Below are 72,089 nucleotides of genomic sequence, written 5' to 3'. Positions count from 1 at the left end.
TGATCCCCTCCATGGAACATATCCTCCAAATAGTCTCAAGTTAAGAAATAGTTTCCTTTCTTGATGGTTTCTCTCGCTACAATCAGGTCCTGGTAGCCGAACCAGACCAGATAAATGCAACCTTCAAGACGAAGTGGGGAACTTTCGCATTCTGTTGCATACCTTTCAGACTTATTAACGCCAGGGCAGCATTCCAGATACCAATGGACATCACTTTTAGGGGCTTAATGGGCCAAAGTGTGGTGTTTTACCTCAATGATGTCACTATCTTTTCGAAAAGAAGGTATGACCACTTCCACCATCTTAAGAAGATTTTCGAACGGTGCTGGAAGTATGGGATTTCACTTAACCCTGAGAAGAGAATATTCATGGTTTTTTAGGGCACTCTCCTTGGTCATATCCTCACCAATGATCGAATTACCATCGATTATGACCGCATGAAATCTATAGCACAGATTCCTCTTCTCAGCAGAAAAAGAGGCATGAAATATTTCCTTTGTAAAATCAATTTTCTTTAAAAAAAAATTCATATTTTGCCCAAATTGTTAAGGTGTTGTAGAACATGATCAAGAAATATTCAGTGTTCATCTGGAACCAAGAAGAAAATGAGTCTTTTGATCGTATCAAGAGAGCTATTATTGAGGCCCCTTCCCTCTTCAACCCCGACTTTAGCAGAGACTTTATCTTATACACTTTCACCTCAGATTCATCCTTAGCCACTATCCTGACGTTAATAGATGGCAACAATGATGAACTTCCTATATCGTTCATGATTACAGGACAACAAGGTGCAAAACTCAACTAGCCTGACATAAATAAGCAGGCATATGTGATCTACAAAGTAGTGAAACACTTCAAATCGTACATTCTCAAGAACCACATCACAATGATGGTTATGCACCTCACTGTCAGGTCACTCTTCATCCAACAAGAACTTGGCGAGAGGATATTCAACTGGATTACTTCTCTCCAAGAGTGTGATTTGGATTTCAAACCCTCGCACACGGTGAAAGGGCACTAGTTATGAAAACTAACCACTAAATCTGCAAACCAACGAGTCGAGGCATTAAAAGGCAGGAAGCATGAGATCGAAATGTATCAGAGTGAACTACTAAGCTCCTATGACCCGTCATCATGGTACTCTGACTTGAAGCAATACCTAGGGCAAGGGACCCTACCGCCTACATTGTCCGCAAAGAAGAAGAGGGAAATAAGGCTCAAAGCCGCTTCGTATGAAATGGTTCAAGGTAACCTATTTCGAAAACACCACCTTGGCATGCTACTCAGATGTTTGGAATATGATGAAGCCTAATTGGTATTGAAGGAGTTGCACGACAGACCAACAGGGGGCTTTAATGCTGGTGACAGCACTGCGCACGAGATTATGCGATCATGATTCTACTGGCCCACGCTCTTCAAAGACGTGCATGCTTATGCTCGAAAGTGCCCCATCAGTCAGAAGCACACAAGAAGGTAGGCTCGGACATATACCCCTCTCCAACCCATAGTGGTCCAAGAACCTTTTCAACAATGGAGGTTGGATGTGATTGGGGAAATCATGCCAAACTCATCAAAGCAGCATAATTACATACTCACGGCCACTTACTATTTCACCAGGTGGGTCGAAGCCATTTTGTTACGGAAAATCAATACGACGAGGTAATATCTTTTGTCAATTAATACACCGTGGCTAGGTTCAGTTTCCCAACCTCACTTGTGTTTGATAATGCTACATATTTTTCCTCTTTAAGACTTTATGATTTTTCTTTGGAAAAAAACATTGTTTTAAAACACTCAACCAACTACTGCCCTAAGGGGAATGACCTAGCAGAATCTACCAATAAAAACCTCATCTACATCCTCAAGAAAACCTTTCTATCCCACCAGAGAAATTGGGAAAATGCCCTTAATAATTCCTTGTGGGCCGATCGGGTCATGCCTAAACCATCTCTTGGAGCATCCCACTACTTTCTGGTTTATGGGAAAGAAGCCATCTTGCCACCGAACCTCTACCTCTCTACCCTCCAATTATCACAAGAATCACAAGACTCCCCTTGCTTTACCATTTAAAACCGCATCAACATGCTCCTTAAATGGGAATATTAAAGACAAAAGACCATGGACAAGTTTTTTCTTGACCAAAACTGAATTAAGACGTGGTTTGACAAGAAATCTGCAGGAACCCGTGATTTTAGTGTAAGGTACCTAGTTCTTAAGTGGGATAGAGCCCATGAGGACAAGGGAAAACACACCAAGTTCCAAGCCTTATGGATTGGTCCTTTTCAAATCAAAGTGAAAATTGGCCACCACACCTATAGGTTGCAAACTCTAGGAGAGAGGGTTGAACCCCTTCCTGTGAATGGCCAAGATCTCAAATTCTACTTCACCTAGTAGCTCTAATGGTTGCTAACACACCTTGTATTATATTTCCCTTCTGTTCTTTCTTTTCCATCAATTTTTTCTTTTCAGTTTTTTTTTGAATTTTGTTTCACCTTGAATAAAGAGTTTGGGATGTTAGCCTATGGTTGAAGTAGCCCTACACTCTAGCATAGATGGTTTCACTCTGGAATCACCTTTTGACCAAAACTTAAGCTGTGACCAAAACAAAGTAGTGAAACTTGTTGTAGTGGGGAACCTGATGTCATCTGCGGTCCCCTATCTTGCATCGATCTGTCCCAGCTGCTAACTTAGCCTGAACTGTGTGATGTTGTTGCTCACCCATTAGTTCAAAGATGGGGAAGGTGAAGAAAACTTTTGAACATATACATATTTCGGAAAAAAAATACGTTCTTTGAAAACAAGAAAAAAAACTCTTTGCAAATCAAATAAGATAGAATCCCTCATCCATCCAGGCTTACATAGCCACATCAATAAGTGAAAATAAGCACAACTAAATAAGTACCAATGAGCACATCAATTGAATAATAAGGGCTAAAGGACTAAGAAAAGTTTCTTGAGAAAAGTTTCTTGAGTAAAGAGTTGAAGCAACAACTTTACCTAGGTACTATCCAAGCTCACTGGAAGTGGAACAATGTTTGTGATTTCTAGGTAGTGACTCTCTCGGGGTACTGTTCGATCTCGCTGGTTGTTGGCTTGATGGGGCCTGACCCAGGTTCGGAGTTATTTGGCCAAACAATTCGACTGTGAATATCTTCGCGCAAGTCACTTCGTACACATTCCTAACCTGTGAAACCTTTGCGCCCTACTATACTCAACTTTGTGCAGCCCTAACTAGGGGCTGAGGAGCTTTCGTGCTGCTAAAGCAGTGATCTGTGCTATTTCCCCAAGTTACATTGCAAATATTACTTATCTTCTTATAACAGTTAGTTATCTTCGTGTAAACAGATACTTTATCTTATATTCACTTATTCAACACATTCATATAAGTTCGTGCAGCAAATAAGTAGTAAAATTGCACTTCATACCCAATATACTTCAATACATAAAAAAGGAAAAGATACACAGAAATAATATAAAACTTATCTTTATTAATGCTTCAATCAGTTACAAACTCAACATGTCTTGTGCACTCAGCTGCAGGGATCCACACACTCAACTGCGGACTACTAGGCCTCTGTGTACTCAGCTGCAGAGCCTTCTCCTACTCTACGACCCAAAGAATCGACTTTACACTTAGACTCAGTGCTTTATCATTATATCTTCTATGGATGATTGATTCTCCCTTTACACTTAGAGCCTCACTCTATTTATACAATCCCATGGTCCATGGACCATGGGTAGAACTCTCAAGCCAACACTACATTACGAAAATAAGGGTGGAAAACCCTATGACTTAGTTACAACTTCGCGCTTCGCGCCCACAAATCGTGGAGTCTTTACATCAAACTTAGTCAAAACCTGGGCTTTAAGCCCCAAAACTTGCCTTGGGGGGATCCCGTGCTCAACAGGCCCCCAACACAAACATCATGACTTGCCCTCAAGTCACTCTGTCGGTGCGGAGATCTTCACACGTAGACCTCTCGATTCTGCTCAGATTGCTGCAAGGTCGGTAGGGCACAGAGTGACTACCTGTGTATCTCATGGACTAGCTATTCAGAGACCGCGGTGTCTGAACTACTTCCCTGTATCTGCTCCTGCATCCCCTGCATTTGCGTAAGCTTACCTTCAATTGCCACTATGATTACGAAGGCCTCGTCAATCCAAGGCTGGACACACACCTTCAACACCGCTTCTCTATGTCATGCTGCGTCTACTTGCTCCTTAAGTGCTTTGGCCTGTTGCATCTGTGCTAGCTTCTATGTAAGGGCCACCATCTGCGTGGTCCCTTTGACATTATCATAATGTTGTTGTAGCTCATGCGCCTCTGTTTCTAAGCGCTGTATGTTCGGGTCCTATAGAGTGGTGAGGACCTCGAATGATTCTTCCAATGTTTTGTTGTTGTCCTTCACTACACTGTTGATCTCCTCCATCCCCGATATAATGATGTTGGCACGTTGTTCCTTTACCTCTGGAGGAGTTGAAGGTTGAGCCTTCAACCATATCTCTGTTATCAAAAGGTTCAGCTCCAGCTAAACCTTGGCCATCTCTTCTCGCACCTTGCACACTCCTACTGCTAACCTTTGGATGCAGGCCTCTATTGGTGCCTCTACTAGGATGGCTAACTCAAGGGCCATCTAGCAGGCTTCCTCAACCCCCTGCACCATCTGTCGGTTTTGCGCCACAACCTTGTCACATTGCAGGATCATTTGCTCCATGTTGATTCTTTGTTCACTCAACACCTATAGTGCACAACCCTCCCTAGCCCACAGTTTTGCAATCACTCCATCCTGCAAGACATAGAGCATCTCCCGAGGGAACACAGCCATGTTGATTCCTACCCCTTTCAACGCACTGGATGTAGGCCCGTCGGCCTCGTTTTCTATAACCAATGCCCCCTCTGGAAACACTATTTTGTTGTTCATGTGGGCGCGCAACATTTCCTCAATCGCAGTCGTTCCTACTGTAAGGCTAGTTGAGAGAGTACCAGCCTAGGGAGTGCGCACCTGCAACTCCTGAATCTGTGCCCGGAGGGTTCCCAACACAATCTGATTCTCCTCCGCCAACTACTGGAGGGCCTCCACGGTGACCTCGCACATCGTCTCCCCTATATCATGCAAATATCCCCTATTCGTGACCTCTTCAACGGTCATTTCTCCGATTTCCCTGGCTTCTTCAGATGCTACCATTTGGTTTATCCAGAAATCTCTCAACTGCTCAACCAGGTGCTCAAACAACACTCTCAACAGGTTAAACAGTTCTCAGTTCAGAATACTTTGAGCGCATGATAGCTCAATTCTCAAATGACCAAGTGTTGTTTGTTGGGTAGCCCTTTGCAATTTATAGCGCCTTTTGAATTCAAATTCGATCGTTCCCCCAAATCTGGTCCATTAATGCTCCCTTGGTGGTATATTTTCCCAAATCTTGCCCATAAAGCGTGCCTTAAATTCCTGCCACCCACTCCATTTGGTCTCAAACCAAGCATCACATTGTGAATAGTGACTATAGCGGTCACTTTCCATCCAACCCACGTGGTAGCGCAGCTACAGTTGCACTGTCGCGGACCCGTGACACTTCGCTCCTATGCGCAGCCCTAACATCACACAAGTCTCGGGCAGAGTATTTTATAGTCTCGCACCTCCTTTTGAGTGCTTGGAGTGCTAAGATTGTGCTTCCCACTGCTAGTCAGGTGGTCAAGCCACCTGTATACGGCTTGAACCAACCATCAATCACTTTTCCTAGAAAAAATATACCTTTTATCTTTATTGTTTGCGTCGCACACTTCACCATCTGCATCGCGCCACCATCGGTCATCCCTTTAGTAATATATGGTCCAATCCAAGGCATCAAGCTACTCAACTCTCGGTGATAGTCCCCAAATTTTTCAATGTAATTGTGCGCATCCCATTTTATTACCGTAGTTTCCTTATCGAGAAAATCCTTCTTTATTCCTTCCTCAAGCATCTTAACTTCTTCTTCAATCAAGATGCTTTTCTCCCTTAACCGAGCTCTTTCATTCATGAGATTTTGGAGCTTATGATTACTCTGTTGGATCTCTTCATCAAGTCCTAAGCATTGTTCTTCGTTCAGTTGCGCGATCCCTTCTTCCAAGGCTCCACAAACCATCCTATCCATAGGCACTGCTATGTGCAAACTAGGCATAATATACTCCATTAGTATTACAGTAGTTGCTCCATAGGCTAGCCTAGAAGGCATCTGTCCCATCAACTTCTTGCATGTTTTCCTATAAGCCCAAAAAACTGCTTGTACGCGCAGGTCCCAATCACGTCGCTACACATTATATACCTTGTTTAGTACTTCGCACACTTCATTAAATGCTTCTACATGGGTAACCGTTTGCACACTTGGTCTTTCCACACTTTTTCATTCCAACTTGAGGGACAGTTCACGCAATTTCCCCCCAAACACATTCTTATTGACCATGTTCCCCAACGCAAAGTCCATGTGCATCCATGCATGTTGTTTACCATATGCCTGTACCCACCTGGACAGATGCGGGCGCGGACCATCTCGTACATAGTATTTATCTATTAGTTGCATCTTAGGATTCCCAAAATGCATGTGCTTCATTCTCCTACATTTGTGCCAGTCCTCAAAGCTTCCTTCATGCGTACCCCACCACCTTGCGGGCGTAGTGCATAGTACCCACTTCAAAGCCTGGAAAAATTGCTTTTCCAGCACCTCCCTTTCAAATCTATCCAAGAAAGCATCTACCTCACCTAATCCATCATAAGTAGGAAAATCTCTCACTTTTGTCGATACGAAGTGCATCGATCTTATCATCATGTTACATTTCAACGTGGTTACCTCATGTAACTGGTTCTACCATCACTCTATTTCTTCATCTGAATCCGACGTACAGGAGCTTTCGTGGTCCCATGAGATTTGTCCATCCGTGGTGGGACTTACCCAGTATTGCTCTCGTGCAGTTATCTTGTAGATGCAGTCCAAATCATCATCGCTTTCATAGTCGCACACCGGCTCTGTGTAGTGCGATCCTTCTATAGGGTCCAAAGGTACGACTACGTGCAGAGACTTTTTCTCAAAAATCATCTTGTGCTTCTTCAGATTAATCACCCCGATCATGTCGGTGGCCCAATCGATTCCTAAGAGCATGGGGTAGGGATTGACGTCATCAAAAATCTGTATCACTTAAAAGTCTGCTAGTGCGCTTGCCCCTTTAATATCCATGGTGATTCCCTACAATCTCCCCATAGGTATTATCTTTTGTTGGTTCGCCATTCACAGCTGGATAGGAGACCATTGCAGCGTAGGCCTTCCCATGCGCTCCCATATCTTCTTCGGCAGAACATTCGTGTCCGATCCTAGGTGTAGAATTACTTGGTCAATCTCATATTCTCCAATCTATGCGTTCAACCTCATTTCTCTTCCTATCCTTGTCGCATGCTTTCCAATCTTCCAAACTATGCGCGACTCTCCTGACGTGGTCCCAGCGCATCTGTTAATGAGTTCCTGCAATGCCTTTACAACCTTACTATCGCGTGGTAGCTTCATGCATGTTTCTAGGAACATCGTAAGCATAAATGGGTCCATTTTCGGCTCTAATCTATCTTTGCTTCCAGAAGTGGAGGCATCAACGAAGCTCTTCTTAGCTTCCATGAAGGTTTCCTTAGTGCGCTCCAAATCAAACTCTGCTTCTTTCATCGGAGCCTTGCAAACCTAACTACTATCTTCAGGTTGTTTTCCTTTATCATCTCTCATCATAATTCCACTTCAGAGCACAATGTTCACATTTGGATCTTCCTTGTGCGGCTTAGACCTCATCATCTGCAGGTTTTGAGTCGGGGGAGGTTGTAGCGCTTCCTTGTCGCGCATCCTAGCTATCAGCATAGGACAATCCTCCATCTCCTGATAAAATAAGGTACAATAGAGACAGATGGATATGTTGGATTCATACAATCATGGGCATAATGTCTTGGCCCTCTACAATTGTAGCATATTAGTTGTCTACAACCTCTTATAGGTCCTCCTCCACCTTGGCCTCGTCCACGCCCCTAAAATCTGGTTCCCGCCACTACTGCATTATGGTCAAGGGGCCACGTTTCGGCCTGAACCCTGTAGGTGGGAGTTTTATCCATCATTAGCTCATAACTTCTACATGTGCACTCATTGTGTCCAATCGATCTACAAAAATTACAGAACATCTGTTGCGAAATTTGTGTGTACTTCTGTAACAAATGGCAGTTGTCTATAGCATGTATTCCTCCTATTTAACAAATCGTGCACCACAGAGTAGGTGCCATGCTAAGTCCTACTTGTGCCTCTAGTATTAACGGCATTGGTCCTCCTCCCGAGAGGTAATTTACGAACACTGAGCAGTGGTCCTTGTCATGACCCTGACCCTTACATTTAATGCACCATACCCCTTTGTGCACTTCTGGTGGGGCTGTCCTATCCTTTTTCAGACTCTGCATCCTAAGGCATAAGTTTTTCAGTTGCGTGTGGATCTGATGAACTCCTAGGTTAGGATCCTATATCGGGGTCTCATGAAGCCTCATCACGATCTCTAGGGTTTCTGCCTGAGTCGTTACCCTCTGTTGTGACAGTGCGTTCCTCAAATGCAGCGTTAGCGATGCTAGAAACCATTCACCGTGTTGTCTATCCGTCAAAGTCATATTGGCTTTGCGAATTGTGCACTTCAGTCTCTAATCCAATTTCCAAGGAGTCTCACCTGGTAGCATTGTGATCCCTTTGAATCCAATGATCGACTGTGCCTCTGACTTCTGCCTGCTAAATTCTCTGTTCAACACAATTTGGATATCCGTGATCCCCACATTCAGATTGTCATTAGAATGCTTAATATACCAGGTCAACACGCGATCCTGCAGAGTGCTGACCAGCATTGCTTTCTTTATATTATCATCTATAACTCACTATGCTTCCCATACGGCTCTTATCATGAACCAAAACTGGTCTGGATCTTCGTTTCATACTCCCTTGAACATAGGCAAATTTATCGCACTTTCCATATTGACTCACGGTGGTGGCGGAGGTAGTACAGGCGAAGATGGAGTTGAAGGTGATGAAGCTGGTGCTGGTGTGGGTGGGGGTGGTATGCACGGAATCCTCTGCCTTATCAAATTGATCACACTTCACGGCGAGACCTTAGTGAACTCTTCCTCATTCCCTCATGGAGATGAAATCAAAGGGCTATTCTTTGGTTCCCTACTTCCTTCGTTTCTGTAGGTTATTCCACTTCGCGTGGCTCTGGACATCAAGGTAATTGCATAACCCTCTTCTCACACAATAACATTTTAATCCAAGTATTCAGAGACTTTACGTACTTACCTCATAGTCCTTTGAGAAAGCGTCACTCTAGTTTGCTATAGCTAACTGACGTATCTATCGTGAACTCGTAATGAATCCTCCTATAATCCGATCGAACTAGTGATTGACAACATGTGCAATCTTATCCTCCAATGCTTCCAATCTGTCAACCAACTTTGGGGTCCACACAATAGGATTGTCGAGCTTCCACCTTCCTTGGCTATCTGCTAGCTTCGCGATCCACTCATACAACTCAGTAGGGAAAGATGCGAAGAAAATTCATGGATCTCTATGTATAGGTAGCAGTCTAACCACTCTTCCTTTGATAGTCATGGATTCATGTTCTCCTGTGCCACAAACTCGTGAATTATCTTGTCCAACCAACATTCAATTTCTTTCTTAGTTGAATTCCAATGATATAACATCAAGGATCTCTATCCAGATTCCAGTCCCGGCAATGGAACCATTTGTTGGCTTCATGGTGCCTGACCCAGGTTCAGAGTTATTTATCCAAACAAATCCCTATACTACTTGCCCTTTGTGCAATAGCCTGCGAAGCATGAACAAATTTCTCACCCGAAGAAATATGGGGGGGATGCTGGAACCAAGTTTCCGCACCCTTGAGATGTCTGAGAGGTCGAATTAGTCTGACTGTGAATATCTTCGCGCAAGTCACTTCGTGCACTTTCCTGACCTACGAGGCCTTCGTTCCCTGTTGTACTTGACTTTGCGCAGCCCTAACTAGGGGTTGAGGAGCTTTCTCACTGCTAACGTGGCGATCTGCGCTATTTCCCCAAGTTACACCACGAATCTTACTTATCTTCTTATAACAGTTAGTTATCTTCGCGTAAGCAGATACTTTATCTTATATTCACTTATTCAACACATTCATATAAGTTCGTGCAGAAAAAAAATATTAAACTTGCAATTCATACCCAATATACATCAATGCATAAAACAGGAAAAGATACACATAAATAATATAAAACTTCTCTTTATTAATGCTTCAATTAGTTACAGACTCAACCTGCCCTGTGCACTTAGCTGCAAGGGTCCGCACACTCAACTGCAGACTACTAGGCCTTTTCAGACTCAACTATAGAGCCTTCTCCTACTCTACGACCCAAAGACTTGACTTTACACTTAGACTCAATGCTTCATCATTAGATCTTCTATGGATGATTGATTCTCCCTTTACACTTAGAACCTTGCTCTATTTATACAATCCCATGGTCCGGGGACCATGGGTAGAACTCTTAAGTTGACACTACATTACTAAAGTAAGGGCAGACAACCCTATGACTTAGTTACAACTTCGTGCTCCGCACCCACAAATCGTAGAGTCTTTACATTGGACTTAGTCAAAATTTGGGCTTTAAGCCCCAAAACTTGCCTTGGGGTGATTCTGCGCCCAACACTGGAAATGGAGAAACACTGGAGTACCATAACTATTATACCGAATATCCTTAAATCTCATATCATTCATTTTTCTCCCCCTCCCACTCGAACCAATAAGAATTGATATCATTTTGTGTGTGTCAATGGCCGAATTTTAGCAACATAGGACAGTTGACCAATGTTAAGGAGAGACATGAAATCATCAACGGGACCCGCAACTCTATGGGGAAGTACTCTTTGAGGTCCTCCTTAAGCCAGGCCATGATACGTCTCGAGATCTTTGTGTCCTACTAGTGAATTGCAAATTATTGTAGCCACTACAACAACCCCTCCAAAATTTCCAAATCTTCAAAATTTCGCAGCCCCTTTACCTTTTCAATAGCTTCCACCCACCCTCAGAGTCTGTTCAGAAGCTTGGAAAACTAGAATAGTCACAAAGGAACTTACATCTCTCTCTCATGAGTCTAGCCAAGTCCTTAACTAAGTCTAAGTTTCCTAGTCGTAGCACCATGATGTAACCAATCCCTCTCTTGCGACTCATGCGACCCGTGCGACCTTATCGAAAAGTGGAGTCGAATAGGTCACATAAGATGACCTAAAGAGATGCGCGACCTTCGTGACTTATGCAACCATGCGACCAGTAGGATTCTAGGTCACATAGGTCTCATCGCCTACTGTTGGCTTAAGGGGGTTTGACCTAGGTTCAAAGTTATTCGCGCCAACCAACAAAACCCTAACTATTGTCCCTTTCAACAACAACTTGTGTAGCGCAGGTTGAAGTCTCACTCGAAGCAATATTGGGGGATGTTAGAACTAGGTTTCTACATCCAGAGGCATGTGTGATGGTTTCCTAAGGTTCCTTTAGCTCAGATCTACCTTCGTGCAGATCTATTCCTTCCTACTGTCTGTTACTGCACTCTACCAAAATGACCTTCAGACCTTCACAAAGGTACTTGATTGTACTTAACAAGCATAAAAGACACAGGTTCACTACTTTCGCACAATAAACAATATATTCTAAATTTTTTATGACCTAGATATGCCCTCACACAGATCTATCCTTTCTGAGCAATTAACTACAGAATATTAATTTAACAATTTCTCAAGCTCCGCGAAGGAGGTTGATTATATTTATTATGCATAAATATTATAGATCTATTCGTTTCGCATAGAAATAAAGCATTATTTCACATAAAGTAGGTCACGGAGTGAAAATACATAACTTAAATAGAAGTAAATAAAAAAGGCACAAATGCACAAATTTGTCTCAAAACAATCTTTATTAAGATGTAAACATTCAGATACAGACTTCTTATCCCTATGCACCCAGTTGCAGGGGCCCATGCACTCAGTTATAGAAGCCTTCCCCTTTCACCTAAGTATAGGAAACAAACCTTTCCTATCTTATCACCTTTCCCTTACAATGATTCTATAGCAAAAGTTATTATTTAAGACTCGTTAAGGCTCAACTATATATAGCCTTTTCATTACAATACCATGGCCTGCGAACCATGGGTGGGTCTCAAAACCGACCTATCACCTACCCATACAAGGGACTAATGCCCCTTTGAATATTTAATTAGCCTCATGCTCCTCTTCCTCATTTTGTAGAGACTTTACATTCTTTCACAAAAGAAAATACTAAAATTTTACTTTACTGAAAAATTTGACCCTAGGTATCCCATCCCAACAGGCCCCCAACACAAATATGGTGACTTGCCCTCAAGTCACTCAGCTGGCTTCTCGACTTTGTGGAAGAGTTCACTGAACTCCATATTCAAGACTTCATGGTCCCCTATACTCTATATGGCAACCTATTGCACTTCTTCGACCAGCTTCTCTATAGTTGGCCCCTCCATCACAAGGCACCTTGTCCTCTGTGTCTGCTGGACAGTCTTCAGCTTCTCTTGGATAGCCAAAGTAACCTAGATCGCTTCTTCTATCCATGGTTGAAGTCGAGACTTTAAAACTTGTTTTTTGTGTTGTATCTCCTCTACCTATGCCTGTAACACCTTCATTTCCTGTAAGCATGTGAAGTGCTGGATTAGTGCCAAAGTGCGCGCAGTTGCCCTGATCTCATCAACTTTCTGTTGTGCCTCTTTGAACTTTGTACCCAATATCTGTAAGTTAGAGTCCTCCCACAAAGTGGTCCATAACTCTATTTCATGTTCAAAGAGACAATTGCAACCTGTTACTCCACTATCCAAGGTAGTCATGTGTTCCTTGATGGTTGTGTTGCACTACTCCTTGACCTCTAGTGGAGTAGTCGACTACAGTTTTAATTGCAGTTTTGAGATCTTCCTTTTCATTAAGATCTTGAACCTTTCCAATGAAGATCTATTCGTTGTTCATTTTAACTTTGCTAATCACCGATAGCTCCCATTGTTCTCAGATCCGAAGCTCAGTTGAGACCCCCTGATGAAGAGCATGGAGGGTCTAAAGAGGAAGCACAACTAAATTCATACCTTTGCCCTTGATCTTTCCAAGTTGGGCGTTATCTTCCTTTGGCTCTACATGCAATGCTCCTTTTGGCAAGGGAATGACTCAAAGGTCCATATTCCATTCGATTTCCATTACGCTCGCACCTACTTGCCGTAGACTCGCTTGAACCCTATTCACTTGGGAAATGCTTGCTTGCAGTCAACCTGTCTATATGTGTAGCTCATGCAGATATTTTTTCATACTCCCGAGTGATTGTTGGAACTGTTGCTCAAACTGTTTCCACAGTTCTGTGGTTGTATCTTAGACCTTGTCCCCGATCTCATCCAAGTCCCCTTCAGTGTGGACCATTGGATCTGCATGTGCCTGCTTGTCCAATTTTTTCTCTTTTTGGGGTCCAGTAGTTGTCTCCTTTTTGTGCTTTGACAGACTGAAGGGAGTGCTCTCCACATCACCCCCACCTCCTTCTAGCTCGAACTGTTCCTTCTCTTCAGTATGTTGGGAAGCCGATGCTTCGACTTCTATTGTGCCCTCTTTTGCATCACACTCTTTATCGGCAGCTACCTTAGAAGTTGTTGCTTTGGTAGCGGCTTCTTTCTTCTTCTCCTCAGCCAACCCCCATGCTGTTGCTTGTGGTACTTCTTTTTGTTTCTACACAACTTTCATTTGCGTAGAAGAGTCTTCTCTGCCTTTACTGGTACTTGCACCCATATATGTGGGTTTTCACCACTCCGCTGGCCATGACCCCACAATATCTTGTACATCATCCTTCGTTACTAGGTATGGCAACTTGTTCCATATCTTCTTAGGGTCTCTCCTGGCATGGATAGATACATTGTGAAAAGCAGGCTTAAATTCCCCGAAGTCCCACAACTATTCAAACAAGGTTGGAGATAACCTTGGCCTCTGACTTATCATTGTGCAGAGGTCCATTTGACCAATATCTAGAATACTTTTGACTCTGTGATCCTCTCCGGATCCCTCATCTCCCACAGCGAAGCGAATGTCGCTACCTCTAGTAAATCTTCATCCTGTGAAGGGAACTAACTATCCTCTAGTAGTCACCATGCAACTAATACAATTAACAAGAGGAGCCAGGCATAGTGAAATGCCTTGCTTTCCTCCTGTGATTTTTGGAAGTTTGCTAAGAATTCCTTGCAAAGGTACTGCGCCCAATTGTACTACACTCCCTTTGCACACTGTGCATCCAGTGAAATTACGGGCGTCAAAACCTCCTCTGAGTGACATTTTCTCATGATCTTCCCAGCCAAAATTTGAGCAGAAAACTACAACGCTTGGTCTGTAATAGAGTGGATGGAGTACCCGCGTGACTTCTTAACTAGCCCAAACTCAGTTTTTAGTCTATCTACAAGCTCCTTCTCTTTTCTATTGCCTCCAAACTCCTTGGTTGGGTCCGCCCCATTGTAGGGCAACTTTGTAATTCTATGGATCAACATATTTGTTATAGGAATGGGTTCACCTAACCAAAAACACCCATCATGCACTAGTGTGAGAAATTGGTGCACACAGACAGTATGATCTAGACTCTATTGACACTCCTCATACCACCAAAAATTTGCATCCTTATTTAAGAGTTTCTCCATCGACACAGTTATCTGGGCATAATACTTGATAAATTTCCTATAGTAGCTTGTATGGCCCAATGTTAAACACAACTTCTTAACAGTCTTGGGTGCTTCTAAATTCACAATTAATGTTATCTTCACAGGGTCCACCATCAATCCTTGCTTGCATACTACATGGCCTAGAAAAATTCCAAAAGGCACACAAAATATACATTTCTTCAAGTTCAGTGTGATCTGGTATCTATGACATGTATCCAGCATAAGGTGCAGACTTACAACATGGCGCTTTACCAATCCAAACACAATCTAGTCATGAAAATATACCTCCAAGAATTTATGAATAAATTCCTTAAATGTCGCAATTACTACCCTAGAGAATATCACGGGTGAATTCTTCATCCTGAATGGCATTACTATATACTGAAAGAAACCCCACTCTGTCGTCAAGGTTGTGTTGTTGCAATCCTCTCACACAATCTTAATCTAATGGTATCTGTAGAACCCATCAATGAATGAATAAGCCTCCTGTCCTCCAACATTTTCTAACACTTGGTATGTAAATGGTGTCAGAAATGGATCATGCACACTTGCGTCGTTCAACTTCCTTAGATCTACGCATATCCTAATTTCACCCTACTTCTTCTTTTCCTAAACCACCATAGGGATTACCCAATCAGATGCTTCAACTGGTTCAATAATTCAAGCCTCTACCATCTTATCAAGCTCTTTGTCCACCTTTTCTTTATACTTCAGATTGAGCCGATAAGGTCTCTTCTTAATGGGCTTCGCATCAGGTTTCAAAGTAATTTTCATAATGCCCAAGTCTCCTACAATACCGTTCAGGTCCAAGAACTTTGTTGGGAATAGATCCAAGTATTCACACAATAGTTGAGCCACCTTATTGACTGTATCTTCATCCCAATAGTCTCATATCTTCACAAACTTAGGTTATGCATCAGATCCCATATTTACATGTCGGGTTTTCAACGACTCAATTACATAAGCGTTCTATATCAAAGGTCCTTCAACCTCATGTTGACCTTCAGTTTCGAGAATGTTGATTTTTCTTTGATCATCCTCCTCTTCTTTAGCAGTCATATTATAGCATTCCAATGCATGGCACAACTATGTACTCAAGTATGGTTGTACCCAGTCCACAGGCTCTTCAATCATTCTAAAAATAACAGCCTTAATTTCTTGTAGTACCGCATCAATGCATTCAAATACATCCTCAAAGATAAAAGTTAATAAGAATATTTATTGCAGAATATCCCATTCATCTGTCCCATGGTGTAGCTCTGTTTCCAAATACCAATTCATAGGAATAGTGTCTAAGGTATGGTAGAAAACATGAACCCACTCTAGTTGAGGTTTTTCACGCCAAGCTTTAGTCCACCGCGCTAGATGTTCGTACGGGTCGTCCTTCCCACTATACTTCTCAATCATCCATGTGTTACCATATCCAAACCTTAAGTTCATCATCCATTTGTATTCCTTCCATTCAACTAAAATCTCCTTGTGCGTACCCCACCATCGGGTGGGAGTAGAATGTAGTGCGCAGTGCCAATTCAAGGGCCTGGAATCGATGCTCCTCAGGTACCTCCCTTTAAAATTCATCCAAAATGAGATTAACATCATTAAAACCATCATAGTGTGGAAGCTTCCTTACCTCTGTAGATACACATCATAGTGATTTGATCATCATATTGCAGCGTAGTGTAGATAGTTCGTGCAATCGATTCTGCCAGTGCTCGATTTCTTCGTCCGAGTCTGAGTTGTAGGAACTATCCCTATCCCATGTAATTTGTCCATCGGCCATAGGATTGATCCAATCTTCATCTCGCACTCTGATCTTGCATATCTAGTCTAGATCACCATCATCTTCCACAAATTTGCGAACAAGTTTAGTATAGCATGCTCCTTCAAGTTCCAGTGGCACAATAACCCTGAGCGCCTTCCTCTCAAAGGTCATCTTTCGCTTCTTCAAGTTAATCACTGCATCCATGTCAAAGGCCCAATCAATTCTGAGTAGTGTAGGATATGGATTATTGTCATCTACTATTTCTTCTACTTCAAAATACGCCCGCCAGAGCACTTTCTCCTTCAATATCGACTATAACCCCATACAGGTGCCCCATAGGAAAAATATTCTGCCGATTGGCCATGCGTAGTTGATGAGCCTCGGTATTGCAACAAGAATGTTGCAACTCCCAAGGCTACCGACTTTAATGATCAACCCAGGGTTCATACAAACTTAATAGGTATCGGCACTATATGTGCAGCATATAATGTGTACTTCCTTTGCTGTCATGATGTAATGGAGTGCATGTACTGAAGTCAAATCCTAAACTAATTGCAGAAAATGAAATGTTTGAAATGGAACCTTAACCTATTGCAAGAAAGAAAGTATAAGGAAAGAGACTAAAATCAAATGATAAAACACACCATTTTCTAACTAATTGCTAAGAGGCTTTGCTTCAAAAGAATACTAAGTTAACATGTATGCAATCCTACTGTCCTAAGCATGCAGATTCAAACCATCAAACCTTCTACTGTTGTGCATGTAAATGAATAAAATAAATCTGTATTTCTTTTTGTCTTTTTTCATGTGAGGGTGTGAAAGCTAATCTCTTTTGGTGATGCAACTAGTGGCTTGGAGACGATCGTTAATTGTCAGAAGGCTTGGGAGACAAGTAGAGACCCTTTTCTAGCTTCCTAGAGGCGTTTTCCTCAATTCAGCCTCAAAACATGGTTTCCTATAGGATGCTACAGGATTTCCTACAAGATGTCCTGAGAACCTACAACATCCCCTAAAAACCTACACGATACAGTTGAGAGAAAAAGGATGGTTGTTGAAGGTGATGGAAAGCTTAGGGAAGGTTGTTGGTCAATGGAATGAGGCAAGGGAGTGCCTAGGACCACTTCAGAACTCAAAACCCAAGTTGGGAGATGGTTTGATTTTCTCAAAAGCTTGGAGAATTTTCCTTGTGAAATGATGAAATTGGTGAGGGTTTAGTGAAAGAAAGTGAGGACCATGGGTGGATGAAGTTGGGATGAGGTTGCTAACTATGAAATCTCTCTGTACTCCCGAAACACCTGCACTATATCAAACATTGACATTTACCCAAAAATCATGCAAACAAGAAGAATTTCACTTATCTAAAGGAAACAAAATTTCATGACCTAACTTTCTACTTCATGCATGAGGAAAACTTTGTAGAATGATATAAAACATTGATGACATCTAATGCAAGACTTAAGATAGAAGAAATGGAAATCAAATCCTACTCTTGAAAACTAGAAAAATGTTGACCTAAGTGTGGAGCAAGAGGGTTAAAATGGTCTTGATCGCATGGAGATCAAGTAGAGGCCTAATCCCAGCTTCAATGATGATTTTTCTCAATTCGGGCTCAAAACAGGATTTCCTACAGGATGCTACAGTGATTTACTACAAGATGTACAGACTTACTATAATTCATCGAATGAACAAGGAAATCAAATTCAAATTGGATGGGACAAATATTTTTATTAACTAGGATGTCTTAGGTCCCCATTCCAAGTGGAATCACTCAAAAAGACCTCTGCTAACCCATGCTAAAAAAATAGAGAAACATTACTAGTCGAAAATCTAGAAATTTGAGAACTAGTGAGCTTGTAAATCTAAAAAATGCCTAACCTAATCAACTGGAAATGCAGTGGAGTAATTTCTTTTTATGAACTAACTTTTTTCGTGATCTAATGCAAGTGGAACCAACTTGATTAAGTTTGTTAGCATGCTCTAAAAATAGCAGAAATTTACTCTTCTTTGCTAAAAAGGAGGTCCGGCAATCTATATTTGGGAATAAGAAGATTAATCCAAGAAGCTCAATGATTACTATGAAATTCCAAAGCTTTTCAAAGGATGAAATAATGATTTTTATCTTGAAAAAAGCCATACATCAACCATTTAACTCAATGCTACAACAAACAATCATTAATATTAAATGAAAAAATAGAAAGAAATAAAAACAAAAGACGCATGTGAATAAGAAGTGAAAAGAAGGAAAGAAAATGATACAAAAGGGCTATAAGGCTCCTAGGATGGCCAAGCCCAAGGAAACTCAGAGACCTATGGAGGAGAATAATATTTATAAGCTGAACATGACACCAATCTTCATTCTTTTCATCAATATAATTACATCCCTGTAAGAAAATACAATGGAGTTGTAAAAATACAACTTCTTTCCACAATAACACTAATAAAAATCTCCCCTCATAGGAAAATTCGATTTGGTACTTATACAAAATGATTAGGAATCATTCCCCATGAATGGAGGAAGCTTTCCCCACCAAAATCCCGTCATTAGTGGATCAAGTCCCCAATACTAGGAATTTGCATTAAATGGTAGGGAACACATTCATACATTTTCTCAATCATTGGAGTTCCACAATCTGTGCCATAATTCCATAATATCTTGTTGATTTATCATTTATTATTGATCCTCATGTAGTAGGGAACAAGTCCCTAAATTATCTCCTCCTCCAAATCTTCATAATATTCCCAATATTCTCATAATATTCCACAAAAGTAAATAATATTAGGCACAAATATCCAATTATTCAGAAACCTTCCTAATGAATATTAAAGTTAAAAATAAATTATCTAGTGTAGAAAGAGAGGCTTAATGTGCTTAAGTATGGTCATAGGCCTTAATTTATGTTTAATTTAGAAGCCCGCCATACCCCCTGTTGAAACTGTTGCTCATCCTCTGAGCAACTTAGTGACCTCGTTGTGCCTCATCCATGGCCCTGGTGGCCTCTCTCTTGTGCATTAAGAATGTTGGCTGCAATTTCGGCAAGGACAAGCCCAAAAAATATATTTGTGCAAAGAAAAACCATTGTTTCTTGAGACCATTAGCTTGCCTTCTTCCCCTCATTCAATATGGATTCTTGAATATTTTTCAGTTTAGCAAGGCCTTCCACATCCTTATCAACCTTCTACTACCTTGGTCAACCATTTGGACACCTTTGAAACCTTCAAAATGTCTTTAGATGAGAACTAGGACATCTTGTAGTAATTCGTATCAAAACTACAGGAAACCCTCTTAAAACTACATAAAACCATTTTTGAGCATAAATGATATTCTGGGCTTAGGACATGCCCTCAAATTGACTCCCGTGCCTTTTTCCCATTTTAGGCCTTGGATAAAAGCTAGAAAGAGATTGGAGACCTCTTGGAAAACATATTTTCATCACTGCAGTTTGAGTTTTGTTTTGATGGTTAATGCCTCATTTCCTTTTGTTTCCTTCTTCTTCTCTCTTGTGGCCTAGATGATTGTCTAATGGCCTTGGATTTCTCTGTTTTTATTAGGTCTCTCTTAAGCTCTTCCATCTTGGGGTTTAGCAAAATTTGTTCATTTCTTCCTTCTTATAGCAACATTTTTCCTTCCTGTAGTAGTCATTCCTCCTCTTTTAGGGTCTTCTAACTATATGGGAGTGATGAGAAATGATGAAGAGGGATTGGATGATGATGGTTGGGCTCAAAGGGAGTATTGTAGGTTTGTGAAAATGGAGAGGATGCTCTGCTTGTTTTTTTTTCAAGAATGAAATGGGATAGATGGATGATGAATAGATAGTGAATATCAAGTGGATGGAAGGTTTGGAGTGTTGTGGTGACTTGGCCTTTGAAAAAATTTCTTCTTTTAGCTGCTATCCTCATTCCTTGAAATCATAACCCTTCATAATTTTACTTTTCAACATTGCATGAGTGGAGTGAGCTGCAATTAACTAGTTGAAGGCAGCTGAGACTACTGAACCATCCTTAGCTTATAAAACCTCATCTCTCATGCATTGACAACAAATTTCTAACTATAATATGCTCAAGAGAAGAGGTCAATAATATTGCATACCTGTACCTACTTGATGGTTGTTGGAGAGACATGCATGTTGTTGCTGAGTTGATGTTGATGTGTAGGTGTTGGATGGTGATGTTGATGATCCTAATGCTACTGCTAAGCTCCTGAGGAGCTTCTTTGACCTCTGGATCTCCATGCTGAAGCTAACTCTAAATCTCTGGCTATTTCATCATCATATCCCCTCAATTTTTCAAAGAAACCCATCAAAATGTGCCTTTTGAATATCTCTAGTATAGGATGGTGCTGATAAATCCTCACTGTGTTGATGGGTTCCCCCTGTCATTTTTCTCTGATGGATGGAGGTTTGTATATGTATGATATCAAATTTAAAAATTCTATGTATACAATTCCCCTAGACTACAATCTTTTTCAATAAACTAGAAGGTTTTTCTATATTCTTTTCACTTGGAAAATGTGGGAAAGTATAGAGCCTACCTCCTTATCACTGCTTGATGAAGCCAACCTCTATTTCTCCCTTTTAAAACTACTCACTGCCAATCCTGTAGGTGTTGTTCTGTATCTTGTAGGATCTCCTATAGGATCCTGTAGGTTTACAGGACAACCTTTTGTTTTGTCCATATCTCCCAAATGGTAGAATGGATTGACTTGAAACTTTATGAGCATGTTCCCATCATTATTATGCACCTCCCCATAAAAAAAATTGGTCAATTGATGCACAGATCTTGAGAAAAACTAAAAATGGTTGAAGGTGATGGAGGTCGATTTCTTGGAAACCGTGCACTAGAATTTTTTGAAATTGCTTGGGCATGTTACCATCATCCATATGCATCTCCCCATGAAACATATTTTAAATAAATGCATGGATATTAAGAAAGCATAAAAATGGTTGTACGTGATGGAGGTTGATTTCTAGAAAACTATGCACTGGAAATTGTTGAAATTGCTTGAGCATGTTACCATCATCCATATGCATCTCCCTTTGAAACATCTTGGCAAATGGATGCAAGGTTTTCAAGTTATGGTAAAAATAGATTTCCACTCTATGTATTTTGTATCTTGTAGTAAAACAAAGCATCTTGTAGTTTTTTAGGACATCAACCAAATTGAATGGTAGAAGCTTGAGAATGATGGGTGGATGGTGGAAATAGATGAGGGTGATGGATTGGCATGGCCTTGGCCTTGTTGGAGCATTTGAGAAATGGAGGAGAAAGTCAAAATTTGACTTCTTTTAACTAGGCTTGACCAATTTTCCTTTTGGTGCCAACTTGTTCTTGTTTCTTGCAGATGTTGGAGAGTACATGCATTCATCAAAGAGATGCATGGATCAAGGATTTCTTTTATTATTTTTTTCTCTTTTTTCTTCTAGGCCTACTAGTCGCCTCAATGAGGTTTTCAACTAGTAGGTATACCTAGGCACCTCAAAGGAGGTTTTCACCTAGGATCTTTTTTTTCTCTTTTTTTCTTTTTCTTTTTTTTCCCAACTCATTGACTGCCTCATGGAGGTTTTCAATCAATGAGGCAATCTCAAGCACCTCCAAGGAGGTTTTCACCTGATATTTTTATTTTTTTTGTTTTTTTCATCATTTTTTCTTCTAACCTACCCTACTTGAAAAACAAAATCACTTTCAAGTATAAGAATACTTCCAATGGAGCCATGTGCACATCAAGATGATAGACAAAATGATGTGGAGGATTGAAATGTATGCTTTGACATGTACCTGGATTTGAAAGATAAAATGATTTGACTTTGACGATATCAATCACATTTGAAGAAGAGGGTATTTCTCCAACTTAATGAATGTCTGGAACCATATTTCAATATAGTTGTGATGCCCCTAGTCCACTTGCTGATTTGGATCATCCTGGATGTCTTCTTCTTCCATGACCTTCAAATATTCCTCTTTTTGCTGATTTTTCTCTTGAACACATGGAGCACATGATGATAACCATGAAGGAGCTTTCTCAATCTCTAATTTTATTGTCTGCTCTTCATCAAGTGCAGCCCGTGATTCTTTGGTCTTCTTTTTCAAATCTTCTTTCTCTGCATGTTGTCCCTCAATGGCATCAAGAGAATCACTTTTTTTTAATAATATTCCTGAGCTATGGTGAATACCATTGAGCTCAAGAGGAGATGATTAGAAGTGTTGTACCTCAACATTGTAAGTGGGTTGAGCTACTTCAATGTGTGGGTTTGGAAATGGTGGTATAGGTAGTTGAGTGGGAGTGTATATTTGAGATGGATGTGGTTGGGATTGTGGTTGTGGTGGAGGTGAATGGTAGGGATAACATGGAGTTGGGTATGGAGGATATTGAGTAAAATATTGAGGATATTGTGGATGGCTCTCATAAGTTCCTTGCCAACCTTGTTTCCAACATTGGTTTTGGGGTTGAGATGGCCAATGTTTCCAAGGAAAAGGTGTGTTCCAATTACTTTGAGGTGGATATGCATAACCTTGAAATTGTGAATTAGACTCTTGCATCATATCAGGCTGAATAGGCTGCCATGGTCCTCTTGGAGCTACATAACATAGTTGCATTTGCAATTGACTTTCTCCATTGTCCTCTTAGTAAACTTCCTTCAACCTTGGTAATGATGGACAACGTTTAACATCATGTGATTCTGCAACACAAATATCAGCATTTTATTTTCCTTCATCTTTCATTCTTAACATTTATACTTGTTTTGTTAGATTGTTAAGAATTTATGTTTTAAAATCATCAAATAAATTTCCAAGTTTAGCTTGACTTATTGATCATGATGTTGATTTACCTACTCTTGATTTTCCTCTTGATATGTGTTTACATGTTTCACAAATTTCCTCAAATGATAATTGATATACATCACCTCTACTCATGATATTAAGGAGATCAATCCATTCATCCCTAATTGCTCTAAGTAAGAGGGTTTTTAGTGTGTCAGATCCTAAATGATTTAGTTTTGCCGTCTCAATATTGTACATGAACCTCTCTATTAAATCCTCAATGCTCTCATCTTCTCTTTGATTCATTCTAAATATTTCTTCCTTAAGATCATGATCTTTATATTTTTCTAGAAATATATTTTTCATATCATTCCATGAACTTCTTGAATTAGTCCTTAAACTCATGAACCATTTAAGAGCTCTATCCTTCAATGTTGCCGGAAACAATCTCAATTTTTGAGTTTTTAATAAGTAACAATAAGATCTACAGAAAATTTCAAATTCAAAGAGAAAGGTTTCCAGATGCTCTGACCTTAGACCATGAAATTTTGGAAGAAAATATGGAGGGATATTCTTCATGTGCACACTACCATCAATATCTTGAATGGGAAATCCGAGAGGATCTTCCTCATTGTGATCATCTCCATCCATTTATTCTACATTCTTTGCCATATTCTTCTTCTACCTACAAAAGTGAATGGTGATTTGCCTCTTACTGCACCACGTGATCAAATGGCGGGTTGGGTTGGTGTTGGATATTTTTTTGTTTTTATGATTGAATGAAAACACTAATGCAATGCACTTTCCTATTTTTGAAATGAAATATTCCTAATGCAATTATTTTTTTCTTTTTCAAAAAGTAAAAAAGAAATGAATCAACTAGGGAAGCAAACAATGCATACTTTGACACATCCCCAGCAACGGTGCCAAAAAGTGATGAGCCTCGGTATTGCAACAAGAATGATGCAACTCCCAAAGCTACCGACTTTAATTATCAACTCGGGGTTCGTACAAACTTAAGAGGTATCAGAACTATATGTACAACATACAATGTGTCCTTCTTTTGTTGTCATGATGTAATGGAGTGCATGTACTGAAGTCAAATCCTAAACTAATTGCAAAAAATGAAATGTTTAAAATGGAACCTTAACCTATTGCAAGAAATAAAGTACAATGAAAGAGACTAAAATCAAATGATAAAACACACCATTTCCAAACTAACTTCTAAGAGGCTTTGCTTCAAAAGAATGATAAGCAAACATGTATGCAATCCTAAGCATGTAGATTCAAACCATCAAACCTTCTACTGTTGTGCATGTAAATGAATAAAATAAATTTGTTTTTCTCTTTGTCTTTTTTCATGTGAGAGTGTGAAATCTAATCTCTTTTGGTGGTGTGGCAGGTGGCTTGGAGATGATGGTGAATGTTTAGAAGGCTTGGGAGATAAGTAGGGACCCTTTGCAAGCTTCTTAGAGGTTTTTTCCTCAATTCAGCCTCAAAACAAGGTTTCCTACATGTTACCAGGAAAAGTGTCTATTTAGAACTGCTCTATTCCACTAAGGTGTGACAACTGCCTTAGAAACAAACAGAGAAAAACTACTTTTGTATTTCCTTTATGGATTCTAGATAGAGAGGAATAGAAAGAACCAACCTGTGTCTTGCGCTAATCCTTTGATCCAATCCCTCTCTTCTTTGACAGCTTCCAACTACCTGCTCCCTTACTTGCCCAACTTCACCAAGTACCTGTAAGATCACAGAAGAGGAAAACTATACAAAGACATGGATCTATATTCATAAATAACTTAGGATCAGATTTAAGTTAACCATACAAATGTAACAAGCATCAATGATACAAAAGCATGGAGGAAAAACTCAAATAGTTTTTATTGATAAACAAGAAGATCCAGGAGGAGTTACAACCGATGATTCCTGACCCAGCATTAACCTCCCAGCAAAGAAGCCCCTCTTCACCTCCAACAAAGCATAAATCACCCAATACTCTGATATTTGTCTCAAAACCAACAACAATTCCTTACAATGTGCAAAATTCCAGCCTCTGGATCTCTGGGATGAGGGATCCATATATAGATGTATGCAAGGAGGATGAGTCAGCTTGTGATTTGATTAGTGTCTTCTCTCTGTCAGTTCTTGCTTCCACTTGGAGACTGAAGGCCTCTTACTCATCCTTGGTCGAATTCAGTGAGGCAAGTGTCATAGGAGAAGATTCTGGAAGCTTCCATTGTCTCTCCACCTCGCGGAATGACACTGCCATTTGTCATTTCTCACCCAACGCACCTTCATAGTGCATTTAGGTGCATTGCAACGCACCTAGCCATTGTATTTAGGCGCTATGCAACGCACCTAGCCAGTGGAGCCGCTGAAATGATCCTGTTTTGACTTATTCTGAGCAGTTTCTGGTGGAGAACTTCTGGGAGAAGCTGTAATTTGTTGACCTTGTTCCTTTAGGGGTTGGAACAACACTTTTAGGGACTTAGGAGCCCTTGGTTTATGGACATTTCATGCTTAGAGCTGTAAGGCACAAAAATGTCTATAACACTACAGGATGCTAGAGGATTTCCTACATGATGTCCTTAAAACCAACAGGATCCGCTAAAAACCTACAGGATATAGCTGAGAGCAAAAGGATGGGTGTTGAAGGTTATGGAAAGCTTAGGGAAGGTGGTTGATGGATGGAATGAGGCAAGGGAGTGCCTAGGACCATTTCAGAACTCAAAACCCAAGTTGGGAGATGGTTGGATTTGTTCAAAAATCTTGGAGAAGTTTCCTTGTGAAATGATGAAATTGGTGAGGGTTTAGTGAAAGAAAGTGAGAACCATGGGTGGATGAAGTTGGGATGAGGTTGCTGACTATGGAATCTCTCTGTACTCCTGAAACACCTGCACTACATCAAACATTGACATTTACCCAAAATTCATGCAAACAAGAAGAATTTAAATTATCTAAAGGAAAAAATATTTCATGAGCTAGCTGCCTACTTCATGCATGGGGAAAATTTTGTAGAATGATATAAAAAATTGATGAGATCTAATGTAAGACTGAAGATAGAAGAAATGGAAATCAAATCATACTCTTGAAAACTAGAAAAATGTTGACCTAAGTGTGGAGCAAGAGGGTTAAAATGGTCTTGATGGCATGGAGGTCAAGTAGAGGCCTAATCCCAGCTTCAATGATGATTTTTCTCAATTCAGGCTCAAAACAGGATTTCCTACAGGATGCTATAGTGATTTACTATAGGATGTACAAATTTACTATAATTCATCGAATGACCAAGAAAATCAAATCCAAATTGGATGGGACAATTTTTTTTATTAACTAGGATGTCTTAGGTCCCCATTCCAAGTGGAATCACTCAAAAATACCTCTGCTAACCCATGTTAAAGAATAGAGAAACATTACTAGTTGAAAATCTAGAAATTCGAGAACTAGTGAGCTAGTAAATCTAGAAAATGTCTAACCTAATCAAGTGCAAATGCAGTGGGATAATTTTTTTTATGAACTAGAATGTATTTTTTATCTAATGCAAGTGGAACCAACGCGATTGAATTTTGTTAGAATTCTCTAAAAAATAGCAGAAATTTACTCTTCTTTGCTAGAAAGGAGGTACAACAATCTAGATTTGGGAATACGAAGACTAATCCAAGCAGCTCAATGATTACTATGAACTTCCAAAGATTAAATAATGCTTGTGATCCTACAAAATAGCTTACATCAACCATTTAACTCAATCCTACAACAACTAATCATTAATGCTAGATGCAGAAATAGAAAGAAATAAAAACAAGAGATGCATGTGAATAAGAAGTGAAAAGAAGGAAATAAAATGATAAAAAAGGGCTCTGAGGCCCCTTGGATGGCCAAGACCAAGGAAACTCAGAGACCTATGGAGGAGAACAAGATTTAGAAGTTGAACATGACACCAATCTTCATTATTTTCATCAATAGAATTACATCCCTGCAAGAAAATACAATGGAACTGTAAAAATACAAGTTCTCTCCACAATAACACTAATGAAAATCTCCCCCTAGAGGAAAATTCAACTTGGTACTTATAAAAAATGATTAGGAATCATTCCCCATTAATGGAGGAATCTTTCCCCACAAAAATCCCTTGATTAGTGGATCTAGACCCCAATCCTAGGAATCTGCATTAAATGGCAGGAAACACATTCCTAGATTTTCTCAATCATTGGAGTTCCACAGTCTATGCCATAATTCCATAACATAATGTTGATTTATTATTTATTATTGATCCTCATGTAGAAGGGAACAATTCCCTAAATTATCTCCTCCTCAAAATCTTCATAATCTACCCAATATTTTCATAATATTCCACAAAAATAAATAATATTAGGCACAAATATCCAATTATTCATAAACCTTCCTAATGAATATATTAAAGTTAAAAATACATTATCTAATGTAGAAAGAGAGGTTTAATGTGCTAAAGGATGGTCATATGCCTTAATTTATTTTTTAATTTAGATGCATGGGCCTTAATTTATGTATAATTTAGAGGCCCATCAGTAGTTGTATAGGAGACCATTGCAGCACTGGTCTCCCCATCCTTTCCCAAGTTTGTTTAAGTAGCACATTTGCATCGGACCACGGATCCAAGATTACTTGGTCCATTTCATATTCTCCTATCTGTGCGGTCGGACTCATCTTGCGCTCTGTCCGCTTATTATGCTTACATATCTTTCTTATAGCGCGTTGCTCTGAAGGAATCTTAATCTTGCCTGCATAGTTGTCTATTAGTTCTTGGAGTCCTTCTACTGCCTTCTTATTGTGCATCAACTTCATACAATTTTTTATGAAAGTAGCTAACAGCGAAGGATCCACATGTTTCACTTCACTGTTCCCAATTGATTTCTCTTGAGTTCCAAATGTAGAAGCTTCAGCGAAATTCTTTTTAGCCTCCATAAGGTTTCTTTATACCGGTTGAGGTCGAACCCGACTTCCTTTTTATTGGCCTTATGCACCCATCCTTACATCTCTAGCTGATTCCCCTTATCTTCACCTGTTATCACCCTAAAATTTTCTAAAACTTGGAAAGTTTACATTTGTTCCTAAGTCATAATGTTAGATGGTGGTTAAGCCACTTTTATGGTTTTTAGAGTCTAAGTCATAGGGTTAGAGTCTCATTTCCATCATCAACTAAAGTTCAACAACCTTGTTTTACACTTTATGGGTCCCATATCATGTTTTGAAAGCCATATGTTTAGCCATTTAAAAAAAAAATGAAACTGGCTACTAATCCACGTTTTCGTAGCGCAGACAGTGTAAAAAACCAGTTTTGCACTACGAAATCATTGAAGCAGCGTTTTTTAGCAGAAAAAATTGTTTTAGGTAGTCAACTTCCAAGAGGTTGTTTGAGCTGTTGAAAGCATATTTTGGAAAACTGAAAGAGGTTTTTATTCCTAACATAGTGAACTACAAAACCCTCTTTAATTTTCTTCAAATGCGTTATAAGGTGTGAGAAATTTATGGTTAAACTTGCGCTACGAAACTACTGTAGGTGCAGTTTTTCACAAACAGACTTTTCCTGTTTTACGCGTGTTTTTCAAGGACATATTCTAGACAACTAGAGCAGTGTTTTAAAAAACCAAGAGATGTTTTTGTATAGATGTCAAGGACTAAAACAACCTCCTTCATTTTCATAAAACATGTCATGGATGAGAAGATAAAGGCTCTATCCCACGTGCTAATTTTCAAAGATCCTGAACCTAAAAACAGGGAAACATGTTCCCTAATTCCTAGGGTTTATCATCATTAGCAAGGTGACAACGTGGGAGGCTTCATCAAATTTGAATTCATCGAGTTATAGGTGTCAAAAATAATGTTTAATTCCTAGATAAGGTTGTTGTAATCATAATAAGGAGTTACACTACTAATTGTTTTAGCCCTCTAGAACTGCCAGATAACAGTCAGTTACATTTAATAGTTAGTTTTAAGTGTCAATAGGTGTCATAGTAGGAAGAATTTGAATTCCCCTCATGCTGGAGGAGGAATCTAAGTTATGTAATGAACTCTATATATGGGATAAAATCTAATGTACTAAGGGTTGGAAATTTTTCAAAGAACACTCATACTGTGCTTTTGTGTAAGACTGTGTTTTAATGTAATACAGTGATTTGGCTTTGCTCCTCAGGATTCATAAAGAGTTCAATGTTTAAATTGTCCTATGGTTGTCTTCATTTCATTGCTTGCAGTAGTATGAATTCATGATTACTTAGAACTCATTGGCTATGTTCTAACTTCCTTGATGTATTTGTAGATTGTGTCTTCCTACATATTTCTGATCTATTACTGATATGTTGAACTCCAGATGCCTTGACTTCCATGTAAAGTTAATATTATTGTCATACTGAAGCATTTCTTGACTCCATAAACCCAATGGATGTTTACTGATCATGTTCAACCATTCATATTTTTCACTTTTTTCATAGAGTTAGCCATCTACTCTTTATCAAAATCTTTAACCTAGTGAGAGAGCCCTCTCAGGTTGAGGAGGCTAAGCGTCAGCCAAAAGTTGGTTTGAAAGAGTTACACAAGGTATTCCTGGTCAGTAGCTTATCAGGGTTAGGTTTTGTGATAACATCACCCATGGCCATACCACTGTGCATTACTACGTTAACACTGTGATTTTCTTCACGCGATTATGCCCTCATGTTCATAGTGCTAGACCCACCAACATGTCAAGGGATCTCCCCAGTAAGAATTCCCAATTAGACCTCAGACCATTTGGTGTAGGAGTCCCAACAGTGGGTTGTACAGTATCTCCTTGACCAATGTTTCGCACAAAGGAAAGTAAGATGTCCCTCTTGGTAGCAAGGGTGTGACAATGACAGCAAGTCAAGGAAGGTGTGTGAACGGCTCTGACACACAGAAAGTGGGGTGAGTGCACCCCTTGGAAAACTGTAAGAGTAGGCGGCTTGGAAGGGAACACACAAGAAAATATGCATCACAAACTGGAAATAAAGCTAGTGAGCAATCCAAAGTGATGGTTAAACCAATCAACGCATTTCAGTAAGATTCATACATAATTATGCAGAATAGTCCATACAGGCATGCGTAAGGAAACAAATACATATATCATTTAGAGTAAACAAGATAGTTGGAATACAATATGACATATGCATGAAACATGTTGACTCTGTTATATTAAGAAGTGTAAGTTCTAGTCCAACCACTAGTTCCGATAGCAGAACATTACAGCCACAACCGCCTGCTCCTCCAAAGAGATATACTAGCTTTGCACCGTGGAGAAGCCAAGGCTTATTACAATACTATCCAAGCTTTCTCTAAGATACTCCTATTGGAAGCTTGGCTGACCAAAAGCCTCTACAATGAGTTATGAGGGACTATTTATAGCAAAGGGTGGGGTGACCCTCGACATCCCCCTTTGTGACCATTCATCTACCCTCATGACTCTTCAACTACTCTATGATTGTTACATTCAACTATCGACACTTGAACTTTCACTTGAAAATACGTTACAACAATCTACACATGTACCCATGTGAGAGAAATGGCTTGAGCAAGCCATGCAAGACGTCATTAACATTCAGACTGTTGTGGTGAGACCAACTCTTTGACATCCTTATGGTGGTCGATGGTGGTGAGTTGATGCCAAGCTTAGTCATCTTTGATGGTGTCTATGTACTTAATGATCACATATTGCTTATGAGAACTCTTACCTTTGTTGCATCCAGGCACATTAATATGGCCCCACTATCCAACTCATTTGATAGCATGTGCACCATCATCTTGAGTGTGGCTGGACTAGCAACATACTGATGTATAGTGTCTATTCTGATCTCCAAGTGTGTGTTGGTGACCATGCACATCAACTTGTCAAAATACATGTTCAGCTCCAGTTGGACTAGCTTCTTGTCTTCACCTTGATGAGTGTGCCAAATGGGTGGGATCACATGCATGCACATAATGACATGCATGCTGCTAATTTGCCTTGCATCTGATCAACAACACTACTCACCTTGTCTGCTTTGTGCCAGCTGTTGGGATGGATTTATAACTTGTGTGGGCACAGCTTCATCCGTCTTTGCATGTACCACCCCCTGTTGCACCTATTCCTACTACAACTCATGCTCTCGTCTGTGCAGCTCTTATTCTCCCTTGAGTTGCTCCTTCATCACCTACAACTCCTCTATTCCTTTCTCTTCCTTCACATGATTGTCTTGTCGTACTGTCACTTCATAGCCCCAATCTCCAAAGTTGCTTTCGTCATGAGTGGATCTACTTTAAACTTGTAGCTTTGCTTCACCTCTATGTTCTCAATAACCTTCCTCTTGCACTCACCACATGCAGATGTATTGCCTTTTGCTGTTGCTGATGGTGCTTCTCGCTATGATGTTGTTTCCATCTTATCTTGATGTCCTTGTCTATGAAAAAATTGATCTCTTCATAGGTGTAGGTTTTAACCCCGTACAGAAATTACCTGCATACGAATTCTAAAACACAGAAAATAAACAATGTGAGAGCATAACACATAAAACACATATACACAGGATTTTCCCCTGGATCCCAAAACTGGGACTACCAGCTTGATTTTTCATTATGTTCCTTTCAATGTTACAATACATATTTATACATGCCGAAGCATCCAATACCATGGATCGAAAACCATCGCGTCCAAAACCATGTGCGAAAAATCATGCACAAAACCATAGGTAGGTCTACCCAACCTAATATAGGGTCCAAAAAAAAAAAATTCTAGGGCACTACCCTGGACCCCATAGAGTGGGGTTACCTGCATCCCTCAAACCCCTATGACTCCCCCCGCTACACAATCGGCACAATGAAGGGGCGGCTCCGCCCCCCTTCTAACCCCTCGGTTAACTACGTGGGCTAGTCATGGAAATAATATAACACAACCCAACATTCTCCCACTTGTTGTTTTCTCTCCACAGGGAGCCATAAGAGAGCTTAGTCATTTATCCAACCCTGCAACGCCCATTTTTTCTCTACACAAAGAGAACTTCTCAGAGCTCACATATTTTGTCAATGCATTTGCAGTATTCTTCAAAGTGTCCACCTTTACCAACAACACCTTTTTGTCTTCTATCATATCCCTCACAAAGTGATACTGAACATCAATGTGCTTTGTCTTTGAATGATATGCAGGGATATTTGCTAAGAAAATTGCACTTTGGCTGTCACAGTCTATCCTTATAGCTCCCTGTACTAACCCCATACTTGAACACAATCTCTGCAACCAAACTGCTTCCTTGCTTGCATGAGTGGCTACCATGTATTCTGCCTCTGTAGTTGATAGTGCCACTACAGATTGTTTCTTACTCATCAAACTAACTACACCTCCAAATAGGTTAAACACATACCCACTTGTAGATCTTCTTTAATCCAGGTCTCCAGCTCAGTCTGCATCAACAAAGCCAAGAATATCCAACACTCTGTCCAATCCTGGTCTTCCTTGGTAGCACAAACCATAGTTACTAGTGCCACACAAATACCTGAAAACCTGCTTCACTGTTGTCCAGTGCTCCTTCCCTGGTTTTGACATAAACCTGCTCAATACTCCCACTACATGTGCAATGTCTTCTCTAGTACAGACCATTGCATACATTAGGCTACTGACTGCACTTGCATATGGAACATGGGACATGTCCTCTTCCTCTTCTTGTGTCTTGGGACATTGCTTAGTAGATAACTTTACACCTACAGGAATAGGAACCTTCACCGGTTTACTATCCTTCATATTAAACCTCTGCAATATTGTCTCAACATACATCTTCTGGTTTAACCAGAGCTTCCCCTTTGTTCGATCTCTTTTAATTTTCATGCCCAAATTTCATCAACCATGGCCTCTTTCCAGAGTTTTCCATCCTCTGAATCTACTGCTTCCTTCACAGTTCTAGGATCATCATCAGTAATAGATAAAGAAAAATTTGAACAAAAAGTAGATGGACTATACCTTTCTGGCTGCCTTCTTTCTCGAACTGATCTTCTCACACCTGGAGTTTGTGGCTCTTCATCTTCTGATTCCTCCTCTGTTGTAGAGTCTGATTCTTCCTCCTTTAGCTCAAACTCTATCTTCTCAGGATCCTTTGGTTGGACTTCATGTTTAATAACATCTTTCACCTCTTTGAGCACCACATCTCGGCTATACACAGCCTTCCTTGTTACTGGGTTCCAAAGCTTATAACCCTTTAAACTATCCTTATACCCAATAAAGATGCACTTTTCAGATTTACTATCCAACTTGGTTCATTTCTCCTTTGGAACATGTACATATGCATCACATCCAAATACCCTTAGATGTGAAAGAGAGAGTTTCTTACCAGTCCATACCTCTTCTAGAGTCTTATCCTCCAACGCTGATGAAGGTGATCTGTTGACGAGGTAACATGTTGTCTCCACTGCCTTTGCCCAAAATTCCTGTCCTAACTCGACACAACTGAGGATGCTTTCTGCCCTTTCCATCAACATCTTGTTCATTCTTTCTACAACTCCATTCTGTTGAGGTGTATATGGAGTAGTCTTCTGCCATGCTATACCACACTTCTTACAAAATTCTTCAAATTTCTTACTACAAAACTCTCCACCATTATTTGCACTTAGCACGTTTATCTTCTTCTCTGTCTGGTTTTCCACCAGAGACTTAAATTCTTTAAACCTGCCAAATACTTTAGATTTATTCTTAAGAAAATATAGCCATGCATTCCTTGAGAAGTCATTTATAAATGATACATAGTACACAAACTTACCTAGTGATGGAACCTTCACAGGTCCAAACACTTCACTCTGTACACAAGCTCTAATATCTATTTCGCCCTCTTACCACCAGAGGGGAAACTCACCCGATTTTGCTTCCCATATACACAATTTTCACAGAAATCAAAATCCAGAGAGCTATTACTCATACCTTCTACCATACCTTTAACATGAAGTATTCAAAGGCCCTTCTCTCCAATATTTCCAAGCCTTTGATGCCACAGCATGGTCCTCTCTCCAAAGACCACTAGATTTTCTACTCCACTTTTAGGAATCACAGAACTGTTGCACCCATCAACAACAGTTCTACCTTGCAGCTTGTACAGAGTTCCAATCTGAACTACCCACATCAATACCAGTGCTCCCCCAACCATCTTGCAGGTATCCTTCTCGAACACTATTTCTACACCTGCATCATCCAGCTTGCTTACAGAAATCAAATCTCTGGCCAATGCAGGAATATGTAGAACACCTGGAAGTGCTCTAACCCTTCCACCTTGCAACTTCAACTTTACCTTTCCGTGACCAACGATTCTAGCCTTCCTATCATCGCCTAAGAAGACATCACCACCATCATATTTCTCATACTCGCAGAGCCACTCTCGATGGGGAGTGAAGTGAAAGGATGCACCTGATTCAATCAACCATGCCTCATGATCTACATGTGTACTTGAAGATGCCAAGTACACATCCCCACCTTCATCTGAGGTGGTTTTCACCTCTGCAGAAGGAGCATCATCAGATCCCTTTCCTTTGTCAGGAGCTTTAGATTTACAGTTCCTTTTGTAGTGCCCTTCATTTCCGCATTTCCAGCACACCACCTTTACAAGTTTTCCTGGAGATTTAGATCTCCCTCTAGATTTAGATCTCCCACTAGATGACTTATTTTTGTTTCTATTCTGGGACTGTCTTTGTACAGACAAGGCATCACCATTCTGGCTCTCCATATTTTTCCGTCTCATCTCCTCCATCAGCAAGGATGAGATTATTTCATCAAACTGCAAGGCAATAGCATTGCTACCTATTGCAATAACCAGACTATCCCACAAATCTGGTAGAGAACACAACAGACTAATGCACTTATCTTCATCTAAAATTTTGATATCAACAAACGATAATTGACTTACCACAGTATTAAACACATTCAAATGCTCTGGCACCAAGTCTCCATCTTTCATCCTTAGGTTATACAACTTTTTCTGTAGGAACAATTTATTCACCAGAGACTTAGATTGGTACAAAATCCCAAACTTGTTCCACAAAGCCTTCATCGTAGCTTCCCCTGATACATTCAACAAAAGTGAATCTGAGACACACAATCATATTGTGCTCTTTTCCTTCCGATCCAACTTCTTCCATTCTTCATTAGACACTCTCGTTGATTTAGTACCCAGATCTACCACGATCCACTAATCTTTATCCACCAATAGATCCTCCATCTTGAGTTTCCACAACTCAAAACTCTGACCATTAAATTTCTTGATCTCTATCTTTCCTCTGCTCACCATCTTCTTTCACTACCAGAATCGATCTCGCAAATCTCTCACTGAACAGGGTTTACCACAGGCCCGAGCGAAACCCCTCAGCAACAAAGGCATCCCCTTGAAGCCAAAAACAACTCTGATACCAAATGTAGGTTTTAACCCCATACAAAAATTACCTGCATATGAATTCTAAAACACTGAAAATAAATAATGCGAGTGCATAACACATAAAACACATATACACATAGATTTTCCCATAGATCCCAAAACCAAGACTACCAGCTTGATTTTTAATTATGTTCCTTTCAACGTTACAATACATATTTATACATGCTGAAGCATCCAATACCATGGACCGAAAACCATCACGTCCAAACCCACATGAAATAAATCATGCACAAAACCATAGGTAGGTCCACCCAACCTAATATAGGGCCCTGTTGTGCTCTACAACAACCCCCCATTTCATATCATTTTTATTCACAAAACTATCATATGAAATGGGTCCCTTTAGATTTTGATTGGTATCAATATTGTATTATTTAAAAAGGTCCGAAAACCAAATGAAAACATTATAAAAAACCTTTTTGAAAAACCCATTTTGATCAAATAAATCAATCTTTTATCATTGCGATAAAGCGATCGCAAGATCGCATATCGCAATGACATAAGGAACATAAGTAAAAGGCACATTGGTTTCCGCCGATGCGATATCGCTATCGGCTATCGGCAATACTCTATGCACATTTTTAAAGCGCCCCCAGGCCATTCCCCCGATGCGATGCGATATCGCTATCGGCAATCGGCGATATACTATCCATGTCTCATGTAATGCCAATACTCCCGATGCGATGCGATATCGCTATCGGCGATCGGGGTTTCAAAAGGTGTCAATATAAGAGGTTAAGCTTTCCTCGACGGCCGATTGCGATAAAGCGCAGATTTCAAAAAAGCCGTTAAAATGGAGGGATATTACGATGGATTCATATTAAAAGCTTGATCTGTCAAGCAATGATTCATCTGCGCTCAACCGCCAAAACATCTATAACACGCTTAAACGAATCATTCGGCCGATTAATGATATAATGGGCATTTAAGGATTGGCAGGTTTTAAACGGCCATTTAATGAAATTGTAAGTCCTAAAATCTTCCTATGGATTGTATCTGCGGCCATTGTAAAAGTTTTCTCTCATCACGCATTGATCAATATATCTCACCATATTGGAGTTTTCATTGCCAATTCTCTGTGTTACGTTTATCTTCACTTCTGTGCAGAATTCATCCAAAGAAGAAAACTCAAGTAAAATGGGGAAGAAATCTAAGAAAACCACAGCCGCTTCCGTTGCGCCAGCCACAGGACAAGCTGTCGCTGATCCCTCAAACAAAAAGAAAGGATTGATTTCGGATACTACATGTTCTGGTCTCGGCAAAACTACTTGGCAAAGTACCTACAACTTGATTGAAGCCGAAGAACCTGAAGTGACCACAGTACAAGCTACTGCAGATTCAACACGGAAATCTGATGGTACTCTAAAGGACTTAGCTGACTCCTTCCTTCATCGGATAGCAGCTAGGGAACAAATTTTCCCATATACAGATGTAGTGCGGTGGGCAATTGAGGAAATACCAATCATGGATAGAACCTTCAGCACCAGAGACGGGAGAATTTTCGGGTCATTCAAAGCTGATGATTTAAGGCAAATGTATCATTTTCCTGAGCCAGAGAAGAAATACAATAAGGCGTTCCTGGAGAAATTCCAGAATGAGAACGAAGTTGAATCCGAACCCATCCGGGATTGGAGACAAAATCCGGCAAAGCACAAACATGAATCTTCCGGTAAGTACTCGGTTGATTCCCTGGCTTCTCCTTATTGCTACGCTGGAATAATGATGTGTAGATTGTGGGGATTGCATGATTCTTCTAATTTAACTATAGAAATGGTTCCCTTAATGGAAGCAGCACGCAACAGCATAATAATGGATTGGGCCACTATTCTCTCAGATAAACTAGCCACACATGTTCTTGAGTTTAGGAATAAGACCCGCATTTCTGAAAGGATAATTCCCCCATTCTATTACAGTGCCTATATTTTAGATACCTTGTGTTTTAATTCTGAATTTCCCATGCTCGGCTGGAGGTGGACGCCACAAGACCCCATGCCTATTCACATATACCATTAGAAATTATGGAAATCCTCTTATAAGCACCATTTGTACCAAGTCTGCAATGGCTTTATGTTGCCTATTTATTATTCTATTTTTGATAAACCTGTTCCTAAGATTTCCTACCAAGCTGGGATTGATTTAATAGCAGTAGGGAGATGGTTCGGGGAGGAGAAGTTCACTTATATAAGAGTTTTCGGTAACCAAGCCGAACCTCATGTTCTCCCTTTATACATACCTGATAAACTGCTGGCAAGGGAAATCACTTACCAGATCATTGCTGAGAGTGTTACACAGACTCTCAAGAAAAATAAGAAGCAGGGTTGGCCCTCTTTTCCTTTGAGATGCGGTGTCTATACCTTGCATGATCTTAAACATGCAGAAAAAGAAGCTACAAAGATTAAATCATTAACTCTGGCAACTCTCCCTAATAGGCAATTTGATCCAAGCAAAGTTGCCTATAATGCACTAGAGCAGGCCAAATTGACAAAATTTGATCATAAAGAAGATATGTTTGATGACCTGTTCTCCTCCGCTGAGTCAATAATGCAGGTTAAGGCATTTGCTAGAATGAAATATCAAGATGAAGGGTTGGTTGAATTTAACAGACTTAGAGAACAGAGGTTGCAAACTATGCCTCTAGATCTATTAGCAACAACCCCAACAACATCGACAAGCGAGCCTGAACGACAACAGTCAAAAGAGCCTCTGGTTACAACAATAGAACCAGAAAAGCCACAGGAGGAAACTTAGACTACAGAGCAGGAGAAAGTGCAGGAAGAGACCCAGATGAAAGAACAGAAATAGACCACCACTGAAGTAAACGTGGATACTCATATTGACCCAAAATTGCTCCAGGAATGGCAGCAATTTGATTCCATTATCAGTGGTCTGGAATGTTCAAAGGACACTGACACTTCAAAGGCAGCAGACACACAGGAAACCACTTCACCACAGGTTCTAAGTGGAACCAGCGGCCCACCCATTTCAAAAGAGGTAGAGATAATACCAAAGGATCCCTCCGATCAAATCATTTTGCAGGTAGAAGAGATTCCTCCCTTGGATGTCTTCTACAGCCCAAGACATAAAGTTGTAGTAAAACGACATAGGAAGAGAAGAAGGACCGATCAACCTTCCCTTTTCCCAGAACAGACGGTCACGGGAAATGTGGTTTGGAAGGAGGAATTTGACCCCTCCGATGACCTGACAAAATTGTCACAATATGCTGGAGCCTATTCGGCGGCAACAATAGATAAAGCATCGGAGGTGAGTCTTTTACTGAAAACAAAGGATCAGGAAATTTTCTTGTTACAGGCACAGCTGACTGAAGCAAAGCAGAAAGCGGAGCAGGAAGAGCAGCAATTGTTGACGCAACAGCAATTAAACAGTCAACTAACTCAACAATTGCAGGCAGAAAAACAAAGGATTGACCACAGCGCAATCCAAAAACAGAAAGAATTGTCAGAGGCCTTGGCGCAATTGAAGGCAGCGAATGAGAAAATGTTGAAATCAAAAGATGAGCAAATCGCTCAACTATTAGCACAAATTGAAAAGACAAAAGGCGTTCCACAAGTGGCTGAATTCAGAGTAGAAGGACTACAAATAAACACTGCATTGATAGCCCAAATTAAGCTTCTATGTCAACAAATCGCCCAGGCAGAGCCACTATGTGAATTAATGGCATCCATAAGTAATAAAGTAGACAAGGCTAGGACTGAATTGGATCAAGCTAAAGAAACGATAGCTGCATTTCTCGACTGGCAAGATACTGATCAAGGACAAGCGGCGAATTTACCAAGAATCTTAGAATCGCATAAAGATATACTCTTTACAGAATGGCAGTCCCAGTTAATGAAAGCAGAGAGGGTAGTTTCAAGATGCAAATCAACTTCAAGCAATTTAGTTGAATTAGTCAATAACAGTCTCTACTTATCAAACATGATTTCCCAATGCACACCAGGAAAATTGACAACGATGAAAACATTGGAGCAATCATGTTATCCAGATTTAGAGGAGAAGGGAAGATTAATTGCTCGGATTAACAGTTTAACCTGGGACACCTATTGGTTCTTCTTGGTAAAACCACACACACAGAGAGCCGCCCTCAAGTGCCTTACGGATGCAATCGGGTATATTATCCCCGATATTCAGGATGCCACCTATGCCGCCCAGCTCAGCTCTCGCCTCAACAGACCACCCGAAGTGGAGCCGATGCTTGCGATAAGTCAGCTCAGATTTAAAGGCAAACAACCTACTTGATGATTCATGCCGCCGACTGCCAGATTGCTGAAGAAAATAGGATCAAAATCAATTGATACCAATTAAGTAGGATTTCAGTTTCTTAGATAGTTAGATTAATTAAGTATTTATAGACCCTTTCATTGTTTTGGAAAGGGTCGTAAAGTTTTGTACTTGACTTAAAGACTGAAGTTTCACTATTGTGCTTCAGCCATATTCTTTTATGAAACTGGACCAGTTATTCTAAATTTGGCAAGGAAGCTTTTATGCAATTGTGCACTATTGTCTTTGTTTGAAAGTGTTTCTGCATTGAAGGAAGAATCTCAAGTAGCGATTGATATTGGGAGTGTCTAGCAGCTCATATGGTACTTTTATCTATGTCTGAATTCATTCTTTTCATATGAATTGTTATTTGATTATCTTTGCTATTATCGAATATATGTATGTGCTTTAACAGCAGTTCTGTATTCCTTCCACTATTGGATGTTTATGGTGTGCTTTTCTTTTAATCATATATGTGTCAATGATATAAATGACAAGTGTAGTAATATTGCTTTAATCGCTTTGCTTAACTATTTAAGCAAAGTAATCCTTGAATGAATTAATGTCCATGTCTGTTAGATGGAGTCATCTATATGCCTGTCCACAGGCACAGATCATCAAGCGCTACACTTCAAATCTTAATAGTTCCCGGAATAAGTAATAGCTCTTTTATTTTGCTGATAGATTTAGCTATTCACCTATCATTAGATTATTCAATCAATTATCCATTCATCCTGTTTATTCATTGCTGGGAAACTGGTCCCATTATCCCCAGTTGGAGCCACCATTCCAAACGGAAAAGGAGCTGTACTAAGGTCCGGACTGGGTGGTTATCCCCCAATGTTTTTGCAACGATTTTTGAGGCATCAACAGGTCCAAAAACAAAATTTTCCAGGGCACTGACCCGAACCTCACAGAGTGGGGTTACCTTCACCCCTCAAACCCCCTATGACTCCCCCGCTATGCAATCGGCACAACGAAGGGGGGGCTACGCCCCCCTTCTAACCCCTCGGTTAACTACATGGGCTATTTGTGGAAAGAATATAACACAACCCAACAATAGGTAGGAAAGCTCATAAACACTTGCTTGGCTGCAACCCCCGTTGTGCTCTCAATGGTGTCCTTTGACTCAGCCCTCCTGAAGGCCATTGTACTTGTGCTACTGAGAGACAAATGAACAATTGTGATGCCTAGAGACATAGCCACACTCATGGCAAGAAATATTTCAGTTGAAAACCAAACAAACTTGAGGACTGACTTGCAACATACTTGTGTGATTGATCGTGAAGGTTGCACAATTTTCATCGAGAGGTCGGGAGATTGACTTCCAAAAATGTGCAAGGCACAGTTCAAGTAGTCAGGAAGATGACTGACCACTGGAACTGCGCAATGCATAGTCCATCCTAGCTTGTTAAGAACTGAAACTGAGCAATGCACAATTTCAGTCAGCAGTGACATGAAACTAGCAAATTGCATTGTGCAGTTTCTGGGGCCAGCAGGAAACTGCCTCCAATAATTACGCAATGCAAGCCTGGAGGTAAGTGTTGGGAGGGAATCGCACAGTTTCTGGAGGGAAGGAAAAACCTTCACTTTCGGAAATGCGCAGTGCACGATCCGGGCCAAGGCAGCCCAGGCCTGCTGACGGGCGACTGAAAACATGAGAAATATGAATGCATGATGAGACGAGTGCAAATAAGAGTGAATGATCGTACATCCAAACAATAAGTGTAGGATTCATAAAATGGGAAAGCATACATGTGTGTGAAGCGAGTTGCTACAACGACGACCATTCATGCAAAATAGTTTCATGCATGCGATAGCAATGAGATGCGAACAAAAACTGAAATGGTGCTTCTACAAGATAACATACATCAAAACGATAGCAAGCACTCACTGAAATCAAGCAGACAAAACTCACATGAATCGAAACAAAAACACAGTGTGAGATATTAGAAGCGAGCTTACCCTGAAACAACTGAGTTGAATGTGTCCACGATTCCTAGATGCAATGTGGGATGTCAGAGCTGCACAGTCAATGTGAGGAATGAGCTTTTCACCATCCGGTTGATAAGTTTTTATAAAATCGAGGTTGTGATGTGCATGCCACAAATCTAGGAAAAGTGACACTTGGTGGGAGGTTTCTGAAATGATCCTTGCATGTAACCTCCAACTGCTAAAAATAGATCCCTGAATCAAGGGATGCCTTTGCATGTTGCCTTGGCGGAAGCAGTCCATGCATGCAAATCAGTTTTTCTCAGGCACAGAGGGAACCGATCAACCTAAAGGCACCTGCATTGATCTACGAGCCTGGGATGAAAATCTCCACAGTTTTTGGGTTGAACAGAGATGGTTTTCCCAAATGGATTGCGCAATTTCTAAGAGGAAGAGGTGATGTCTCCCAAGATTGCACAATTTATGGGCTGAGCAATTGTCCTGGGTCAGACCTCACAATTTTCTCAAGGAAGCTTGTCTGACTGTATCTCGTAATTTCTGAGCTGAGTAGCTGTCCTAGGTCAGACCTCACAATTTTCTCAAGGAAGCCTGTTTGACTGTATTGCACAATTTTTGAGCCTAGCAAGCTGCCTCGCTAGATTTGTGCAATTTTTTCTAGCTACTAGGTTGGTTGTCCTAGAGGGATTGCCCAATTTCTGGGAGTAGCAGGTGACTGCTACCCAGAATTGTGCAATTTCTAGGCTAAGCAGCTGTCCTGGGATGAATTGTGCAATTTCTGAGAGGAAGACTGTTAGGAATAATTGCACAATTCTGGAGCCCAACTGAGTGTCCAGCTAGGTTTGCACAATTCTTAGAGGGAAGGTTGGTTCCTCTCCAGAATTGCGCAATTCCCATTGGGATCTACTCAACCAGAAATTGACACTAAGTCCGGAAAGCATCCTCTGAAGGGGGTGGAAAAAACTTGCATGCACAGGTTGACAAGAATCTATGAAACCACTGAAGTTGATATGCTTGATAGTGCAAGACATGCTTCAAAGGATGCTTGGTAGGGAGGCTCCAAAACAAAGCTAAGGAAATTTTTTTGAGGGTGTTTGTAGCTACTACAACACCTCATCATTTGGATATTCTGTGTAGGTTGTTGGGTCTGCGTCTTATTTTCTTACATCTTTGCTATAAGGATCAGGCAATATTTTATCACATGGTAAATGTCTGATTTATTGACAAGATGGATGTATTGGGTGGTGATAGTTGCACACAAAATGTCCATCTTCACCACAGTTATAGAAAATAACTTGTTCACGGCCTCTGCCAGCCCCTCCTCCTCTTCCTCTTCCACGACCTTGGAATCCTCCACGCACTACACATGTGCCCTGATCCGACCAATTTTTTTCCTGCATTTAGTAGGTAGGGGTCCTATCCATCATTAGTTCATAGCTTCGACAGTGGCGCTCATCATGACCTACAGATTTGCAGAAATTGCAAAACAATTGTTGAGGGGTATGTACAAACTTCTATAGAAGATGAAAATTGTTCGTCGCATGTTTTCTTGTAACCTGACAAATAGCACACCAGGTCATTGCTCTTGTGCTTGACCCAACAGTATTTTCTGGCTTCAGGGGGACAGCCCTCCCCCACCCAATAAGGTAGTTATGCTAAAACGAGAAATGGTCCTTATCGTGCCCATGGCCCTTCCATTTCAAGCACCAAACTTCAATGTGCACCTTAGGCTGGGCTTCCTTTCCCTTCTTCAAGCTCTACAACTCCAAGTGTAGTCTTTCCATCTGTGAGTGAATCTGTTGTACTCAAATATTCGTATCTTGTACTGGTGAGTCTTCCAACCTCATCATGATTTCCAAAGCTTCTTCTTGTGTTTCTATCTTCAGTTACAACAGTGGTAATCTTAAGTGGGGCAACAATGAAGTAATCTTAAGTGGTAATATTTTTGTTTCTCATCAGTGATGTTCATATTAGCCTGTCAGATCATACATTTTAACCTTTCATCAAAATCCCACCAAGATTCATTCACCACTTTCTTTATCTCCTTAAACTTTGTGACAGACTACGCCTAAGATTTAGGCTTCTTAAACTCGCAATTTGATGCTTGTTGAGTATCTGCCAACGTCACGATAGGGTGATCTTGACAATACTTGATATACCAGCTCAATTCTCTATCCTGCAGCACTGTGACCAGCTATTCTTTCTTCAGATTATCATCAGTGATAAGCTTTGCTATCCATACAGCATCTACAATGAACTAGAATTGTTCAGGGTCTTCACTTCCTACCCCTTTGAAGATCGACATCTTCATTGTGTTCACCATGTTTAAAGGTGGAGGTGGAGGCAGAGGCAGTGGCGAAGGTGTAGGTGTATGAAATGGGGTGGAGGTGGAGGTGGAGTGGATGGATGAGGTATCCACGGGATACCATGACTTACCAACTGTAGAGAACTTCACAGTGTGTTCAGAATCGTTCCTTCGTCATCACTCAACGAGGATCCCAATAGCGGACTATGTTCAAAGCCTGATTCTCCATTTCTTCAAAAGTTTTTCTGCTTCGTGTAGTCCCAAACATCAAGGTAATGGATAAACCTGTTTTTTATACAACAACATATTAATCCAAGCTTTCAAAGATCATAAGTACTTACTGCATGGTCCCTTGAAGAGTCTGTGCTCTAATTCACTATAACTAATAGTTGTATCGATCGAAAATTCAGTCACAAATGCTCTGAGTGTTCAATCAATCCATTGATCAACGACCCGCATGATGTTATTTTCTAAAGCTTCTAAGTGCCTCACCAATTCTAGAATCCACACAATAGGGTCATCAAGTCTCCATGTACCCTAACTGTCTGCAGATATAGACAGCTACTTGTGCAATTTTCTAGGGAATAAACATAAAAAATTATCAGTTTTGTCTGAGTATAGGTATCTGCTCAACCACTGCTCCTTGGATAACTGCGACTTTTTGTTCTCCTGAGATTTGAATGCATGTTCCTTTCGATCAAGCCACTTCTCAATTTATTTCTTGTTAGGGAATCACTTATCTGACATCACAAATTCCTCAGATTGATCCTAGTCCCGACAGCAAAACCATTTGTTGTCTTAAGGGGGCCTGACCCAGGTTTAGAGTTATTCGTGCCAACCAACAAAACCCTAACTGCTGGCCGTTTCGGTAAAAACCTGCATAACGTAGCTTGGAGTCTCACCCAAAGAAGTATTGGGGGATGCTACAACCAGGTTTCTACATCCAGAGTCCTGTGTGATAGTTTCCTAATGTTCCTTTAGCTTAGATCTGCCTTCTCGCAAATCTATTCCTTTTGACTGTCGGTTACTACAACTCTATTGAAATGACCTTCAGACCTTTGTGAAGGTATGTGATTGTACTTAACAGGCATAAAAGACACATATTCACTACTTTTGTGGAATAAACGGTATGTTCTGAAGCTTTTATGACCTAGATCTTCCCTTACACAGATCTATCATTTCCAATTAGTTAACTACAACAAATTTATTTAACAACTTCCCGAGCTCTGCGAAGGAGGTTGATTATAGTTATTATGCAAAAATATTATAGATTTATTCGTTTCGCCCAGAAATAAAACATTATTTCAAATAAACCAAATCATAGAGTGAAAATACATAACTTAAACAGAAGTAAATAAAAAAGGCACATATGCACAAATTCATCTCAAAACAATCTCTATTAAGATGTAAATGTTCATATATAGATTTATTATCCCTTCGCACCCAGCTGTAGGGGCCCAGGCACTCAACTGTGAAATTACCAAGGTCTCCACACACTTGACTATATTAGCCTTCCCCTTTCACCTAAGTACAGGAAATAGACCTTTCCTATCTTAGCACCTTTCCCTTATAATGATTCTCTATCAAAATTTATTAATTAAGACTCAACTATACATAGCCTTTTCATTGCAATTCCATGACTTGCGAACTATGGGTGAGTCTGAAAACGAACCTATCACCTACCCATACAATGGAGTAATGTCTCTTTGGTGCTTTACTTAGCCTCACGCTCTGCTTCCTCATTTCATGGAGACTTTACATTATTTCACAAAAACTATTACCAAAATTTGACCCTAGGGATCACATCCCAACACTGAGCCATGCGACCCATACAACCCATGCGACCTAAGGTCACAAAAGGTCGCAAATGTTCCCCAACTCAGGCCATTCAACCTATGTGACCCCCACACACGTGACCAAAGGTATTTATATTGGCCCCAAACGCTCATTTAGTAATGCTTCTTTGGTCGCACAAAAGGTAGGGAAGCTCTGCGCCTGGGCGATGTGCGTGACTTCTGTAGGTAGGTGACCTTTCCACATCCCCAACAATCATGTTTATTTTCTAGGTTTCATCCTCCTTAGCCCCAACTCTACAGTTTCCCAACCAAAGGGGTTTTATCCACAACCTAACCTTTTTTTCTTTGTAAATCCTCTCTTAATGTTTGTGAAGTCTCATGAACCACCCTAAGCTTCTCCCATGCCCATTCTTGGCCCTTAGCTAACCTTCTTTCCCTAAAAGCCAAGCCATTTTCCCTAGGCAATTCCAGAGACCCGTGTGGAACCACATTCATCTACTCAGGTCATCCAAAACACTGGCCACACAACCTAAAGCCGCAATAGGAAAAATCATGCAATGCTTGCGACCTGTGATGCTTATGACCCTAAGACCCATGACCTATGCATCCTTCGACCTCTGCAACCTGTGACCTATGTGACTTGCACCTTGAGGCTTAACTTAATCAATCGTTAGGTCACATCCTACTCTGCGTGACCCCTACGACCTCCTCCCCTTGTGAATTTCCAAAAAACCCTCTCCTAATCTCTGAAAGCTGCAATTTATATTTTAGTATCTGTTTCATTCTCATGTTGTCTCTTTCATCGTGGGATTGTTTTTTCGATGTGACAGGTGATGTGTATCTAGATTACATCTCCATCTCCTCTTTCAAATATGATATGGCACCTCCTGCTACAAAGTCTTCCCGTAAGAGCTCCGGGAGCAGTTCATAGGAAATCCATGATTACGAGGAACCCCCTATCTATGGGGAGATGACTTGCAATATTAATAAAAGAATGAGGCTCTCCTGGTATGACATTTATGAGGAGTTCGCCAATCCAGACATAACAAATACCTAGGAGGACTTAGCAGTGTACCTAAACGTTAAGAGGTCCAAGCTCCACAAGGTAGCATCACACCCTCCAGTTTTCCCGTGTGCTAAAACAATTTATTGGATCATACAAAGCACAAACACAGATTCATGGATAGTAAGGGATGATACTGGCACACCTCTCATAGCAATCACCTCCACAGATATTGCCACTTACTACAAGATTCCCGAGAAAGAGGAAAATTTCAACACTCGGTGGCTCTCCGACGTTGTGAATCCTACTAAAGTCATCCTTAGAGAATGGTTGCAGGACCTGTCCAAATTCTGGGTTAGGACCAACCAAATTTAGAGGACAGACAGAATGAGGAAGGTCTATCAATTGATCGCCGCAATGATGAACCATCTGTATGGGAGAGCAGACTATGATGTGTTCCACAGTACATGGGTCCCCATCATGTACGTTGTTGCCACCCATGGAAAAGTTTTTAATTGGGCCAACATTCTCGTGTCAACCTTGAGGAAAAATATAATTGCAGCAAAGTAGTCAGAGCCATATTAGCCACCAGTGTTCTATATTTCCTCATACCTTCCAGACACAATTTGTACAAGGTGTAAGTTCAACAATTGGAGCTATAATTGGAACACGTCTGTAGCCAGCCCAGTACACCATAATTACAAGATCTTTAGGGAGACTAGCTATAAGGGTATGATTGATGTTATTTCTGAGATATTTATTGCCCCATTATATCAACAACTTTTTTGGGAAGAACCACCTTGTATGTCGAAGAGGTCCATGGAAAACATTGTCAAGGTGGCATACATTTATTATAGTTTTTGGTTCCTATAAGGTCATGGATGATCTTCCCAGGTTCACCATAGATAACATACTCTTGTGGGAAGTATCTTACTAGATGATGTAGGGTTTCTAGAAAATACTAAGCAAAGAAAAGAAGAAACCATGGCCAGCCTTCCCTCTTTTCATCGGGGCCTATGTGGTAGAAAACTTCAAGCAAGTGGAGGCAAAAGCTGAGGCTTTAAAGGAGAGTCGCTTTGTGACCTTGAACTATCGCACATATGACCCCAAGAAGGTTCTAGATTCTCACTACAAAAGAGATAATTTTAACTCGTCATATTCACATTCCAGGCAAGATCATGAAGATGGATTCAAGAACTGGTATAATGCCACTAGGGAACTCAGCCCCAATGAGGAACAGGCAAGAGACGAGGATCTCCTCAAACACTCCCACGAGAATGTTAACTTACGAGAGAGTTAATACACCTTGAAGAAGAACCAAGAGAAACAAAAGGAAATCGAGAGACTCATGAAGCATAAGGAGAAAGATGTAGAAGATGTCCCAAGTGATCCAGAGAAGGGGCAAGATAATGATATGTTTCAAAAAGAGGAACGCAACCCTGGAAAATAAGAAACAACAACTCAAGAGGAAAAGGGGGAAAGAGCTCAAACAATCACAAGAGTTAGGTTACTAGGACTAGCTCGAGGAAGAAGAGGTGACAGGAACAGGAAGAAAGGAAAAAGAAGTTGGATGAAAAGCAGCAAGAAGAGTAGAGAACCAGGGAAGAGGAAGAAAGGAAAAAGTAGTTGGAGGAAAAGAAATGGAAAGAGCAAAGAGCCAAGGATGAAGAAGAGAAAAGGAAGTGGGAACAAGAGCTAAAGGAACAAGAAGAAAAGTTCAAGTAGACAGAGGAACTCAAGAGGAAATAAGACCAAGCTAAGCAAGAGAAGAAGCGGTTAGAGGAAGAATAGAGGAAGAGAGAATAAGAGAAAAGGGGAAAGAAGGAGTTGGGAGAAACCAGTAAAATAGTTGAGCTGAACCCAGAAAAAATCGAACTAGCTCCATTAGATGTTCCTCCTTCTATTCCCCTCAATAGAGGACATATTCCCTTGCAAGAGTTGGGCATCCCTGAAGAAGAAGAATAAGAAGAAGAAGTATTGAATCTCACCAAGCTCACCTTTGACCAACTTAGCCTCAAGATTAGGCGGGAGAGGAGAAAATGTTATGCTATAAACCTTGAAAAACCCCTTGTCAGTCACCACAACTAAAGAAATGGTTCCTAACACCATAGTTAATCCTAAGATGATCATCTCGGCTAGAACTACATTTGTGACCGTGATTGAGCATAATGTGGCTAGGATCAACAAACAAATTGCGGAGCTCCAAAATAGGATTTACGCATCAGATCAAAAGGTTGCTAGGGTAGAACAAGATAGCAAGCAGGCAAAGGAAGAAAATGTAGCCCTCCGCTTAGTACATTCCATTGTAATAGAACTACATGCATCGATCAAAGATGAGGTAGAGACGCTTAGTGAAGCCATGGAGATGGTCTATGAACAGATATCAAAACTACATCACACGGTGGCATCGTTCTTATCCATATAAACCCATACCAAAGAGAGGGTTCTTATGATCGAAGAAGTTGTTACCACTATAAATAGCATGCACGAGTGGTCCGTGAAGTATCGAGGGGTATCGGTAGTAGTCCTAAAGAAGGAATGGATCACCATGAAAAACTGTCAAAGTCCAACTACGCATCAAGATCCAGTCAAAGGAAAAAATGGCCAAAGATGTAGATAGAATGTTGGCTTCATATACACACATTTTTAGTGGTCTAGAATCAATGCTCAAGGTCCATGGAGTCTTGTCCATTGGAGAAATTGGGCATGTGAGAAAGCAGGAAGACATCTCATAGGAAGTTTAGGCATTCGTCGACACATATAGGTAGGTCACCCACGCAAGTGACCTACCCTTTAAAAAGGAGAATATCACATGCTATGTCATTGAACCAGTAAGGATGTATACAAAGTTGGTAACCTTAGGAAATCAGGTGAATTCCAAGATGACCACTCTCATAACGAATGCCCTTGAATGCCTGCACAAGCATGATGTTGTATTGGGGTTCCGTAGGTCTAAGGTTTTTTCCAAGTCATGTAAAGTATCTACATTTTGAGGAGTGGGGCATGGTTATAAGAGTCAAAGGGGCTTTAGGGCAAGTCAAGGCCCCTTCTTTAGCTCTAGCCATGGTTTGTAGACCATGGTATTGTAAGGGTAAAAGAATATATAAAGGGATATCTTAGAAAGTCTAAGGAAATCAATTGATGAGATTATATGTTTTTGAGTCTGTAATTATGAGATCCTTCTATATTTAGGCAAAGGGGAAGGCTTCTGCAGTTATGTGCGTAGGGTCAAAAACATTGTATATGTGAAGACTTGAACTAATAAAGAAGAATTTGAGACAAATTTGTGTATTTTCTTATGTTCACGTAGTTTCTGTGTTTTAGCCTATTTATGGTTCATTTTTGTACATTTCTTCTGAAATTGCATCATGAAGTTTCAAATATTGTTTTATATGATGAATAATACATGTTACACTGGTTATGCGCAGCTCACAAGTCTGTTAAGTAGGAAAATCATTCACGACTGTAACGATAAGGTTAATGGTTTTTGAAGGTCGGATTAAACCCTAAACTGATAGATACGTTACAACCACATTGCATAACCCCTCTAGATGTAGAAACCTGGTTCTAGCATCCCCCAATATTGCCTCGGGTGAAACTGCAGTCTGTGCTACGTAGATCATTGTCGAAAGGGGTGGTAGTATAGGGTTTTCTTGGTTAGTGCAGCTAACTATAAACCTAGGTCTAAGTCCCTGAAGCCAACACATGATGAGGAATAACCAAATATCACCCCCCATTGTAGTCGAATACAAGCTTTGGCACACTTACCTAATAGAGAAACTCCACCTAGACATTCCTGGACTTTCTATTGTTACATTCATAGAGTAGATTTTGCTCATTTTGTGATTTTGGCAAATTAAGATAGGATAGGAAAATTTTAGAATTTGAAGAGTCGTAAGGAAGTCTAAAGGTCACAAGGTAGTTGAAAGGTCATGAGGAATCCCAAGAACCATGGGTAGGCCAAAGGTCACCGTCATTTTATTAATAAACCCTCGTGACACATTGTAATGGAGATTTGGCTGAGGACTTATTTTGGGACAATATTGTTTGAGAGAACTTATGTTATTCTGATATATGAAAGGAGTAATTGTTTTTTCCACTATTGGATTTAACAAATATTTTATGTTATAGTGCCATGAGTATTATTTTCTTGATGGATCGAATGTTCCTAAGATTTATTTGATACACAGTCTAGTCATGTGTTATCTTCTGCTACGAACTTTGTTTTGTTATGCATGGATGGTACATGACTTTCTTACTCTATGCTTCTATTGGTGAATCTCTTCATTGATATTGGTGTAACCTTATTGTAAACTATGTGTTTGATTATCTTTATAGATGCTTGATTAATATGAAATATTTTATAGTTATTGAACACTTTATTTATAAGGACACGATCTTATCTAAAGTATGCTAACGAATACTTTACATAAGGTTTATGTTATTTCTAATCTTGTTATTCATGGTGTTCATGTTATAAACATTTGTTAGTTATTTTCTTATATTTATTACGATTCATGTATTCAATTGAGTTTGTATCCCACCTCTGTCCGAAGTGAACTCAACCCATCTAAATGGCAATTGGGCCTACATACCAGATGAGGACCCTAAATTAAATGATGTAGGGTGTAGTTGGGATCCTACACTAGGGAGATCCCCTTTACTGTTGGCGGAGAATTTTGGCCCATCAACAAGATCATTATTCCCTCATGTCATTTTTTTCATTATCATCTATTAGGTCATAGATACATTTTCCATTCATTTACAAGTAAAAATATACTGAGATCCATACACAGTTGTTGTCATAAAATATACATATAACCAGCATAGTAAAAATAGAAATACCATAAATATATCATCCATAAAATAAACATATAAACTAGTATATTTAAACATTAAAACCAAGGGAATGAATTTATCATTAATGAATGCAAAAACCAACTAGAGATGGGACTACTACATTCCACTTGATCATAGATTGGCTCAGCCAAGTCTTTCTTCAACCAAACACCCCATGCAAAATTCCAAGCATGAATGTGGGACTCATTACCAATCGAAAAGAACCAAACAATAATGGATGCTACCAGAGTTCTCTGCCTACACCATGAGGAATTTTAGTTCCTCTTAGTCTCTCAGGCTTTACCGTAATCCATAGTCTTATCCAAGGATCACTAGGCCCTACACCGAGACCCACTCTCCAAGGTTTACCGTACATACCATCACAGGACTACTAGGCCCAATAAAGAGAAATCCACCTCTTGGTTTCACTGTATATCCTGCCATGCACCGACAAGGATTCCTTGGCTCACCGAGGCACATAATCTTGGCTTACCGTAACCCTTAGTCTGGTTCAAGGGTCACTATGCTAGTGGATTTACCATGATCCATAGTCTAGTTTAGGGACCACTAGGCCATGTGTTTGTCGTTTTGGATATCCACCTCACTCAGCTTCGAATCCATCTGACAATCCAACTCAACTGAAGTATGTGAACCCATCTCATCAAGGTTATCCGTAAATGGCAAGGCTAGGCTGAAAATATTATAACACCTCGAAAAACCCATGTCATGATAGGAAATAACCCATGTAATACCATGCATGCCAAATCTAGCAAGGAAATCACACATGAAAATCAATACCTGCAAAGAATCATGTTATAGTTGCTCGATCCTACTCTTCCTTGCTTGCTCCTTCCTTATTCTTTCCTTCTTTGCCTTTCTTGATCAATTGTCAAAATGCTCCCACAAAACTCTGAGTGTCTGAGAATGTGTGAGAGAGAGAGAGAATAATGAGAGAACTCCAAAACTGAACGTACGAAGCTTTAGCACTAATCCTTAGAAGCATTTTTATCAATGAGGCCTCTATTTTCTTCATTTTCCATTATTTTTCTTCATTTTCCTCCTCACATGCAACCTATGACCTTTCACCTTCATTTTCTCCTAATTTCCATTATTTTCATAAATAGACATGCCAAAATGCCATTTTTCCTTTCCAAAGCCTTTGTCATTTCCTTTGCCAATTTCCTTAGCCAAAATAACCAAAATGAACACCCACTAGGATGTTTTTCCCACCATTCAGCTTGGAATACATGCCCGATTAATCGTGGTCTTATATATTTTTGCATGATTTTTTTAACGAGGGTTGTTACATATTTTCTAATTTATATTCTTGATGAAAAAAAAAATATTGTTCCATACCCATTCTTTCAACATTGAACATGACATTATCTGCCAGACTTAGTTGGTTGATTGCTATTATTTTTGTTGCTCTTAGTCCTTCTCAGGAGGTTGAACTTTTGGAGCTTGCTGTTGACAATGGTCTCGCTTGTCCATTGTTTTCATTCTTCCAACTCATTGGAGAAAGTCTTGGTAGTCTTGGTCAAGCTTTCAAGATCAGTGGCTTCTTTATCCTTGGCCTTGATTTAAGAGGCCTAAGACCTTTTACTAGTATCCTTGGAGTCTTTAGATGATTCATCATCGACTATGACTCTAATTGCATGCAAGTCCTTTTCTACAATGATGGCTTCTTCAAAATTTTGTGCCAAAGTTTCTTTTATCGTTCACGAATTACACAATTCTTATCAGTAAGGAAGAAGTGTAGTAGACAATCGTGATGGAGTTATGAGGTTTTGTATCCATTGGAAATTAGTTCAATATTTGAATTGAACCTCTAATTAAAATCTTTAACTTTTTCCTTCTCCCCCATCTTTGGATTCCATAACTCCTTTAATAGCATGGTTTGGGTTTTGTCATCAGTAAAACTTTCAAGGAAAAACTTTTTAAACCCCCTCCAATTCTGAATTGAGTTTGTAGGAAGACTATGATACCAAACAAATGCTCTACCATCTAAGGTACAAGGAAAGAGTCTACATGAAGCATTGGCATAACGTACCTCGAGCATCTATAGGTGTAGTTAGAAGTTATCCAAATGGACTTTTGCTTTAATCAATTTGTCAAGGTCATATTTCATTAACAACTTTTTGGGGTGTCTCAACATCTTATGGAAAATACCTAGAAGCGCAAGTGGGCCTTGAGTCATCCAATCTGGATCTTGGTTTTCCATGTTCTCATCTTTGTGCTCCTCCTTTTTGGAATTTGAGGAGTCCTATATGTGACCACCTATCCCATGGAAAATGTCATGCGAAAGCACAACGTTATCCTCATACCCTTCATTGTAAGGTAGAAGTTGATTTGGGTATTCTATGTCGTCCACGGATTCTGATAACTCTTCAATAGTGGTAAAAACCATATCTTCCACTGTAGAAACCACTATGCTAGTAGGATTTGTTTCTTTTCTTTTAGGAAAACGAGGAAGCCTTTTTGCTCCAAGGATTAGGCCAATAGCCTTCCCAAACCAATGGGTTATAGGTCAAATTGCCTAGATATTTTTGTAAGTAACATCACGGTTGGTTCTCGGCCCGGATGAGAAGATCCTCTTATTTTCATAATATGATTTGGAGAGGTATTGGGAATGTTTCTTGCTTGTCCAAAAGAAGAATGATGTGGATGTGTGGGGTTATCGGAAATAAAAAATTGGCTGCCCTCTTTCTAGCACTAGAAATGTTGACAATGTTCAACCTACAAATATTTGTAGGGGTCTCCGCGATATGGGCTCCAAATTAGACGTCATGCCATTTGGTATAGTATCTAATCCATAATATGGTCTGACTGTCATCTACTTAAATATTTTCCTTGGCCCTAGCTGTGAACAAGAGAGAGGATCACATATGTGCCTTCAAAAAACAAGAAAGTGTCCTTATTGAGTTGTTGCCTTGTCGAGGCTTGACCTAGGTTCAGAGTTAATTAGCCAAACAAATCCCTACACTACTAGCCCTTTCGGCAACAACCTGCGGTGTGTGGACTGAAGTCTCTCCCGAAGCAGTATGGGGGGACGATGGAACTAAGTTTCTGCACCCTTGAGCTGTCTGAGGTGTCGATTTAGTCTAACTGTGCCTACCTTTGCATGGGTTACTTCGTGCACTGTCTCGAGCTGTGATACCTTCGCAATCTATTATAATTGTCCTAGATGCAGCCCTAACAAAGGGTTGAGATGCTTTCACACTGTTAGGGTAGTGATCTGCGCTATTTTCCAAGTTACATTGCGTATCTTACTTATATTCTTACAATTGTTAGTTAAGTTCATGTAAACAGATACTTTATCTCACATTTACTTAATCAACATAATCAGATATGTTCACACACCGTATAAATAATAGACATGCAATTTATACCCAATATATTCAATGCATAAAACAGGAAATAATTACACAGAATTGGTATGAAAACTTCTCTTTATTAATGCTTACATGGTTACAATCTCGACTCACCCTGCACACTCAGCTGCAGGGGTCCGCGCACTTAGCTGCGGATTACTAGGCCTCTATGCACTCAGCTGTCGAGCCTTCTCCTACTCTATGACCCAAAGACTCGACTTTACACTTAGATCTTCCGCTATGCTTCTATTCCATCATCCTTCATTGACTTAGATTCACCGATTTACAACTTATAGCCTCACTCTATTTATACAATCTGTAGATCTCTAAAGATGACATTACATTACAAAATTGAGGGCAGATAACCCTATGACTCATTTACAACTTCGCGCTCCGAGCCCAAAAAATGCAGAGTCTTTATATCGGATTTACAATTTTTAGCCAAAATCTGGGCTTTAAGCCCCAAAACTTTCCTTGAGGGATGTCACGCCCAACAGGCCCCCAACAAAAACATCATGACTCACCCTCGAGTCACTCTGTCGATGCGGAGATATTCGTGTGGAGACTTCCCAACTTTGCCTGGACCGCTACAAGATTGGAAACGCACTGAGCGGCTTCCTGTTGCACTTCCTAGACGTGTTGTTCAAAGACTGCTATAGCTAAACTGCTTCCGTGCACCTGTTCCTACATTCCCTACATCTGTGTGAGCTTGGCTTCGATCAAGGCTGTAATGATCAACACCTCATCGGTCCATGGTTGTAAAAGTGCCTTCAAGATAGCTTCCTTATGTTGCGCAATATCTACCTTCTCCTTGAGTGCTTTTTCCTACTGCATCCGCGCAAGCCTCTGTGTAAGGGCCACCATCTACGTGGACCCTTTTATTTCATGGTAATGTTGTTGTAGCTCGTGCACTTCTATTTCTAAGCATTGTATTTTCGGGTCCTCCTGCAGAGTGGTGAGGACCTCGAATGACTCTTCAAATAGTTTGGTGCAATCCTTTGCAATTTATAACACCTTTTGAATTTGAATTCGATCGTTCCCCCCAAATCCAATCCATTAATGCTCCCTTGGTGGAATATTTTCCCAAATATAGCCCATAAAGTTCGCCTTAAATGCCTTCCACCCACTCCATTTGGTCTCAAATCAAGAATCACATCATGAATAGTGACTATAACGGTCACTTTCTAGCCAACCAGGGTGGCAGCGTATCTACCCTTGCGCTGTCGCAGACCTCATGAAACCTTGCTACTGCGCATAGCCCTGACATCACACCGCTCTTGGGCAGAGTAGTTTATAGTCCCGTGCCTCCTTTCAGCTGCCTAGAGCGCTAAGACTATGCTTCCCGCGGCTAGTCAGGTGGTCGAGCCACCTGTATACGGCTTCAACCAACTACCGTTTACTTTTCCTAGGAAGAGTTCACTATTTGACTTCTCCAATGGCACCACGCCACCATCTGTGATCTCCTTAATAACATACGGTCCAATCCAATGCATCAAATTGATAAATTCTCAGCGGTAGTCGCCAAGTCTGTCAGTGTAATCGAGCTCATCTTGCTCTATCACCACATTATTTTTATGAAGAAAGTCCTTATTTATTCCTTCCTCAAGCTTCTTGACTTCCGCTTCCACCATGGTGCTTTTCTCCCTCAACTGCACTCTTTCATTCATGAGTTCTTGGAGCCTAAGATTACCTTGTTGGATCTCTTCATCAAGTCCCAACCGTTATTTTTAAGCTCTTCTAACTACGAGCCTTTTTTCCAGGGCTCTGCAATCCATTACCCCTATGAGCGTCATTATGTGCGGACTAGAAATGATAGACTCCATAAGCATTATGGCTCCTACTCCATCGACTAGCCGAAAAAGTGTCTGTCCGGGTACGCGCAGGTCCCAATCACTTCGCTACGCGTTACATACCTTGTTCATCATATTGCATTCCCTTTTTAATGCTTCCGTGAGGATAACATTTTGTGCGATTGTTCTTCCTACATATTGTTTTTCCAGCCTGAAGAGCCATTTTCACATCTGCCCCCCAACACATGCTTATTAACCACACTTCTCAACGCGGAGTTCATGTGCATCCACATAGATGGTTTTCCATATTCCTACACCCACCTGGCTAGATGTGCACGTGGACCATCCTTCCCATTGTATTTATCTACCAATCACACTCTAGGCTTCCCAAACCGTGTGCGCATCATCCTTCTACATTTACGCCAATCATCAAAGCTCCCTTTGTGTATACCCCACCACCTCGTGGGAGTAGTGCATAATACCCAATTCAAGGCTTGGAAGCGTTACTTTTCAGGCACCTCCCTTTCAAATTTATCCAAGAAAGAATCTACCTCACTTAACCCATCATAAGTAGGCAGGTCTCGCACTTCTGTCGATAGAAAACGCAGTGATATTGTCATCATATTACAGTTTAATGTGGTTACTTCATGTAACTGATTCTTTCAGCACTATATCTCTTCATCAAAATCTAACGTACAGGAGCTTTAGTTCTCCCATGAAATTTGCCCTTCTGCGGTGGGATTTACCCAATCTTGCTCTTACGTAGTTATCTTGTAGATGCAGTCCAAATCATCGTCACTTTCATAGTCGCGCACCGGCTCTCTATAGCGCGATCCTTCAGCAGGTCCAGGGGTATAACTACGTGTAGAGACTATTTCTCAAAAATCATCTTGTGCTTCTTTAGATTAATCACCCCATTCATGTCAGTGGCCCAATCAATTACTAAGAGCGCAAGATAGGGATTGCTGTCATCAACAATATCTATCACTTCAAAGTCTGCTAGTGTGCTCACTCCCTCAATATCCATAGTGATTCCCTACAATTGCCCCATGGGTATTATTTTCTACTAGTTCGCCATTCACAACTGAATAGGAGACCACTGCAGCGTAGGTCTCCCCATGCGCTCTGATGTCTACTTCGACAGAACATTCACATCCGATCCTAAATCCATAATTACTTAGTCCATCTCATATTCTCCAATCTAAGTGCTTAGTCTCATTTCTCTTCATGTCCTCATCTTATGCTTTCTAATCTTCTAGACTATGCACGGTTCTCCTGGTGCGGTCCCAACACATCTGTTAATGAGTTCCTGTAATCCTTTTACAGCCTTACTGCCGCATAGTAACTTCATACATGTTTCTAGGAACGTCGTGAGCATAGATGGGTCCATCTTCGGCTCCGGTTTATCTTTGCTTCTTGAAGTGGAGGCATCAGTGAAGCTCTTCTTAGCTTCCATGAAGGTTTCTCGAGTGCGCTCCAAATCAAACTCTGCTTCTTTCGTCAGAGCTTTGCGAACCCAAGTACTATCTTCAGGTTGTTTTCCTTTGTCATCTCCCATCATGATTCCACTTCAAAGCACAATGTTCACATTTGGATCTTCCTCGCATGGCTCAGACCTCATCATCTGTAGGTTCTGAGTCGGGGGAGGTGGTAGCGCTCCCTTGTCACGTATCCTAGCTATCAGTGTAGGACAATCTTCCATCTCATGATCAAACAAAGTACAATACATACATGATGGACGCGTTGGGTTCATACAATCATGGGCATAATGTCCTGGCCCTCCACAATTGTAGCATATCAGCTATTCGTGACCTCTTCCATGTCCTCCTCCACCTCGGCCTCGTCCGCGCCCCTAAAATCCTGTTCGCGCCACTCCTGCATTCTGGTCTAGGGGCTATGTTTCGACCTGAACTCTATTGGTGGGAGTTCTATCCATCATTAGCTCATAGCTTCTACAAGTGAGCTCATTTTGTCCCACTAACCTACAAAAATTACAGAACAACTGTTGCGAATTCTACGTGTACTTCTGTAACAAATTGTAGTTGTTCGTAGCATGATTTCCACCTATTTGAAAAATCACGCACGACAAAGCAAGTGCGCACTAGGTCCTGCTTCCGCTTCTAGTCTTAACAACATCGATCCACCTCCCGCGAGGTAATTTTCGAAGACCAGGCAATGGTCCTTATCATGACACTGACCCTTGCATTTTATGCACCACACCTCTTCACGTACTTCTGGTCGAACTATCCTATCCTATTTCAAACTCTGCATCTCAAGGCATAAGTTTTTTAACCGCACGTGGATCTGCTAAAATCCCAAGTTAGGATCCTACATTGGGGTCTAATGAAGCCTCATCGCGATCTCTAAGGCCTCTTCCTGAGTCGTTAACTTCTGCTATGACAACGTGCTCCTCAAATGTGGTGTTAGTGACAGTACAAACCATTCGCGTTGTTTTCCATCTGTCATATTCATATTAGCTTCACGTATCATACACTTCAGCGTTCGATCTAGCTCCCAAGGAGTCTCGCCTGGTAGCATTGTGATCTCTTTGAATCCAATGATCCACTGTGCTTCTAACTTCGGCCAGCTAAAGTCATTATTTAGCGCAATTTGGATATCCACGATTCCCGCATTCGGATTATCATTTTAGTGCTTAATGTACCATGTTAGTGCGTGATCATGTAGAGCACTAACCAGCATCACTTTATCTATATTGTCATCTGTAACCCCCTGTGCTTCCCATACGGCTCTTACAACGAACCAAAATTGGTTTGGATCCTCATTTCCCAATCCCTTGAACATAGGCAACTTTATCATGCTTGCCATATTCAATCACAGTGGTGGTGGAGGTGGTACAAGTGAAGATGGAGGTGATGGCGGTGAAGCTAGTGCTGGTGTAGGTGGGGGTTGTATGCACGGAATTCTCTAACTTATCAAACGGATCACACTTTGCGGAGAGACCTTCGTGAGCTCTTCCTCGTCCCCTTGCAGAGGTGAAATCAAATTGCTATTCTCTCGTCCCTTACTTCCTTCGTTCTTGTAGGTTTTTCCACTTAGCATAGCTCTGAACATCAAGGTAATTTCATAACCCTCTATTCGCACAATAAAATTTTAATCCAAGTATTTAGAGACTTTACATACTTACCTCACAGTCCTTTGAGAAAGCATCTCTCTACCTCACTATAGCTAACTGAAGTATCTACCGCGAACTCAGTAATGAATCCTCCTATAATCCGATCAAGCCAGTGATGAACAGCGCACGCGATCTGATCCTCTGATGCTTCCAATCTGTACACCAACTCTGGGGTCCACACAATAGGATTGTCGAGTTTCCACCCTCCTTGGCTATCTACTAGCTTCACGATCCACTCATATAGCTCAGTAGGGAATTATGCGAAGAAGATCTCGTGCATTTCTATGTACAGGTAGCAGTCTAACCACTCTTCTTTTTTCAGTTGCGGATTCCTATTCTCCTGCACCGCGAACTCGTGAATTATCTTATCCTACCAACCTTCAATTTCCTTCTTATTTAGATTCCAATTATATGACATCAGACATCTCTATGTAGATTCTAGTCCTAGAAACAGAACCATTTGTTGGATTGTTGGGGCTTGACCCAGGTTCGGAGTTAACTAGCCAAAAAAATCCCTACACTACTGGCCCTTTCGGCAGTCGCCTACAGTGCGCGAACTGAAATCTCACCCAAAGCAATATGGGGGGATGCCGGAATCAAGTTTCTGCACCCTTGAGATGTCTGAGGTGTCAATTCAGTCCAACTGTGCCTACAATCGCACAAGTTACTTTGCGCATTGTCCTGACCTACAATACCTTCGCAATCTGTTATAATTTTCCTTTGCGCAGCCCTAACCAGGTGCTAAGATGCTTTCACACCACTAGGGCAACGATCTACTCTATTTTCCCAAGTTACACCACGTATCTTACTTATCTTCTTACAATTGTTAGTTAACTTCATGTAAATAGATACTTTATCTCCCATTTACTTAATCAACACAATCAGATATGTTAGCGCACCGTATAAACAATAGACATGCAATTTATACCAATATATTCAATGCAAAAGACAGGAAATAATTAAACAAAATTGATATGAAAACTTCTCTTTATTGACTCGACTCACACTGCGCACTCAACTGCAAGGGTCCGCGCACTCAGTTGCAGACTACTAGGCCTCTGCGCACTCAGCTGCAGAACCTTCTCCTACTCTATGACCCAAAGAATCGAATTTACACTTAGATCATGCATTATGCTTCTATTCCATCATCCTTCATTGACTTAGATGCACTGATTTACAACTTAGAGCCTCACTTTATTTATACAATCCCATGGTCCTAGGACCATGGGTGTTAGGTTCCTATAATAATAGGGACCATAATTTTGAATTGACTATGTTATGTCTTGTAATATTGTACATACCTTTGCTTTTATGCAACTTTTTTCCATATTAAAGATTAAAAAATGTAAAGAGGGTATGTCCTAAAAGAAATATCAAAGGACAGAAAGAATAAGGAGAGTTTAAAAAAGTGAAAAAACATGAACCCCAAACAAAAATAGGTCATGAAAGTGTGCACATTCAAATGACACTCCTCTCAGTTTACTTTTTGCAAATAAGATTGTGTGTAGCTTGTCATAAATGCCACAGCCCATGATAGTCAAATAGCTTAATCTTGACTAGTTCATGCTTTAAATTTCATGTTTATAGATAGAGAATAAGGATCTAGCCAAACTGTTTAATCTTGGCAGATCAGTAGTTAGGTAGAGAAATTAAAATGTGCTCATAACCTTAATCCGAGCCACTGAAAGATATAAGGTTAGAATTAGATAGTTTAATTGTCAAAAGAAAAGGAAAGAAAGGGTTTGCTAGCCTAAATGCACCCAATAAAATGAAGAAAAAATGTTAGGATAAGTAAAAGGTAGGTAGAAGAAAGGCTGCAGAAGTACAAGGTTGTTAAAGTATAAGCACATTCATCATGCTTAATCCTATGTTTTAGTGTGCAGGAGTAGTTATGAAAGTGAAAAGATGTTCACAAGTTGATTTAATTAACTTCCCCTCATTTTATTTCACCCCCCATTAAATACTTGCTAATTTCCCCATCATCCCGTCATTTCTTAAGAATATACCCTTTTCCCTTCATTTTGACCCTTACCCCTTGGTTTCACACATTTTCCTAGGAAATTTCCCTATAAAGGTCATTTCCCTACCCAAAACCCCTTTTCCCTAGTGTGAAACCATTCCCCTTTGAAAAAATCACTTCCCCCTTGTTAATTTCCCCAAAAGCCCATAAAACCCCCCTTGTCCTAAGTTTAAATTCCCCCTCTGCATTACTTAATTAACTCTGCCATATCATTATTTCACTTAAAAAAACCCATAAAACCCCTTTATTCCAAGTTTTTTCCCCGTCTTGATATTAATTTTGTATTAGAAACTTAGTGTATTTTAAAATCCCACCCATATACTAATATTAACATTTAACTCTAGTTATTTAATTCCCCTTATATCCCGTATTAAAATAATTCCTGCATTATTTAATTAATTACCCAAGTTCACGTTTTCCCCGACATAAACCCTTTTAACCCACCACCCTTGGTGCGGTTAACAACCTCCGCTACATACAACCCTGGTCCCACTCCATTAACCCACACATAATTTTTAATCCCCACTTTATATCATTAATTAATTACTAATCAATTGCAATTAACCCCTGGGCCACACTAATCTTCACCTAATTTCCCCTTGATGCATCTGGATAGCCCTCTAATCACCCACTTCAAAATCCAATGACCCACATCCATATCGTGCACTCCCGTCGTCCGACAGTTAAAGGCCCGAGAGCACGCGATATTCGTGGTTTTTCTCAAGCCCCTTTCGATTACATGGCAGCTTTAGGTGAACTCGCATGCTCTCGGGGAAATACCAACCGACTACCAAAAGTGGTGCGATGGCCCCCAAAACTGCCTCTCGGCATAGGCCAAAACCATCCACTATTCATTATGAAATTCCATGCCAATTCTAGTTGTCACCAGTTAAAACACCAAAGACCCTCATTTTCACTCTTTTCGCTCATTCAAACTAGAAAGTTGCCTAAGCCTTCCTGTGCCACCCTAAGACTCTGTAACTAAATTTGACCTCCGATTACCTTCCGAACACACTCCGGACTCCTTCCACAGACATCTCAGTTCCCTAAAGCCATTATCACCTCCCTGCCAACCTATGTTCTTATTAAAAATTGTTGTATTTTGCAGATAATTAAAAAGTGGTAGGAGATTGGATAGATAGTTTTGATCCTAGTTCCAAAACCTGTTTACTCCAAGATTCACAAGGAAATGAATTCAAAAGGATTTATTCAAGAAGGAAAAGATAATTATCATAGAGCAAAGGAAACAATTTACACAGTAAATTTTAAAATAGAGATGAAATCATTTTCACCAGCACAACAAAAGATTCTTAACTGAAAACACAGAAGCATGAAAGAGTGAGTAAGATTTACAGTAAAAGGTAAAAATGAAAGTAGGTGACAGAGCATGCAATTAAAAGGCTAAACAGAGGAGGCAGATGAAAGTGTATCAAATGAAATCTCATAAGTAAATATGACATCCAATGTGAAGACCAAACAACCAAGCAGCTTAAAGGGGAAAAGATCAAAGACTAAAAGCCAGCATAACCTAAACAATAGGGACAACAAACAACAGTTCAATAGATGTCTATATCTTCTTGCATGAAGATATTTCTTTTTCCTAGATTAGTTCTCAATGTAGTTTGAGATATTTTGTAAATTATTTTTGTATAAATACTTCATAATTCGAAGTGTTGAGGTGGTGTGTGGATTTTCTGAATATTGTTATAGCTGACTGATCTACTACCTAAGGGTTATTGTATCAATTTCTAGTTGACATATAGGACAAGTTATAAAGAAAATTCTTTACAGGATTCATGTGTTGAGCTATCTCAGTGAAGTACAAATTTCATCTTGTTTATGTTCTTTTCTAAGTGTTTCATAAACCTAAATGTTATCCAAATTTGAATGAATTAAACTGGAAATATAACTCAGAAATTGTTTAAGTACACTCTGTTTTGCACAGTTGAACATTTATATGTTTTCTTCTGATATCCGGGTTTGAAAACCCTTAATTGCTCTCCCATCGTGGTTGACCTCTTGCATTTCTCTTCATAATCCAGTTTAAGGAATCCTTAACTGCTCCTTGATCCCAATTGGAAATCATTTCACCATCTAGCCTTTGAGATCTGATATTTCTCACCTATCTTGCCCTGTAACATTTTCTTTATGGTTTGTTTTTGTTCTGTTTTCAAAGCTTGATTGACTCCATATCCCAATGGAAAATAGACATTCATCTATTCATCTAAGTAAGTGATCCCACTACCCAAATTCAAATCGAAACCCAAGAACAATCATAACTAGCCTAAAATCAAATAACTAAACAAAGTTAAATCAAAAAGAGAGATCCCTCTCTGAGATTAGGAAGGCTAGATCCTAATCTCCAAAGTAGGTTTGTGGTTACCTCGGTGATTTCTTTCTTTAACCTTGAGAAATTCCTGAGTGATAACGTAGTGGCCACTCAACTGGAGAAGAGAACATTTTCTTTAGAAAGATTATACAAAGATTAGATCTGATCTATGATGGTGGACAGTGATCAAACACACAAAGGTTAAAATCATCCACCTGGCGACTCCAACTCCCAATCAATGTCACAATCAAGACTCCCCTGTAGGAATGAACCTGAAAGAACAATATGGGAAGATCAGGCTTCTAACTTGGATTGTTATCAAAGACATCATGTTCTTTCTCATCAAGAAGGTTTTTCAATGTATATTGTATTTTAGAGAAGATCTTAAATTAATTTTTGATTATTTACCTTGGAAGATTGTAAATATAAATTCTCCTTATCCATTTGAGCAACTTTCTACTGAATCTTAAGATGATCATTTTCTGATTGAGAAGCCTCAAACAATCAGGACTAATCTTACAATCCAAGTACATATTTGTGTACCTTGTAAAGTTCTTGATAGATATAAGCCCCTCATGTTACCTCCTATACTCCATGATTTCCCTGATAACTATTACAAATATATCCCCAATTTTGATGGAGAGAATGGTATCACTGCCCAAAAACATGTTCAGCGATTTGAGAATTATCTGGAATTATTTGAGATTGATGAAGATGATGTTAGAATCAGAATTTTTGCTCTTTCTTTGCAAAGTAGAGTAAAGAGTTGGTTCAAGAATCTACCTATTGCAAGCATCTCAAATTTCCAACAATTTGTTAAAATTTTCCTTGGTAGATGGATAATCAAAGTCAATCTTTTTGTGGTTATAGAAGAATATAATAAATTGAAAAGACAACCAAATGAAACAATACAACAATTTTCTTATAGATTTAATAAAATCTATTATTCAATGCCATCAAATATAAGACCTCCTCCTTATTCAACTCTCTTGCATTATCCAAAAGCATTTGATCCAGAAATAGAATTTCAGCTAAGAGAAAGAAACCCAACAACTCTTGAACAGATGCAGAACATTGTAGTAGATGTAGAAGTTAATCTGCAAATTAGAAGAGAAAAGTTGAAAGCAGAAGCAGAGAAGAACAACATTGCAGAGGTAAAACTTGACATTTTAGTAAGAAAAATAGAGGAAATGATATAGAAGATTGACATGAAAGATAAATTTTTTGTTCAAAATCACCATGACCTATTTATTTCACAAAAAGGAAAGTTTGATGGGCATGAACAAATTCTTGCTAATTCCAACTACCATAGATCAGAAAATAGATTTACATATCAATATGTGGAAGAGGAATCTATTGATTTGGTGTGTATGTTTGATGACATTCCTTATTTTAATGATTTGCCTAAGTATGATCAGTATGATGACAATCATGTTCTTCGAACTCAAGCTAGCTTTACAGAGCAATCATAAACTAGTTTAGAGGATGAGGAAATTCAGTTTCATCAAATTAAATGTAGTGATCAACCTATACATATCATATATGAGAACGAGAAAGGAAGTGTAGAAAATTTGGAAATAAGTGAAGGTTCTTTGCCTCTTTTTTTAGCTTCATTTCAGTGCATCAGAGAAAACTTTACAGCAATAAAAAATCAGCAGTCTTTAGGTATTGATATTGACAACAAAGAAGACAATGAAAATCTTAGTCAGGATTCTTTGATTTCACAATTACAGTTATCAAATTTCATTGAAACACCTGATCGGATGACACAAGAAAGTTCTATACCACTGTGCTTTGAACCACTTAAGTTTTTAAAGGAAATGTGGTATAAAATCTCTAAAGAAAAGGATGAGCAGCTTGTAGAAATCTGTGAAGTTCCATTCAAACCTATGAGCAATAAGGTGCAGCAATCCTTCCAAGTTTTTTATAATCCAATAGCTGATATGTTGGATAATGAATGCAATTAGAATTTTTCTTCATTCACTAACTATGAGATTCAGGGTCAAGATTATAAAGGTTTCATCAGTCAAACATTTCAATCATTAGAAATATCAACACAAAGCTTGTCCAAAAATCTGCATGAGGATAAAGATAAAAATGACATTTTAATTTCATGGCATGGAGGCCATCTAGAACAATTGTACAATTGCTTAAATTAGTTGAACAATAGTGTATATATTTGGAAGATCCTTTTGTACAGTTTTTAGAGTCAACAAAGGAAATCAAGTATTTCCTTATCTTCTCATTTGTTGACAAGGTTATATTAGGCTATAGAACTTCAGTTTTAATCACAAACAAGCACAAGCAGCAAAATCCACCAATGTATATGATGCTTGAATAGTTGCATCGGCTATTTAATTTTACCTAACCAACAGTTGGACAACTAATTAGAGTAAGTAGGTAGGATTTCAGTTTGAATAAATTCAATTTCCAGCAAGTATTGAAATAATTCATTAAGATTTAAGACTGAGAAGAAGGCCCTTAGGTCTTGATGATATATTAGTTTGGTTTGAGGTTTGCAGTACCTTTTTCAGTTTCATATCAGATTTCAATTTGCAGAAAAGGTTGTGATTTCAGTTCAAGATTTTCAGTCACAGAGATTATATAAAAAAGCAAGTTCATGCTTGGGATTAGCCCAATGGATCAGGCCACTAGTCGATGGTGTTCTTGACATCTCACAAGGAGATGCCATCCCCAAGTGAGCCATTGTCAGGTTCCTATAATAATAGGGATCATAATTTTGAATTGACTATGTTAAGTCTTGTAATATTGTACATACCTTTTCTTTTCTGCAAATGTTTTCCATATTAAAGATTAAAAAATGTAAAGAGGGTATGTCCTAAAAGAAATATCAAAGGACAAAAGGAATAAGAAGAGGTCAAAAAAGTGAAAAAACATGAACCCCAAACAAAAAAAGATCATGAAAGTGTGCACATTCAAATGCCACTCCTCTCAGTTTATGTTTTGCAAATAAGATTGTGTGCAGCTTGTCATAAATGCTACAACCCATGATAGTCAAATAACTTAATCTTGACTAGCTCATGCTTTAAATTTCATGTTTATAAATAGAGAATAAGGGTCTAGTCAAACTGTTTAATCTTGGTAGATTAGTAGTTAGGTAGAGAAATAAAAATGTGCTCATAAGCTTAATCTGAGCCATTGGAAGATATAAGGCTAGAATTAGATAGTTTACTTGTCAAAAGAAAAGGAAAGAAAGGGTCTTCTAGCCTAAATGCACCCAATAAAATGAAGAAAAAATGTTAGGATAAGTAAAGGGTAGGTAGAAGAAAGATTGTAGAAGTACAAGGTTGTTAAAGCATAAGCACATTCATCATGCTTAATCCTATGTTTTAGTGTGTAGGAGCAGTTATGAAAGTGAAAAGATTTTCATAAGTTGATTTCATTAACTTCCCCTCATTTCATTTCACCCCCCATTACATACTTGCTAATTTCCCCATCATCCCATCATTTCTTAAGAATATACCCTTTTCCCTTCATTTTGACCCTTACCCCTTGGTTTCACACATTTTCCTATGAAATTACCCTATAAAGGTCATTTCCCTACCCAAAACCCCTTTTCCCTAGTGTGAAACCCATTCCCCTTTGAAAAAATCACTTCCCCCTTATTAATTTCCCTAAAAACCCATAAACCCCCCTTGTCCTAAGTTTAAATTCCCCCTACGCATTACTTAATTAACTTCGCCATACCATTATTTTGCTTAAGAAACCCATAAAACCCCTTTATTCTAAGTTTTGTTTCCCCGTCTCGATATTAATTTTACATTAGAAGCTTAGTGTATTTTTACAATCCCTCCCATATAATAATATTAACATTTAACTCTAGTAATTTAATTCCCCTTATACATATATCCCGTATTAAAATAATTCCTGAATTATTTAATTAATTCCCCGAGTTCATGTTTTCCCCGACATAAACCCTTTTAACCCACCACCCTTGGCGGGGTTAACAAACCTCCGCTACATAACCCCGATCCCACTCCATTACCCCACACATAATTTTTAATCCCCACTTTATATCTTTTTTTTTTGGTAAAAACTAGCTAAACTTTTATATTATATGTACAAGAGAACTTTACACACAGAAAGACATGCCTTCCAGGGCCTGCAATAGCACCCTGGGAACCTTGACTGTAGACCGAAAAGCTCCCTCGCAGGGGCAGCATCGCCAGAACTTCTCAGAACTTCTCATGACAACAAAAGCTCCCACACAGGGGCAGCACCGGACCGACTTCTCAAAACAATGGCAAAATCTATCAGAATCCCTGAGGAACAACATTGTATAGACCAGACACATGACTGCCCATGCAGGGGCTTGCTGCTAAGATCGACTGAACCATATACCGGACAGATTTAAGCACGACAGAGACACAAGTGTCAACTGCCAGCGTAGACCAAACAGAATTGAGACTGAACCATAGACCTGACAAATTTAAACACGGCAGAGACACAAGTGTCAACTGCCAGCAAACATAACCGAATAAAAAAATCAAAATACCCGCAGCTGCATTAGTCCTGGAGTCGGGCTGAGGATGGAAGGTGGGATGCAAGATGTGCTTCCGCCTCTTCACAGAGGCTCTTGTCTTCGACCACGTACGCCCAACCGTCGCCTTCTTCACGTCCTTCCCACATTTTCTTCCATTTCTTCGTCAACGCCTGGAGGGGCTGGCCCCAATGGAGGTGAGAGGTCTTGCGTACTCTTTTCCTCCATGCCTCCAGCTTCAGACGGTGGTTGCACCGTATCAATGACCTCTTCCGCAGCCGCTTCTTCTCCAACCTCAATTTCCTTTCCAGAGCCTTCCAGTGGCATCTCCAGCGTGCCCTGAGAACTTCCATCCTCAATTCCTTCCGGAATTTTGGTGAATAGGACTGAAATGTGGGCATTGACTCCTGCATTGTCCGCAGAGTTGCCCAGAGTGAATACCACAGAGCCGAAGGCTGGAAGCGCCGGCTCCCCTTCGCTGGAACTCCCGACCTCCATGAATTGTCTAATGGGGAGCTGGGTCGCCCGGGCTCGCCTATGACAATAGCAGCAACAGCAGTGATGATGTTCATCTGCTGCAGGGGTTCGTGAGGAGGAGCCTCTCCATGGTCCCCTTCTGCTGGGCTGTCGCTCCCGTACTTTAACCATGGTGTCCCTAATGCCTCCTTTGTATGCCTGAGGGTAAGCTTGAACTCGGTAGCAATGCCAGTTTCTTCCCAATTCGCCCTCTGGTGCACAGAACTCAGCTTGAATTCCTCCTCTTGGTGCCAGACTATTCCATTTCCCCAATTGTCGTTGCGTATTTGCCAATTGCCCTCCCCTTCCAGACCAGCGGCAAGGATGGCAACAGAGACAGGCTTCAACTGTGCTGCGGGGTGGTGAAATCTTCCCCGGCCTGAACTCTCTGTGCTTCTGCACCCACCAACTCTCAGCAAACCAATATTCCTTGCTCGACCCATCGAGCTCCTCATATGCTGCTTCATTCCCTCGTTGCAGGCGCTCAATAACTGCGCTCTGCTCCTCCATCTACCTCTCCCCTCAGCCATCAATTGCATTAACTGCAGCTTTGCGCGGAAGGGGAGTTTAATTGCCAATTGACGGCCTCCTCCGAGGAGCCGTGGAGTTAGCACGGGGCGGCACATGCTGGGCATGTGGCTCGCCCCTCCTCGACACTCCAACACCCGCATCCGGGGTATCCCCACTTTATATCATTAATTAATTAAAAATCAATTATAATTAACCCCTGGCCTTGCTAACCTCCACCCGATTCCCCCTCGTGCATCTCGATAGTGCAACAACCCTCCGATCACCCATTTCAAAATCCAATGACCCACATCCATATCACACGCTCCCAGTGTTTGACAGTTAAAGGCCCGAGAGCACGCAAGATTTGTGGTTTTGCTCGGGCCCCTTTTGGTTACGTGGTAAATTTACGTGAACTCGCATGCTCTCAGGGAAATACCGCCCGACTGCCAAAAGCAGTGCGATGGCCCCCGAAACCGCCTCCCCGCATAAACTGAAACCATCCACTATTCATTATGAGATTCCACGCAAATTCTAGCCATTACCTGTTAAAATGCCGAAGACCCTCATTTAAACTCTTTTCGCTCATTCAAACTAGAAAGTTGCCTAAGCCTTCCTGCGCCACCATAAGCCTTTCGAACTAAATTTGACCTTCGTTTACCTTCCAAATATGCTCCAGACTCCTTCCACAGACATTTCAGTTCCCTGCAGCCATTATCACCTCCCTGCCAACCTGTGCTCTGATTAAAAATTGTTTTATTTTGCAAGTAATTAACAAGCGCGAGGAGATTGGATAAACAATTTTGATACTAGTTCCAAAACCTGTTTACTCCAAGATTGACAAGGAAAGGAATTAAAAGGCTTTATTCAGGAAGGAAAAGATAATTATCATAGAGCAAAGGAAACAATTTACACAGTAAATGTTAAAACAGAGATGAAATCATTTTCACTAGCACAACAAAAGATTCTTAAATAAAAACACAGAAGCATGAAAGAGTAAGATTTATGTAAAAGGTAAAAATGAAAGCAGGTGACAGGGCATGCAGTTAAAAGACTAAATGGAGGAGGCAAATGAAAGTGTATCAGATGAAAGGTCATAAGTAAATATGACATCCAGCGTGAAGACCAAACAACCAAGCAGCTTAAAGGGCAAAAGATCAAAGACTGAAAGCCAACAGAACCTAAATAATAGGTACATCAAACAACAGTTCAATAGCTGTCTCTATCTTCTTGCATGAAGATATCTCTTTTTCCTAGATTAGTTCTCAATGCAGTTTGAGCTATTTTTTAAATTCTTTTTGTATAAATACTTCATAATTCAAAGTATTGAGGTCGTGTGTGGATTTTTTGAATATTGTTATAGCTGACTGATCTACTACCTAAGGGTTATTGTACCAATTTCCAGTTGAGAGGCAGGACAAGTTATAAATAAACTTCTTTACAGGATTCATGTGTTGAGCTATCTCAGTGAAGTACAAATTTCATCTTGTTTATGTTCTTTTTATAAGTGTTTCATAAACTTAAATGTTATCTAAATTTGAATGAATTAAACTGGAAATATAACTTAGAACATGTTTAAGTACATTATGTTTTGCACAATTGATCATTTATATGTTTTCTTCTGATATCCAAATTTGAGAACACTTAATTGCTCTCCCATCCTAGTTGACCTCTTGCATTTCTCTTCATAATCCGGTTTAAGGAATCCTTAACTGCTCCTTGATCCCAATTGGAAATCATTTCACCATCCAGCCTTTGAGATATGATATTTCTCACCTATCTTGCCCTGTAACATTTTCTTTATGGTTTGTTGTTGTTCTATTTTCAAATCTTGATTGACTCCATACCCCAATGGAAAATAGATATTCATCTATTCATCTAAGTAAGTGATCCCACCACCCAAATTCAAATCAAAACCCAAGCACAATCATATCTAGCCTAAAATCAAATAACTAAACAAAGTTAAATAAAAAAGAGAGAGCACTCTCTGAGATTAGGAAGGTTAGATCCTAATATCCAAAGTAGGTTTTTGGTTACCTCAGT

This window comes from Pinus tabuliformis, chromosome 4_2 (assembly GCF_031772625.1).
Source record: "Pinus tabuliformis cultivar Carrire ecotype Pingquan chromosome 4_2, CPIR1, whole genome shotgun sequence".
NCBI classification, from domain to species: Eukaryota; Viridiplantae; Streptophyta; class Pinopsida; order Pinales; family Pinaceae; genus Pinus; species Pinus tabuliformis.
This window is presented reverse-complemented; position numbering follows the sequence as displayed.